Genomic DNA, 69,833 nt, shown 5'->3' with positions numbered 1-69,833 from the left:
TGCTGCTGATTTTTTTTTTCTAATTTTCTGCCCCTGAAGGCTTCCCACGAGTATATTAATAATGATATTCTGTCCTTTATACCACAGGGACTTAAAAGATCAGAATGGTTATGTGAAAAGGCATGAACCGAAGAACTAAATATGTAAATTCCCCATATATATAAAATTAATGCCGAGCAAAACAAATGAGCTCCCGTAAGCAAGCTACCCACTGTAGACTAAATGACTCCAGAGGTGTCCATTTTGCAACTATATGCTCTTCAATTATTAACCGTATTATTTACTTTCTTTCAAAAGCAGCTGTGTTTATGAGTACTGAACAAATGTGTATACTTTCCTGTGCCAGACTTTTGGGTTTGTTTTCAAGCACTGTACTGTGGGATTGAGTGGCAGCTTTGTTAGAAAAAGAAGTATATTAGGGGTTCTACTTAACCCTTTTAGGACTGAACAATTTCTTTCCTTCATAAAAAGTTGTAAAATAAATGAGCAGTTCTAAGTTTGTTAACATTTGTCTATGTTCAGCACTGCATTTGCCCCATATGGAGGTGCTATGCTAATTTCTTTCTTTTTTTTTTGTTAATCCTGTAGCATATGTATACATTCAGTCTTAAAAGGGTTATTTTTGCAAACTGTGCACCTGTAAAGTTTCTTAGCAATAAGATAGAAAAACAAGCAAGTTTTTACCATAATTTTTTAGAATTAATTGCTCAGTTCCATATTTCATCAAAAAACAAAAACTGCAATATGGGCAGTTTTTAGGAATAAATAAAAGTGAAATGTAAACCACATAAAAGTGTTTTGTCAAGTGTACTCTGTGCATATGTGCATATAATACCTGGTTTCATTTTTTTAACTGCTAAAGATAAAATGCCATGCTACTGTTGATGCAACAAAGAGAACTGAGCATCTGCATGAAAACAGCATAAAGGCAGTTACGATTTGATCAGATGTTGGAGCAAAAATTTGCCATGTTTTACAGATTTTTTCAATGTTATACATGGAAAAAGTTTTTTATTACTGTTGTTATTTTGGCAAAAGAACAGTGAGGTCGTCAATGGAACCAGAGCAACGGCAAAGAAGACCAAGCCCAGGAGTGGAGGAGTCATCAGTCGTTCTGAGGCTGTGCGCACTGGACTCCAACTAAACGGGATATTGTCCAACGTCCACCCAAAAAGCTGGTCTCCAAACCCAAATCTGTTTCATTATGGCTTGTATAATTGCTGGAGTTAGAGAAGAGACTGTTTTTTTTTTTTCCAATAATGTAAAAGAAAAAAAAAGTTCACTTTTTGATATTATTTATTAAATAAGAAAAAAAAATCTGTGTTTAATTGTTTAACTTTAGCAACTTTCTTATTACAATTCATTTATCTGATTTATTTTCATCTTGTTCCTTTAGGTGTCTGATATTTCTTTTGGTTGGTTAATAGCAATAAGAAATACAAGTTCCTGAGACTTGACAAGCTCCTGAGAGCAGAGAGGATTGCAATGGTAGCAACTCTCAGCATTGCAGAAGCACCGCACATTTCGTGCTAAACTGGTGCAAAAGCTGCTAGTTCAGTTGTAACATGGCCAAGGGGCCAGATGGGGTTGCTAAGACGGTGCAGCAAGATTGGGGGATTTGATGTTTTAGATAGATTATAAGGAAGCATTGTAGATTTTCTGGAAACATCTGCACGAGCCAGCGTTGTTCATCACACAGAAACTTACTATTGGTGGAGCAGCTGCATTTCTGCTGTTTGTAGCAGGGAGAGTGGGGGCAGGTTGCATTTCAAAATTATTTTAAAGATGACTTTATCATTCCATAAAGGGAATGCAGTTGGCTCAGACTCTTCAGAAGGTGTAGAAAATAGATGTTTTCTGAGGCTTTGGCAAAAAGAAAGGGTCACTTACTAATCTTCAGTGTTTGTAAATTTGGAAGAGGCGGGGTGTGAGATGGTGCTGATCCTGCATGAGAACATGCACATAAAACCAAAAACTGCATTTAAACCTGGACAATTAGCGGCTCAGGTAGTCTGCAAAGTCCTGTTAATACCCAGAATAAAGGGTGCAAAGGAAAACTGTGACATTATCTGGCTGGAGGAAAAGGAGAGGAGGATCACGCTGAACATGGCCGTTTCAGAACATGAAGGTTACTGAAGTTCCCTCTTCTCTCTGGTGCTGCAAGGTTCTGAAATAACAGGTTCCAGTCGGGGGACTGGCATGCAGAAAATATTTACTTCTATCCAGTAGTGCACACTTAGTGTGAAGCCAAAAACCCTGAGGACTAGAGTCCCGAAAAAGAATTGATAAAGAATTTGTCACCTTTCCAATTCTTTGTCTTCAAGAATGAAAAAGGTGACTACAATTTTGCTGTCATCTTTTCCATGTGCTCTTGCTTTTGTATGCTAGTGTTTTTTTTTTTTTCTTCCCCTATCCTTAATTAGTTGGCAATTTTTCTCAGAAGCTGCTGAATAATTTGATAGGAGTGAGTCTGTTAAATAAGATGCAGGCTAAGTTTTAAGATTACTTGCTGTGATCTCTCTGTGCTCTTTCTAGTGCTGTGCTGTTGGGTGAAGGATAGAAGAAAGATATGGAGGTGGGTTATTTTTTTTAACCTGGCTGTAGGTGTATTGAATAGAAGTTTCTACAGACCTGCCCTTAATGATCTGCAGTTCTTCATCCTGAGATGATGCTCTAATTTGAAGCCATATAATTTATACTTTTTTTTTCTAATATAGAATAAATGGTTTTACTTGTCATTATCCATTTTTTATTTGTGTATACTGTCATGCTCTCTCATCTACTTTCAGATAAACCTTAAATCTTCTCTGCTCTTAAATACATTTGTCCCCTGGGAAATTTGTCAGTCTGCTTCTGTAAGTCGCTACAGAGATATTTAACAGGCAGCCTGTGACTTTATACCATTCAATCTGCAGTAGCTTTCAATAGCATTGATTTGTTCGTTGCTGTATCAAGGCATGAAGACATTTGTAATAAATAGTAATCGGTTGACTCTCCTTTACAGAAACCTAGCTTTAAAGCTAAGGTTATATCATCAGGATTTTTAAAGAAGTTTGTATTTCTGTATTAATAATTTTAACAATTGTACTAAGGATAGGCAGATGAATCTATACATACGATGTTTTGTGTCTTCAAATTATGTTTTAATAGCAAGCTGGATGCAAATATATAGTTAGTTCTTACCTAAAATTTCTGAAAGAGTTTTAATCTGATCTTGGGCCCAGTGACTTTTTGGAGTGAACCGGTTTGTTCTGATGTTTCTTTTTTGATTTTGCTCTTTCTGGTAAAACTTGACCCAGTCTATTTTGAGCTAATCCAGCCAAGGTATTTGTGCTGTCAAATACAATGTGCTAAAAAGATGCCACGATCCACGCTGGTGTATTCAGCAAGGATGGCAAGCAGTGATCACAAACTTGGCCTTTTCCTCCCCATTCGATACAACTGTGTCTGCACATAGACACCACGGCTGCAGATCTGATGGCCTGAGACCTCCGTGTGCCTGTAGGTGCAGAGTTTAGTGCTGTGAGCTCCAGATACTCCTTTACCTGCATAAAAATATTCCACACACCACTCAATATATCTGTATATGCAACCCAGAAGACACTCAGATGACTTGTTTGTGCCCTGTTCCCTTCCACCAATCCTTTTAATCCTTGGTGATGGGTCAATTTGAGTGTTTTTCTTTCCTTTTCCTGCACTTCTGTTTGCTCTCAGCTGGCGGGCTTGCCCTTCAAAGTCCTTCCAGTTCTCTTGCTGCCAGCACTGGGAGCTGGGGGTCAGTGGCTGGAGGGTTCACAGCGATGGAGTTAAGAGCAATATAGGGAACCGCAAAAAAGGTGCAAAAGATTCAGCAATAATGTTACATGTTAACGTGAAAGAATCGTTAGGGGGTTGTTTGGGTTTTTTTTAAGTACTTGGTCTTAATGAAAAGTGCTTCCATGCTTTGCCTTCAAAACAAGATTTTTAAGAAGAATTTGTCATATTGCTCAGTTTTAATATTATAGATTTGTTTTCCCACAGATTGAAAAAGCAAGTATCTCAACACAGACAAAAAGCAGCTTCAAATCTTCCTCTAGATGCTAGTACTTTTTATGATGCAGCGTCTACTTTTTCCTTAGAGCAAGAAGTTCTGGAAAAGAAAGCAGTTCTGTTGTTCTTCTGCCTCGTTCAGGTTTTGTAAGGATTATGGTCCGATTTGGGTAAAAGTCCTTTCAGGCACTTAGGTTAAGTATATTTGCTAAGGTTCAGTCTGGCAGCCTGCAATGACACAAAGCAGAATCGCGGCTGTCTGCAGTGGTGACAAAGCCTTTTCCTTCAAAAACAATTCCCAGCCTTAAATCTGATATCAGCAAATCAGACGACTGACCCCACACGCTGACAAAGTCGGGGGTCATGTTACCCTTTTCCAGACGATGATGTTTTGTATCTGTGCTGTGCACGCTGGTGATAACAGGTTTCAGAGTCGTGCTCCAGCCAGGGACTCCTGCAGGGGCTGGTGTGGATCCACGTGTGGGTGCGAGGCTGCTTCAACCCATCCTGCCTCCCCGCAGCGCTTTTGCAGCATGTGGGGTGGAAGGAGCCACCTGCTAATGAGCAATTCGGCAAGCAATTTATTTTTTGTGGCCAACCACATTGGAGTGAGCTCTACCAGTGCCAATGTTTACCTTGTTCCCCTCATTGTAGCATTTACTAGGAAAATGTACCCTCTGTTGTTTGTTATTTTTTTCTTTTAAAAATGATATGTAAGTGCAAGTCAGTTGTGAAGTGTTCTCCTGAAAAGTGCTATGCCACGTTCAAGGTAAATCAGACTTTTTTATTATTTTGATGCAGAAAGTTTATAGCCTTCATGTAGTAACAGCCTGATGTTACTGAAGCTCCCCAGGTGGGACTTGAAGCAATGAGTTTAGGCCTTAAGTTAGACATAACTGTCACCAAATTCTTACACCAGATGAAAGGAGAGCAGTAACAGCAGATGTGAATACTAGTTTTTAAGTCAGACTGCTGGAAATTTCAGGACTAACAGGAGTTGCTTAATCCCTTAAGAGTCATGCAATGGATACAGCTACTAAAATTTGACTGTTACTTGCCATGTAGACCAAGAGGATAAATTGTTTTATTTTTACTGGCAGAATGATCACACATGTGCAGAAGTTCAATCATTTTCTTTTAAAAACTTAATATGAGGTGAAAAAAAATGAACTTAATGATTGAATGGCAATCTAATAAGATGTTGGACTCTAGTGACTGGCAGTATTTATAGTTCTCTAGTAATTCACCATCATGAGTAAACACTTTATTAGAAGCTCATGTAGAAAACATGAAATGATGTATGAGATATGTGCTAGGTAAACTCTAGCATGTTTACCATCCAAGCAGAGAACATAGTGAATTAACTTGATGCTAACAAGTTTGCTGTATTTTACTGGGCCACAAGGCATAATAAAAAATATGTGGGAAAGGATAAAAAATGTCAGATGTTGGTCAAGATGCTTGCTCTGGATGCAAAATTAGGATATGAGTTCAGGTCTCTTGTATATCCCATTGAAATACAGTAATTGTTGCTCCAGGGATTTATCTTCTGGATTTTCCTGCTTCTCAAATTGAGGTTAGTTCAGAGATGTTGACTTAACCACAGAGAGGGGAGGCTGAAGAAGCCTCTCTCCCAAGGAACCATTTGGTGGCACAGAAGAGGCCAAAGCTTCAATCCTTTTCTGGAAATGGAAACAAGAGCTTAAACTTGGTTCTCCCTCATCTTAAGCAAGACTTGGTTTAATTGTCTTGGACTGGAGAAGTTTTCTCTCCCTGCAGAAAAGTTTCTCTCCATCAAAAAGTTCACGTTCAGCAAAAACTCCTGAATAACTCTCAGCTCATCCAACTTCCCTGTTGGAGTTGGATTGTGAAGCAGTGACCTGTACCCCTGAAACGTGAATGGCCTGGGGAGCACAAAAGGAAAACAAAGTCATGGCGAGTGGGAATGCCAAGGGACCATCAATCACCTCCAGCACTTCCAGCTCCTTCATACGGATAAGGATCCAGGCTCAGGAGACCATTTGTGTATAAGGGAAGCTGTGGGCTAGCAGATTTCAGCCGCTGCCCCGAACAGTCTCACTGGGTGTTTTTGAACAGGAATATGTCAGCAGGGAATCTGTTCTACCCATGTAACCAGGGGCGAAACAGAGGCAGCCGGTGCTGTGGCTGGGCAGGCCCATCCTGTGGCTCCCAGGCCCAGCCCCGTGCGGCCCTTGCGAAGGGCTACGTGGGGCAGGGCAAAACACCCTTGGACGCGGCTGAGCGGGGCCTGGGCGCCCGCGGCCACAACCAGAGGGGACAATCACTTGGAAATCAGTGCACAAGCTCTTCTCTTGGAGAAATCATTAACTGTGCTTCATTGTGCTGTCCTTCCCCAGGCAAAGCCTCACCACTGAGAGCAGCATCTGCAAATGTGAGCCCAGAACTGTTTGCAGGGAGGGCGATTTGGGAAGAAGCAGGGTTCGATGGGACCTATTCCGCACCGGCTCTGACATTAGAGGTAGCTGTGACGAAGATGGGCACAAGCCGCCCACGCGAGCAGCAGCACATCAGGTAGGTGGCACTTTTATCAAAACCATTTCTTGCAAGTCTTTGCCTTTCTAAAGCTTCCTCTTGCAGGTGTAAATTCTCTCATCTGCTCCCTCCCAGCCAAAAGAGGCAGTGAAATGTCAACATTATAAGCTAATGTCCTCTTCACTTCAGTAAAGACACAGGCTGCTTTCAGGGGCCTGAAAATGCCTCTCCCACCTCACCAGGTACCAGAAATTTTAATTCAATCTTGCTCTGCTGTGCAATCCTCCACCTCTCTGCACACTATGTGCAAGTGCATAATGCTTAAAATGTATTGCCATAGGTGAGGTGCAGAATATAGATGTGTGTCTTCTCTTTATTTTTTTTTTCAACACAGTGGCAGGGCATGCTATAAGATGTAGCTTAGCTGTCACTTCTCACTTCGTGCCATGGAAAGAGCTGAAGGGCCCTAAAGCAAGAAGCAAGGTTCTGCAAATGCTGCAAACAGTTTAGAAAGGCCACCTGCCAGAGAGGACATGGAAATCTTCAAATAACAGCAAAATGGAACTGGGGGCTTGGTGAGGGTAATCAAAATGTGCCAAGAATACTAATATTCTGAAAAATTTCAGGCAAAACTGCTGCAAATTGATTTGGTAGGGAATTGTGTATGAAAGCATTGGAACTGGCATACTCCACGTGGAAAAGAATTGCCAAAATTAGTCATTTATTATAGGGGGCAGAAGAGAAAAGTTCATATGAAAGCTATAGTGTGAATCAAAGGGACCCTGAGCCTGCTGTGAAATTTCACAGTATAAAGGGAAAAAAAAGAGTAGAAATGACTTAACTGTATTATTAAGAAGCGGGTGTTTCCAAGCGGGCATGTGAGGAAATGTATGAGTGAGAGGCCTGGCCCCCTTTGCAAAAGCCCTGCAGCTGCTGCCCAAGAGAAGGTCGCGCAGGTGGGGAGAGTCCCAGGCGCAGGAAGGTCCTCGCAGAGCACGCGCGCCCGCCCCTTCCTCGGGACAGCACCAAGGACAGACGTACGTAAATAACCATTCCTGGCTCCAAAGCAAAGCCTGAAGCTGTGCAGATGGCTGCTTTGAGCCCACAGGCGTATGGAAATGATATCAAAGTTCTTTAGTTTGTTTTGTGCTGTAGTACATTAGGCAAAATTATTCAAACTAAATTAGGAGTAAGCACAGGCACAACATGAATCAGTTCTAAAATTACGTTTGGGGAAGTTTATATTAATTTAAAAGCATGCTGCTCTTGGTGGAGTTAGCAGAAGAATTGGATTTCCAGGGTGCTGTGGCCTAAGCCAGCCTGCAGCTTGGGAAATAATGACCCAGCGAAGCCAGCGGCAGCAGGGAGATGCATGGCAGCCCCTTCCCATGACCATTAAATGTCAGTGCCATGGCGAGGGGATTTAAAATAATCCCCAAGTCTTATGTTCTTGTACCTATCTGAATTTGGAGCGTGAGGGAGGCGTTGGGTTTCAGAGGGAAACCGGTTTTTTTTTGCACAGAGAGACATAATGTTGTGGTCCCATCAGTGAGAACCAAGCCCAACAACAGTGTGGCCGCGTGGCTCAGACACCTTGGCCTGGGGGTGTCTGCATCTCGTTGTCTTGAACCTGCTTATTTTTCCATATAGCAAAACTCTGGAGGAAAACTGAGCAAGCGGATGGTCACCTGGCCACCACGTAGGAACTGGTGGGTAGGACAGGGCTGAAGTGACGTCCATCTGACCACTTGGCCGGGCGAAGCAAAATAACTCCCTGACCCACCTCACAGGGCAATCCAGGGCAAAGGGGTAACTCTGTGGTTTCCTTTTCCTTCCCTCCATGGAGCCTCTGCATGTGGTGGCTTGGCAAGCTTGGCTTCAGCACGCAGGAAAGAAAGCCTGGGCAGCTCTGAATATAGACTTGACAAATTAGTGCAGCAGACAAATTGCATGGGATATTAGTAAACATTTGATGCCTTAAAAATCCTTTGTTTCAGTAAAGGTCCTTTGAATTTCCATTAGCTTAAAAAAAGCGCGGAAATAAATAAAGAAAAAAAATCTTGAAAAGTAGCAGGGAACACATAGCTATGCCTGACACTCTCCTGGATTGTATTGTTTGGTTTCAGCCAGTTGACAGTATTTAAACAGGTTCCTTATTTAATAAACACACGGGCACAGAGATATGCTTTCTGGATCCTTGTCCTGGACCTGCAGTCCTGGGGAAGCTGGGGCTTCAAAATCCGCCGAGCTTCCTCCTTGCTAAAAATCGAGCCTAACTGCCCCCTCCCCCCGCCCCCGGCTCCTTTTTTCTTTTAATGTCTCAAAAATTCTCTGTAGCTGCTACAGATTTTACAGACTTTTGTTAACTGCCAGAATAGCAGGAAGTCAATTAAAGCGACTCCTGCTCAATGTTTGCTGCTCCTGCATGGAGATGTTCTGCTCTGGCCTCACGGTGCAGAGCAGACAACTGATGTCTCACTAGCTCCAAATCAATGCTCGATGGGCACAGCTGGAGGCCGAGGGAACCTCCTCATCATTATCTCTGGAGACCCAGAAAACTTAACTCCTGTGCAGAAGCTTGGCCATTGGGCAAGCAGCAGAGGGGCTGTGCTGCTCAAGATCACTTGTCTTGCCTGTTTTCTTCTTGGGTAGGGACATGAGGCAGCCTAGCAGGCACTGCAGGAGGAGAAAAATAAGAGGTAATGCTGAAAATAGGTCTTCATGTAAAGCACTGAGAAATTCTGCTGTGGAGGCTGCTGATGACAGAAGAGCCGAGGTGGACAGTGCATAAAAAGCCAGGGCTGTTTGACAGAAACGAATGATTTGTATAGAAAAACGAAGCAGAAAGCTCTAGTCAGAGGGTGAGGAAATTGCTGCCCTGCATGCACACCTGAGCCAAAGGGGGTTTGATTGCTCAGGGTCATGTTTTAAGTGGGAGCATTGCATAAACTGGTGACTCTTCCTTCTTTTACTGTGCTGCAATCAAAAGATTGCAGCCCCCTTTTCCTCGGTGCCTTTTGCTGCTGGGAAGCCAGGTTTAGCTTCGATCAGTGTAGACCAAAAAACAGAGGGATGTTTTCCAGTGCCCTGGGCACGAGAGGGGCAGTAAGTCCAGTCCTTAAATATGAAGGCACTCTCGGTCTGACTGCCTCGTTTTGCAGAAAGAAGTCTCAAAGGTGGGATTGGGCTCCTGTTGTAGGAAGGCAGCGCAATAGCTGAGACTACTTCCTGGGAAACTAAACCTGGGGAGGAGAATAAACCTGTGGGAGAGAGGAATGGAGTAGGTGTCAGCGACAGGAAGTATCGCTGAGCCCAGGAAGGGTGCAGAGGAAAAGAGGTGATGAGAGGCAGGAGGAATGGAGATAAGAGGAGAGGCAAAGCGGGGAGATGGCCTGGGAGGCAGGGAGAGGAGGAGAAGACATTTATGGCCACTGTGCCCCTGAGGTTTGCTATATGAGTCTCTTTGCCTCTTTTCTGCGTGTGGAGAGCAGTTCACCTTTAGTACCTTCCCTTCTAATTGTGAAAGGGCATTTTTAGGATAAGGATATCCCCTGCCAACCTCCATAACCAAATGATGTTTGTGTAAGATGACTTGTTAGACAGACCAACTGATTTCTTTGGCTTACATTTCCATTCACTGACCTAAAATGCAGTTTCTTTGCATGAGCAATTTTAAACGTCTGCCCTATAATGAAGTTGGGCTTTCAAATGGTATCAAATACCCTTTTTTTTCACATAAATCCAAAAGCAGCTAGTTTTGTTCCTTCAGTTTCAATTTGTTTCAGGTTTGTAGAGGGTTTTGTCCCATGTCTTGAACTGAAGCTTTCCTTTCATTGTTATGAATTGCATCCTGTCATTTATTTCTGTGAAAATTTGCAAAAGATCAGATCAATGTCAAGAGCATCAGTCCAGCTGCAGATTTATTAACATGGCAGGCAAAACATTGTTTTTATGGTCTGTGCACAAAAAGTGTCTTTTTTTTTTTTTTTTAATTTCCTGTCTGTGGACAAGTTGGTGCAAAAATCCACAATAGCTGCAGCCAAGTGGTGAGCTGCACAGGTAGCCACGTGGGGCACTAGCTGTGGGCAGAGCACAAGTCCGAGTGGGGAACCTGAACTCGTTTTCCGATTTAAAATCAGTCTAGAAAGAGAGCAACTTCTCTGATTAAAAACCTTGAGAGTGGTTATATTTAATATCCACGTCCACATTCCGCTCTGCTCAAATTTAATCTGTCTAATACCAGTTCTTTTAAATGCTAGCATCCAGTGGGATGTTTCCACAAACAGAATGCAATATAATTTATGTAACTTCTGCTGCCCAGCTCCGCAGAGCCAAGTGCATCGTCTGAACACGCACTTCTCGGCAGGGAGGCTGCATTCCTTGCTTAGCAAAACACGGGGAATCACGCTGATCCCTGCTCTCCCTATGCCTGTGTCCAGGTCTATTTGGAGACAACAGTTGTTGCAAAGTTTTGTAAAGCTGTACGCTACCTGACAAAGTGCCTGATCTTTCAGCCCTTCCTTTTGCAGGTGCTGTTTCTGCTTTTCTGCATCTAGCTGTGTCTATGTTCATGTGTGCAGTACCGCGCTAGGAGCGACAGTGAATGTTTGTGATATTTGGTGAAATATTACCACCATGGGCAGCATTTTAGGTGGCCAGTCCTGTGTCTTTTGCATGTATCTTGCACACCTCAGCCTGCACTTCCTAGTGAGGCAGCTTCCATCAAAGCCTTCGGGTTTGAGGCAACACCTGCCATTTCCCATGTGTTTGTGCTGGTTCTGTGGTTTTTATTTAAACCAAAAATACACAAATTTACATGAGTTTATCATAGGTTCTCAGCTAGATGAAGAGGGCATTCCACCTATGCTTAAAGTCACCAGTGCTTCTTTTTCCCCACTTTATTTAAAAGATGTTACTTGAAAGACCAATTTTCCCATGGAGAAGGAGAAACCCTTTCCTCCCCAGAATCCTTCCCCTAATTGCCTCCACCAGCAGCACATTGTCAACACGTATCAGCTCAGTGAAATTAATTTGAAAAAATACCGTGAAAGGAACTAAAAGACTTTTAATTACAACACACAGACATTGAAGTGCGGGCAGTAAAGCATATTTGTTTGTATGTATATTTGAGGAGAACCTATTAGCACTGTGGGAAGTTAAATAAGATACCCAGAACTGTAGCTAAAACCACTGATGGAAATGATGCCTTTTTTTTTTTCCTGGAGTTTACAGCAAATACACCATCTTCCAGGGCTTTTGACAAAGTCCCCGTCTCCGAACTCCCCCTTCCTCCTCAGTACTTTGAAGGGAAGGGGGCATACTCTCAGGTGATGATAGCATCCACTTTCCAGGAAATTCTCTTGCCATTTGCTGTCAGCTCAAGCGTTTCGCTTCTCCAGAACTAAGCAGTGCTCAGCACAGGCCACAGTCACTTCCCAAGGCCTGATGATAAATAGTTGCGTTTCCGTAGGCCGTGAGCAGCCTCCTCTCTTCGGAGGCAGCTCACGGGGGTGCGGACGCATTCACGTGCGTGTAGGAGCACTTGGAGAGCGAGGCCCTCGTCGTCTTGCCCTCCTCTTCCTCGCCGGCCTCCCCTCTCGCCGCAGAGGCCTTTTGCTTGGCGCAGCAGGCGAAGGTGGCCAGGAAGCCCGCGCGGAAGCGCTTGTTCATGAAGCAGTAGACGATGGGGTTCACGCAGGCCGACGTGTAGGAGAGCAGGTGGATGAAGGAGATGGGCGCTCCCGAGAGGCGCCGGTCCGCGGAGGACGTGTCGAAGGCGCGCCACGCGTTCACGCTGAAGATGGGCGTCCAGCAGAGGAAGAACAGGATCACGATCACCACCAGCATGCGGATGACGAGCTTCTTGGCTGTTAGGTTGGCAGAGGAGCTGGTGCTTCTTGCCCGGTCTATTTTGCTACTGCTGGTACCCGAGAGCTGTTGCAGTGGCATTTTTCTCTTTCTTTTGGCCTTGTGCAAGTAGCATCCATCTCCATCCTCACACTTGGTGCTGCTGGTGCTTGCTCTTCTTTCTGTATGTATAAATTAGTGCTTAAATAGTTGGCAAAACACTTCTGAACAGTGGTTTGAAATACAAACAACAGAAAGGATTGTGAGCGCTGAGTCTACAGAGCTTCCTGCATGGCTAACCAGCTGCTGCAGAGACAGGACTGTCCTTCCTCTCACTCTGTGTACTAGATCTTTTGAGCTTGCTACCTTCCAGGATTCTTGTGTCTTAAACTGACGGAAAAGAAGCATGAGCACCATTTGCTCAGGGATTCACTGGAGATAGCTGTCAAAACTATGTTTCTATCCATATTCTATGGACTGTTTTTTATTGGTAAAAAGTGATCCTAATCCATTGGCCTGAAGAAAAAAAATCTGGATATTTCTATAACAAACAAATCAGAAATTAGACTGACCCTGCCTGAGCTCTTCTGAAACAAGCTATGTGGGAAGAGTTATTCCTTAGAGAATAATGGAATTACTTAGATCAAAAAAAAAAAAAAAAGCATCAGACTTCTGTCCATATCTTCAACTATAACCCAAAAAAGCAATGCCCAGGCACTGTTACCTCGTGCAGATTTTCTCTGGCTGACATCGAATTTTATGCCTCGGTAGAGTTCCAGGGAAATCAGGCCATACGCGACCATCATGATGATCCCGGGTATAAGGAAGAGGATGAGCAGCAGGAACGTGTACCTGAAGGATTGCAAGAGTCTGTGATGAGGGAGAAGCACAAAGCCAGGCAAGTAACTTGTTTTTTATATTAGCATTTGGGGAAGGGGTAGTTAGTGGTTTTGCTGATTTTTTTTGAGGAAATTTAAAGGATGGTTTTGACAGCTCTAGAAATGAGAAGCCTCCCCCCTGTCCCTGGGGCCACAGAGGTCCATGGGGAGGTTCTCAAGGCGAAAAACCCCTTCCTTGGCAGGGATGCCTGCTGCTTGGCTGCACATCGATACCCACTGCTCTCCCATGTGCGCGGTCATCAGCAGCTACCCTCTGGGGATTCAAAGTTGGGGAAATCATTCTGTTTAAAAGCATCTGAGAGCCTATAACTCTTCTGCTCGCTGGGACTCTCTAAAGCGCCTCAAGGTCTGCAATGATACATCAGAGAGGAGAATTTCACTCCCCAGAAGCTTTCCTCCTGCCCATCTGTGCTCATGCTAGCAAATACCCGAGACTCCTGAACACATCAGTGTGAGTTCTCTATATCTCTAGATGCCATTACGCAAGGACACAACACCTACATAGTGCTGCTGCTCCATAAAGCTACTATTTACTTACTCCACTTGGCTGTGTAGGACTTCTTTGAGCACTGCTTCTCCTCTCATTACTCTAATCATCTTAATCATCCTAATCATCCTAAGTGGCCAAATTCATTCTGTTCTCAGAGGCATGTGTAAGCTCTCCACATTTCCATACTCTACTTCTTCCCTGCTTCAGGGGACCTTCAGGCAAGAATTAACAGGAAACGCAGCGCACAAGAGGGTGCTTGTGTGCATCCTTGTTTTTCTAAGATTAATCAAGGATTTCTCTGAAAGTATGAGGTTTACATAAGAATGAGGGAAAGCAAGAAATATTTCTGCTTGAAAAGTGATAGATGCTTTTGATAAAGTGACAGTAAGGGCCTCGCAGGCCATGGTTTGAGAACCATTGCCAGGTTAGGTATCATTCCTAAGGCGAAAGTCATACAGGTGTCAAAATGTAGGCAGCTTAAAAAACAGATTTTTCCATTTTCTAACTAAGCATGATAGAACTGTGAACGTTTGCTAAAGGTTAGCGCTTGCGTTTTAGTGAGCTTAATGCTACCATGAAATCCTAATTTCCACTAGATAATCATGCATTTACTAACAGCTATGTCTTACTATGTCTTACCAAGATTGCTGAATTACATCACTTGGCCAAAGGAGCCGACACATATTTGCTGTGCTGTTGTTGTACTTGGTGAATGGCACCAGTTTGCTGTAGATTGGGTACGGAGACATGATAGTGAAGGAAACACACCAGGTCGCAGCAATCACTTTCAAGGCATGAGATTTTGTCTGCCAGACCCTGGACTGTAAAGGTTTGCAGATGGCACTGTATCTCTCCAGTGATATGGCAACCAAGTTGAATGTAGATACGCTAACGGAGACACCTATATATGTAAAATAAAGAAATAGGTTATTCTCTTGTTTTGAATGATTCCTGTTATATTCAGCTCCTCTTGTTAAATTTTTGTACACATTTAGAAAAAAAGAAGTGTAGCAAAATGCTTATAATCTAAATTATTTATGAACGTCATACTGATTGAGTCACTGAACAGTGTATCAGCTAAAGATGACTAAAGCTCCATACTGATACCCCTGTTCTGTGCTCTAACTCCAGGAGCCCAAGAGAAAGGGCTCATTCTGTCAAACCATGAAATTTCAATAACAGAGAAAGCAGGGGCTGATTCTTAAAATGACACAACTTATTAGTTAAAAACAGTATTTGAAAATAGTTCATTGGACTTTTTATAAGGCAATTTACGCAATATGAAACAAGAGAAAGCTGATGGAGCTTCAGTAATTTTTTATGGCATTCATGGCAGCAGTTCATTATAATTTGTTTAAACGTGGCCTTTAGTTTTATTGGTTTTATCTGCAGAAAGATGTTGATTTCCCATTCCCACCCTTTCGCTGTGTACTTTCACATTACATTGAAGTTCTCAAGGGCACAGATTGAAAAGGGAACTTTTTCTGTAGTTTCTACTATTAACTCTGTAATTAATACAAAGTGAGCAAAAACTTCGCATAGAGTTCTCATTTTCTTTCTTTTTTTTTCTTTTTCTTTTTTCTTTTTTTTAAGAAACAAGCACAAAAGATGTATTGAAAGTGTGACAAAAGGCTGTTTGAAACTCCTGACCCTACCTCGACAGCCAAAGATGGTAGAGCAAGGCATATATATAAAGTAGTGTTTCTCAAAGCCAGTCTCTAAAAGCTCTGTCTGAGAGCCCTGTGCTTTATGGTCTCCTGGTGACTTCTCATCATACCTGATTTTTAAGTAGTGCTTGCTCTGACTGCTGCCTCTGCAAATAATAGCTACTTTGGACTAATTTTCTTTTCTTTGTCCCTGTGTTTCTCTGTGTAGTGGTACCAGAAAGCTGTGGGCAAAAGCTGATGTTAGTGAGGACAGCCCAATGCTACTGCTTTTGCTGGGCGATTAGAAAATTGCTAATAACTCTGTTAGTGTCGGGTAAGCAAAGGCAGGTGCCGTGTTCCTGATTAGAGCTTGATCCTAAAAAATACTAATCACTTAACCTGGTCCAGAAAAGCACTTCTGTATGTATTTCAAACTAAGTGGATGCCTCTGTGTTTTGCTGGATCAGACTAAGGAGATCGGTACAATAAAGATTCACTCTACAAAGTTATTTCTTAATGATATTGATGATTATTCAATGGCAAATGAAAACAGTCAGCTTTTTATTAATCTTTAATGAGCTTCTCACATATCTTATTAGATAAACTCCAAAATAAGTATAAACTTCCAGGACTTACCCATGAAGTAAGTGGCAGTTTTACAGACAGCACTACCAAAAATAAAATCTTTCAGCAGGTTGGGGATGAGGGTGAACGGCATGCAGAAAAGGCAGAGCATGAGATCGCTGACAGCTAGTGAGAGCAGGAATATATTCGTGACCGTTCGCATCCGCTTGTTTCTTATCAGCACCGTAATGACAAGAACGTTCCCCAAAACACTGAGCAGAAATATCAAAGCATACAGCAGAATCCGAATGGTCTGGTGCAGATCTGAAAACGGTCACAGGGAAAAATCAGTTAGGAAACGCACACTGGGTCAAGTGTTTCATCCTCAACCAAAAGGTGAAGCTTTTACTGAGGCTTAGGTTTTCACACCAGCGTAAAATCAGTGCAAGTTCTGAAATTCTTAAACTTCTGGGCGACCCGAATTGCATGATATTACAGTGCAATTGCTGCAGCACAGAGGGCACCGCGGAGCTCCATGCGACTCCTAAAAGCCCACTCTGCGGGCACCACTTGCTCCCGATGGAAACTCCTCCTTTATGCAGAGGTGGCAATCATAACTATTTTAATACGTGGATGATTTTTTCTCATCTCCAGAGTTCTATAATTTCACATTTAATCACTTTCATACTTGGTATTAGATCAGATAACTCTGTTGTTATTGAATTGTTTGAAGAGTAAAAAAACATGTTTCCGTCACCCCTTGGTAGAGCTATTTGCCTGTTGTGCCCGGTATTGCTATTTCTGCTTTTCCATTCACACTGAAATTCGTTTTAGCTGGATTTTTAACTGGGAACATCAGCACATACTGAAACCTTGCCTGCCTGTTTCTTATCCTAACTTACCAGCAAACAGTTGATTTTGCACTCCCTCCCAGAGAAAGCTTCTCTATAATATCTCTACTTGCAGTGAGAACTAAAGCTGCCCGAAGAATCCATTTTCTACACATACCTTTAGAAGGATAAGGTGGATCATCCACACAGAAGAAAGTGTCGTTTTCCAAGATGATATGACACAGGAAAGCAGAAATATTGGTGCCATTCCCAAGTAAGCTATCATCCACAATTTCCATTCTTTGATATTCCCAGGTTAGCTTTTGTGGAGAGAAGAGCTGGTTTGCACCTATCGGCCCATTCTTCTAGCAAACACAACCACTTCTCAATGAAATCTTCTGCAGCAGCATGTGAGCGAGGTGGCTGCACCAGGAAGCTCTTGTAACTCTCCACGAGGAATACCCAGCGCTCAGGACCCTGTTCAGAGCGAGGGCGGTTTATTCCAGGGGCGTGCGGGGCAGTCGAGGTTCAGAAGAGCGAGGCATGAAAGCACCTCCACATGCAACACGCTCACACACACGTCGCTGCCGGCACCTTCTTAGATCCACCCTCTCCTCTGACTGGCCTACTGGTGGGATTATAAACAGGCTGGAGAAAGATTATAGCATTAACCCCTTGTGAGATGGCTCCCACTCACGTATCGGCAATACTTCTCAGAGGAAGCCTGCTAAAGCCACAGCCAATAAATCATGAGCAGTAAGTGATGAGAGCGATAAATCTGTCTCAGACAACAGCATGCAAAATGATGGGAGGAGCAGAACGAAAGGGCACAGAAGAAAGGCACAGTGAGGATTTTGCGTGCTTATTTGGAAAGCCCATTATTTTCTCTGCATTTTTCAAAACGTACTGAAGACTGGCTGGCTGTGAACTGGCTCAGAAAAACAAGGGCCATTCCTCGTATTTGGTGAAGTGCTTCACTAACTTCATACGGAAGCTCTGTAAGTGCCTGATTCAACACCCAGTAAGTCAGTAGAAAGATTTACTAATTTCAGTGTCCTTTGGATCAAACCTTATGAAAGTACAGTATTAAAATTGTTGTGTGCACAAACCTGTAAATTTTATCGGTGCAGAGTTGTACACAACTTATACACAATCCTGATGATGCGATAAACTGCTGCGTATTAGTTATATATTGATGTAAAATACAACCATCTTGGTCATTTACCAGAAATCTTTTTCCATTTGTTCTGGTTTTTGAATACACAAACACCATCCTCCCCAGTGTTCCAAATGTCCTGGGCTTTGGACCTGCAGTATACCATATTGCCTTTTTTTTTTCAAGAAAGATAGAGAAGATGTACAATAGCTCATGGCAAAACATTTTATTATAAAATAATCCCTGCAATAACTCAACTGAAAAGAAATTTCACATGTAGAATCCCTTCTAATTAAATCGAAGAGTGATAATAGTTTTATTCCTCTCCCTTAAAGCTAACACACAAAGACTGGAAGCCTGGATTTCTTTTCCAGCCTCTCCACCCTTAACTTGCAGTGCCGTGAGCTAGAATGGGTAGGTAGGAGAGTAAGCTGGAAAGCTTAAGTAAGTTCTATTTTTGGAAATTCTCATTTCTTTAACAAATTAATTATAAGGTTTCTATTTTTTGTGCAAATTCTTGTAGCGTTTGTAATCTGACATACTACAGACTCCAGCCGCCAGTCAGTGTATAGGATGTGCTTGACAGAGCAACTGTTCCACCAGAAGGAAACACTCGGTCCGGTGAGTTTCAATTCCAGTTCCACAGGGGTATCATAGCGTTGGAAATCAATCCAAAACGGGACTCTCTGGTTTACTTTTTCCACTTGTGACTCTCAAAATGTGTGAAAATTATATTTAAGAAATGTAAGTTAAAGTATGTTTCCATTTTTACAATGACTGAGCACTAAGCTTGAATATGGCACCAAAGTCTCTGAAAAAAAAGATTTTCTTTCTCTCAGCTTTAGAACAAACTAAAGGTCTAGTTCACCTTTACATTTTTGTTTCATATGACTAAACTGATGGGTGCTACTAATCAACCACTCTATTAAATGGCAAACATTCCTCATTTACATATATCCAGATTTTATTTTTTTTAGTCCTGGACATTTCCTCTGTCAAGTTCAAATGAATTTAACAAACCCAATTGTTTGTTATCTGAAGTGGCAGCCAAAAGATGTGCTGATTTAGTGGAAAAGTAAAAGATGCTTTTTGGAAAGGATTGCTGAGCTTAAGAGTTTATTTTGTTGTTGCTCTTGAAATGTAACAGCAAGATTAGGTAAGTTTAGTCTAAGCTGCCCAAACTTATGGTTAACAATTTTTCTTTCCTTTGATAATCCCATTCTACAGCAAATACTGTTCCTGCTTTCCGTTTTTCCTTATCTGAGAGTCACTTCAACAAACTCTTTATATTTTAGGACATTTCATTCTGTCAAAAAATAGCATCCAATTGGAATGATTTTTGAGCTTTAAGTTTTTGGTCTGAGACCTCTGTGTATCAAAGGAAACCATTACAATAATTTGTTATAAATTATTATAATAACTTCACCTGCTACGAAACACCGGCTGGATAATTTTGTTTACCAATTCCTTTAGTGGATTAAATAGCCTGTGATGGAATTAGAGTCTTTCTGTAAGCAAGATGTCAGATTGTTGTTCTGGACTCATACTTAATGTGCTAGAGATCTTGCCTGATTCCCGGCACCTACATTAGAAAAATAATTGGATATGTTTCCAGTTTCAGTTGTATTGAATGGCTGATATTAGCAGTATTTCCTGCATTGCTTTTTACCACGTATGTGCTGCTGTTTGAAACTGGATTTTCTCTGAATTCATCTTTCATCTGCAGTTTTTGTAGTGGGTATACCACTGTGCTTGTGGGGTGAGAGGTTAATTGCTTGACAAATTATGGCTCGGTTATTCCTGTACCGTGAGGAAGCAATGTTTCTATTAAAGAGAAAGATTAAATTTTCTTTACGTTGTCGATGTAGTCTGAGACTGTGCACTTCTTGTTGTCCAACGGTCTTCCAGACTTGCTGACCTGGGTTGGGTAGTGTCTCCTAGTGAGTCCCCAGGAGACCTGGTTAAATGAAGGGAAGCAACGGGATGAATGGAGGTAGGGAGGAAGTACTGAGATGCCCCAGTTCTTGCACTTGGGGAGACTAAGTCCCTGATCAAGAGTGGAGAACAGATCCGGGCGGATCATTGGGACCCTTCTAGAAATGAAGCACTAGTGAAGGAATTTCACCTAGGCTGTGAATTACCACCCTGTGTTCAACCTCTTTGGACCGCGCATAATTCTGTCATGCCTAAACAATGTTGAATTAGTCACTCATTCCTAGTAAACAAGCTGTCTCACACCTTTCATTAACATTGCAGCCCTGGGCTAGAAGTTCTCTAGTTCTTCCATAGTCTTTCGTAAATGGCATACTGAGTTTTTGTGTTGTCTTTTCTTCCACTCTGCTCCGTTCCTTTACTAATAATCCCTGTAATCTTATTTGCATTTTTTATAACAACTAAGAATTAAATTGATATTTTTATAGACGGATCTACTGTGAGTTCAGTAGTCGTTCCTGCATAATAATAGCTAGTTTAGAGTCCTGCAGTGTACATGACAAATTCTAACTGGTTTCTTATTTTCACTGATTTTTATTCTCCCATTTTATTAGCAATATCTTTCTGCAGCTCTTTAAAGTCAGCCTTCTTCTCTCCTCCTGAATGACTTGGTATCAGCAGAAAGCTCTTTCACTTTGCCCTTTTCCCCATCATGAAACATTTATGAAAGTGAAGAACAGCTGTAGCAAAGTGTCCTGTGGGGCTAAATTCATAGTTGTCTTTCATTCTTACTTTTTATTTCTCATCTTTCAATCATGTTGTTCCCTGTTTCACTCCAGACCGATAGTCTGCTGATTGATCATGATGTCGGTCTTGAACTCCTGCTCCTATGGGTCTGTGACTTCCTTCTAGCATGCAAAGCTTTGGCTCGCCCAACACAGAACGATTCTCCACAGCTGTTTGTAGATACTGACTGATGGGCATGTTGAATCACCTCAGGCCTCTGGAAGGTCCACCTGGAGGAGCAATGAAGACCAAGCAGCAATAGGGCAGCCATGTGACGTTAGAGGAGACCAGTGGACACAGTCTGCGTGGTGGGACCCGCCGTCATGGCCGCACGGCAGGGAGAGCACACGAGCCAGGGCATGGGGGTGGCGGGCAGAGCCATGCGAGAGACCCACATGGATGAACTAAAAACTGAGCCATGGTTCACGTCAGAACCCACTGATTTCTACCAGCAACTGGTCTGCATCGAGTGAGCGAGTGCTGTGGCGTGCACATCCCAGGGACTATGTAGTTATAATTTATACGAACTGGATCATCTGTTCATAGGATCAGACCTCTAAATCTGCAAGGTTTGACCTTCCTCCACACAAGTTGCATAGAAAAAATGCCCAGAAATTTTTTCATGTGGCTGCAGTCACCAGTTTTCTTTCTGCCAGGCTTGCAGACTGCTCTGTAATCCCATGGATTTTCCCTGGAGACTTTTCCATGGACATTATGTTGGCAAAAGGCCTTTTCCTCGGCAGCAAGGTTTTAAGCAACAGGTTACACATAGTATTTAATAGTTCTACTCTTTCCTTTAGAACTTCTGGGTGAATAGTGACTGTTCCTGGCAGAGCTGCATTCAGTATCTGCAGTTAAATCGACAAGCTGAAGGAGGAAGAATTTACTGTGAACTCCTGCCTCTCCTTTTGGAGTAGGTTTCTGCATGAAACATATTGAGATAAAGAGATTTCTTTTTTCTAGGCATTTTTGGTGCAAATTCAATAGTTAATATTCTCTAATGCACAGCCAACAATCTTACTGTCTGGACAGCTCTGAGTTTCTGTGTTTTAACATCCTTTCTCTCTCCGCTGTATTTGGCTAATTGCATGCTAGAACACTCTCCCTCCTGCTGATGGGTGTCATCTCACTGCCCACCCACTAGCTTTAAGAAAAAAGGTCTTAACTTCACAAGTTTTAAGCAAGAATGTCCTTTGAGTTGGCTGCTTTATTAACACCGATTTACTAAAAAAAAATGACTTTGGATAGTTAAGAATTAATTTAGATGCTGTACTGGGACTCTGTGCATAGTTTAGAGAAATGTTTATAGAAATATATATTTTTTTCTTTCTGTAGTGGAAGAAGAACAAGTAACCCATGATAACAAAAGAATCTGCCATTTAAATTCTTCTTTTTTTTTATTTTAGTCCAGATCCTTTTTCTTTTCTTGTGATGTCAAACACTAAACATACTGACTTGGTAGCTGAAAAAAAAAATGCTGGACTCATTTCATATGATTTATATAATGCTTTTTTCATCTAAAATAAAAGCATATGAAATTATAGTTGCCTCATGATAAACCTGTTCTCTGTTTTTTTTTTTTCATCAGTTTGCCAATGAAAACTCTACCTGTAGAATGATAAATTTGGAAAAGATTATTATTATCCTGTTTCAAATCTACAAATAGTTCTGGGTTTATTGCCAGGTCTCTCTCTCTCTTTTTTTTTTTTGGTCTTGGCAAATGAAATAAAATAAATGACTTAGAAGAAATATATATGGAAAATCATGGTCTACCTTTCTCGCTTGCCAGAGTTATGTTGGCATAGTGCCACTAATTCAGGGTTGTTACTCACACAAACATAAGCTATTGGAAGATCTGAATTAGGCCACAGTTCTGGAAAACACACGACATTCTCAGGAGCACATTTATTTTAAGTGTAGTACATTCCAAGTGCTTTTTCAAGGTGACTTGAGCTTGAGTTCCATTACTGTCTCAGAGTAACTGCAGTTAAAACCAGTTTATATTATAACCATCTGAATTAAATAATACAAGATGGATGCAATTTGCTTCAGAGCACCTTGCACAATGAGCCATTTTTGAAATAGCATTTGCTATCTGTGAAGGCTATCAAAGGCAAACAGGGTGCTCTTGCTGCTCCCACAGCACTTCTCCTGTCATTATGGATGACTCTGCTGTGGCATGTAGTTTAATAAATGTCTGGAAGACTCTACAGTTTTTGATAGATTATAGTAAATCTGGACACATTTCAAGGTATATTTTAAATGATTTTTTGGATGGCCACTTTTCTTTCGAAGTGCCAATTCACAGTATTTGAATTTCTTGGTTATTTGCAGTATAATCTAGCTGACGACACATCAGACACATTACAGCTGGGCCTTGACACCTTTGTGGGTCAGAAGAGAGGGAGAGGGCCCAGATGATGACGTGACTATTGTACAATGCTCAAGTCTCCCTGATGAACGGGAAGAATAGACCACATCCTCTCTGTAAGGTTGGATACACCATGGTAGGAAGGTGTCTCTATCCAGTCTCAGAGTCATGTTAAAGGCTCTGATGGCTTTCTGGATGAAAGAAAAGCCATAAAGTCAGTTTTGATCCCGAGATTGCGATGTAGGTGCTGTATGATGGTTAGGGAAGACTGCTTGGAAGAATTATGTGTGATTTATGGTATGTAATTGTCCAGAGTAACGTGAGATCACAGATAAGTCCTCTGACATGCTCACAGTCAGTAAGATACCATCACTGAGGTCTGGGATGCATCTCAAGGGCCTGTGGTTGTTGGTTTTAGTGACTATCCATTCCAGGATGGTCTACATTACATGTCATGATTTGTGTTGGCATGTCCTCACCAATACTGATCTAGCATAAGGCTCAGCTGTAACACCCCTCTCTATAGGTATTCAAGTCCTTCAGGTAAAAGTTCTTATTTAAATCAAGGGCAGAGTTTATGAGAATGCTCACTGCACTGCTCACTAGAGCTCACCCTTTGTTTTTTCCAGATTAGGTTAACTGACACTTAAGTGCTTATGAGAAATGAATGAAAAAAAAATACTCACTTATTCCATTTGTAGGCTATACAGTGGATTATGCAGACCTATTCTTTTTTTCCTTTATCATGTGAAGATGTTAGTTTTCAAGAATCAACAGTTCAGGATCCAAGCTGGAGATGCAAGGAAGAGCTCTGCACACCCTGAGGCATGGATGTTGGAACCACATGCCAGCTTGCCAACATGAACACATGGATGAGATGTCACATGTGGCTTGGCAACCTATTATTATCAACCCCATCAGCTGTTGCTGCCATGTTTTTGTATACTGGAGCCAGATTCAGTCGTTCAAAATCCATCAAATGTTCCAAGGATTCCAGTCATCTGAGGTGGTTTTCTGAGATAAGGTTATGACACCGAGAAACATTGAAGATAAAATAAGCAAATGATTGGGAGGTGAGACCAGAAACAGCCCTCATAGGCTGCAACGTGCCTTACAGCCATAACATTGGCAAGAGAATGGTACAACTGTTCTTGAAAGTAGTCAAGTCTCATACAGGTGTAGTACGTTGCAAATGAAATAGACTGCTAAATAAATCCCTATGTGAAACAGTCAAGAACTTCAATTCTTTCTTTTTAAGATTTTGGTTAAGTACAAAGAAAGAGCTACTTCAGTAAGTGACATTATTTTATAGCTCTTACACAGTGCTTTTCATTAGCAGAGCTCAAAGAAGTAGATGAAGGAAGCTAATTATGCTAACTGCAGTTGCTATGAGTTTCAATTTACAGATGAAAAAATGAAGCACAGGAAAGTGAAGTGATTTGGCACAGGCCACTGAATGGACCAGTGGAAGAGTCAGGAAAAGGACAGGCTCTTCAGACTGGCTGCAGTGCTATATTTATCAGAGAGCTCTGCTCTAAAGAGAAACCAGGCTATACTCAGGACATTACGATCAAATGGGTTTCCATACTCCTGCAGAATTAGAAACAGAGATGTTAGTTTCATGAGAACTACTAAATTATTAAGGGACTGGTTGTACAGTTAGTAGGAAATAGCACTAATGTTATGAAATGAAAAAGGAAATAGAGAAAGTCAGATGATATTTTATTAGGCAAATTGGTACCAGCATGTCTGAAGCCATATCAAGTTTTTGAAGTTTAGAGTGTCTTTGTTTAGGGTGGAGGGAAGTTACTTCTCTGACAGCTGACAGGACACCTAAAGTTCTGGAAGAATATCAGTTTCTGTAAGGTATGACAAACACCTTTGAAATAACTCTATTTAAATTTGTTTGTTGCCACCTGAATTCCCAATAATTTCATGTCCCTTGGCTTAAGTGAACCTAAGCTAAGATTAGCAAGAGAAGTATTGTCTCTGCTAGGAAAATACTGAAAACTACGTTTATAGATCACTTCAACAAAAGCAGTTATTAAAGATTTTAATTTTTATTAGAATCCAAGCTTTCTCTGGTCAGCAGTCCTCTGATTTGACATAGTTTGTCTGCCCAAGAAGTTGAATACATAAATTGATGTATTTTTATGAATTCTTTGTTACTTAGTAGTTAAAAAATGGACACATAACTTCTTCTGTTCTTTGGAGACTTTGGATGTTAGTCTCCTATTGCAGACAGGATCTGTGTCTAAGTTGTGGTCTCCTGGAGAAGAATATACTGGCTTTATGAGAATGGGAACCTCGGAAATGTGGTTAATCCTTGTCACACAGGAGATGAGCAAATAGATCAATGTTCATTTTCCTTTTTAGGTCTTGCTCCAGTTATGTACTTAAAATTACTTGCGTGTACACAGTCAGTCATTCCTACCGGATTTATATCAGCGTTTCAGCACAAGCTTCTCAGGACCTTCTGATACACGTCTTGATGCTAGTTATCAAAGTAACTAATTGACAACATCTCTTATCAAAGACTGATTTTTAATATGAACTTTACTTATCTCAAACAATTCAGACCATGAAGTGAGGATAGACTATAAAGTATTTTCAATAGGGCATCTGAATATGACATAGCTATGCAGAGAATTCAGAAGAATCTGACCGTTTTAGTTTTTAAAAGATATTGTCTCAAGTAGAATTTTGTAGAATTATAACAAAAAGCAAATCATCACAAAGATATGTGAAGTCTACTGGAATTTTACTATTTTCCATCATGTTTTTGCATGGAGGAGCATTCAGATAGTGTGATAATAGGACAGTCCCATTCAAACACTCAGACTACTAGAATGAAAATAACTTTAAGTTGGTATCATGGCTAAGTATTTTGTTGTATGCAACTAAGCTTTGTGCTGTTTGACTCTTTCTCTTTTTCTGTGACAACCTCCAGGCCATATTTTGTTGTCTGCTAGCTGACAGTTTGAACTAATTATTGAACTAAGTGAGATGAGGTACAGAGAGGTCTTCAGCAAAGGTAACCTAGACTAGTGGAAGATCTGCTCTATGTCTTTACTTTGGGAATTTTTATATTAATTTTCAAATTAGCCAATTTGTGTTTGTACCTGGGACTTCTCTGACAACCGCTGTCAATTACAACCTTTGTAGTAACTGAGATAGGCAGGTCAAACATACAGTGATGCCAAAATACTGCTAGTGACAGTGTAAGGTTTTGCTTTACCTCAGTTATTGTCCTAAGCTGACCTGGGAGTATACTGAAATTTCCATAAAGAGCCATTTCAAAATATTATTCAAAATAATATTCAAACACTGAAAGACTACATATCTAGAAAATAGTATTATTGCCATTACTTGTCATGTTTTTTGTCTCTTTAATTCTAAAGAAAACACACTCAGAAAAACAAATGCCATAGTTAGTTTGGACTATTTGCCTATGTTTATACAATATTACATTGTGCAGGGAGTTAATGTGACTGAAAGCATGTAAGATTTAAAATCATTTTCATTGTTCAGTCTTTGCTTACATTACAAAACAGTTTTAAAGGTGCCAATGAGAAAAGTCAACTCCCAAAGGAAATGAGAAACAAAATCCAAGGACAAATTCTGTTCAGACTTCTTTACATCCACTTTTTGTTACAATGAGCTTCACTTAGGGCTCCCAAATATCCATAGCCTTAAAAATCTGTCGCCCAAATGAGAAATTGAATCTTTGGGATGTAATCATTGAATATGGGAAATGTATATCATGTTCTGTTAATTTTGGCTTTGAAAAGGCATGTTTGAAAAAATGCCATGGATAATTTTTTCCAATGCATTTTTATATTTTGTATCTGAAATTAGTAAGTTATATTCGAAATTTCACGCTTATTGGTTTGGGCCTTTCAGTAGTCAACTGCATTGGTGTTAAGTGTGCTTTGTACAGACAAAGCAATGTAAAGCAGCCACAGGTCATATGTTCAACTATGAGTATGAATTATGGCTTTGGTACCTCTGTTTATAACCCTTATTGGATCTCAGTTTTTTTCTCTTTATTCTAATGTATCAATTCTGCAGTCCTGCAGTCTAGGAAGAGGGAATAACTGATGTAGGGAAGACATTTCTGATAAGATTTTTGAACCTTGATGAAAGATCAGTGGCAATTAGTTTTTTATTTTTACAAGCTTTGCCTAAACCATTTGTTGAACTGGCAAGGAGCAAGGAAAGGTTATTGTAAATATTGTAAGTTATAGCTAGTGGAATGCCTCCCGATTCTACTCTCGCGCAGACTGGTTTTAAACCTCATTGTACCAGAAGTATAATCTTTCTCAAACCATTTAAATTAAATTTAGGTTTCAGTTAAGAAAGCCAGAAATGTCAGAATTTTATTTTTAAAGGAAACCAGAAATACCATTTGAAATTTTATACCTCCTAAAGACAGACTTCCCAAAGACTCTTCACTTAATTCTAAATGATGGCTCATTAAAGTTTTATTGAAAGTCACGTTGTGATGCTATGGCAAAATAGATAAAAGTACTACTTATTTCATTAACAGTTTAACTGAATCATGTTGTGCCAGAATATCTTCTTCACAAGGCCTTGTATATAGAACACCGTAAATTAAATTTGGATTCTGAAGGAAATATTCAGATCAATTCTGAAAAATCAGATCATGACATAGGTGGTAGGTCATATACAATACTATTATATTCAAGATTATTAGAAACAGTTGTACTTTTCGTCTGAGAAGTTACTAAGAATTCAAGGCTTTACAGAATTAATGCTGTTTAAGAAAAAATGGTGGTGCAAATAGACATATCTATACACATCAATTCTTGTAAAAGAGAACACTAATACTCATTTTTTGAAACCGTTTTCTGCAAACATATTTTTTATAAACTGGTCTTGTACATAAAATCAGAGCAACTTTTTTTAGAAATTAGAGCTCAGTTTTACCTTTTGGCTTAATCTCTTTGGGACTAAGACAGGACAATTATCAAGTATTTCAATATAGAATTCTTTAGGCCTCTGCCACAGCCTGAGTTCTATCACATGAGATTCTATTCCATAGTTGGTTAAGATATTTATTCAGTGCCATGCGCTCCCTTTCGATGGCATAAAGCATTTTTTCCGTACAAGGAAAGAAAGGCACCATCAGTGGAGAAAAACCTGTGGGGAATTCAAGCAGGTTCTGTTTATGTTCGGCTCATTCAGTCTTTCCATTTTGTTGTTTATTTAACTAATATTTCTAGCTTTTTTTTTAACAGAAAAAATATGGCTTTAAGGGTAAACAGTAACTGAAAATCCTAGTGGCAGAAGTGAGGAACCCTGTGGTCCTAACTATAGTGCTTCTTCAGTTACAGTTACTGCATGTGGATATCTTCCAAGCATATAACCATCGGGAAAGAATTAGAAAAAAAAAAAAAAACAATGAGAGTTTCCTTATCCTCTTGGCTTATCCTTATCTTTGGAAACAGTTTTAAAAGGAAACTATCAGCCTACTAATCTTCCACAATGAAAAAGGCTTCTGGAAAAATGATAGATCCTCTTTAATTTTCATCAGATCTTAATCAGAGGAATAAAAATTACCTGAAATTGATATGATAGGGAACCTTATTCTGCTAGCTCTCCAGCGAAATTATAGTTCTGCTTCTTAATGACTTAAGAGACAAATGCTGTCATTTAGACACTAATAACATATTCCAGGTGACCTACTGATTGCTGAGACTTGCCATGCATACCGAAGACATGACTCTGTGGTTAAGTCATGTATTTTCCAGGTAGTGAAAAAAAGATACAACAGACCACCTTAAAATGTTTATTACATTTTCCATAGAAGAAAAATTCCCTGCTGTAATGAAAGGGGTCAGACTATTTTTGTGGTGGCCAGTGATAGGACAAGAGGTAACGGCCACAAACTTCCACCTGAATATGAGCAAAAACTTCATGACTGCGAGGGTGACCGAGCACTGGAACAGGCCACCCACAGGCGTTGTGGAGTCTCCTTCTTTGGAGCTGCTCAAAACCCGCCCAGTAAGATGATCTCCAAAGGTCCCTTCCCACCTCAACCACTCTATGATTCTGTGAATAGGATATGCGGTCCAAAAGTTATTACAGCAGAGTAATACTCACTATTGTATAACAGAAATATAGAAAATCATAGTTTCAGATACAATAAAATACTAAGTCCAGAATTACAACACTCCATATGATTTTTAGATAGTTCTAAGAAAGGGAGTAATTCCTGTCACAAACAAAATGCAAGTTCTGCTTTTATTTATATCACTTAGTCTCACTGAAATCAATGAAGAGACAATACAGAATCTTACTCTGGCATATCTATGGCCTAAGAAACTCTGATCTAAAGATGTTAACTAAGAGTAGAGCTTTGAGGGAGTTCTTTTAATTCATTCCTTGCTTACTGACTGGTTGTTTAAAGGTCTTAAGAGCTTCAAAAGAATTGGTTAGGCATCCTGGGAGAAATGGCTGCTTTTCTGATGTTGAAGTATGACTTTTTAGAAGCCTGGATATGTACAGTAATTGTGTAAATTTCCAGAAGGACTTGCAGATAGGTGAACGTATAGATTAAATCTAAGATATAAAATATATGCCATACCTAAAGTATGCACTATACTACTCTGTACAGAAACTATTTGTTATTTAGGATATAATTTTCCTCCACATTATTTTAGACAAATAGATTTAATTCCTTTTGTACCCTAAGAAATCCTAGAAAAGCATAACACTTTCTTAATAGGCATGATAAATATACATATGAGGATCTAAAGAAACAGAAAATACAGAGTATTACCGCTAGAGACCTAATTTGTTCTGGTTAATAATAAAACACATGAAAAAGGGAATAAAACGAGTAATAGCAGAAAAATCAGGGGCTTGGTTGATGTTATTTGCTTTATACGCCTGATGACTCAATGTTGTTGTTATGACTCAGGGGTGCTATTAAAAAGTACCACTAATAGATAGGCCTGAGATACATGATCTTTTCCAGGAAGATTTATACCTGTGTAAAGCCAAGGTCTGGTAGGAAATTATCTAAAATGAAGAACTGAAGCAATGAGAAACTCCTAAAACGAGACTGATGATCCTTGGCATCACTGGTAGTGAAGCCTAGCTCTCAAGTTCAGCCATCTGTTAGATAAAATATATTACTTTTCATGAACAATAGTCTGCAATAAGAGCTGGTTTCTGCCCTGATAAGTGAAGCCACATTATCTAAGCTTCCTATATTCTTTAGATTGCATCAGTGGTATTAGAGCAAAAAATCTCATTACTCCATAGGAACTGGTTATTCTAAATAAAGTATTGAAACTTATCAAAATATGTTGTCACTTTTTGGGCAGCTGTTTGAATAAATCTTAGAATTGATGAGGACAAGACACTGACAGAAAATTCTCTTTTTTCTCTTTGTATATTTTGTTAAAATTCTGTGCTATCAAGCGCTAGCAACATATTGTGGTTCCGATTGCATGCATGAACTAGTGGATGTGATAAAGACATTTTTGCAGGATTGGGTCACAACTAAGATTAATGTTTAATTTAATTTAGTCTAGTAGAAAGAATGAGCACGCCAAGCAGAAGACTGAATATGTGCTTCTCTCTGTCCAAGAGCCTGCTTGGATGAGAAATCCAGGGAGTACCTATTTCATCCTAAAACCTCATTTCATAAGTGAATTTCTGCTAGCAGTGAAGAGACATGTCCTGGTGTCACAAGAAACATGACAGATCCAATTCCCAAAGAAACTTCTGAGCAACTCTCTAACAGTATGCCACATATCTCTTGTATCCATGAGGTTGGTGATCATAGGAGAACCATTTGAACTACCTATTAAAAATAATTTTCTTTCACTCACTATTATGTTACACAAACAACTGCCCTCTTTGGTGATACCGACAGCCCTGTTTCTTAGTGCAGTTGTGGAAAAAAAAAAAAAAAAGACATGCTTTCAGGCACTTAATACTTCCTTCAGATACCTCTTTATTTTATTGACTCATTTTACATTCCAGGAAATAAATTGATCTCCAGAATAATCTGGAAGCATTAAAATGCATTTTGCCTCATGTGGCCTTAAAAATGACAGTAAGAATTATCTGTTGCTTTGTATCCTCTTCTTTTCTCAACCTCAAACCCACAAGAAGAAAGAAGGGTGGAGAGAGAGAGACTAGGAGAGAAAATAGATACTGACTGTGTATTTTTTACTTTCCTTTGCCAAATTTCTGATACTTTCCAGATCTGCAGTGGCAGATTAATACAGAACAGTTATGATACGAGCACTGGTTATAACTAACGGCAGTATCTTGATATAAAACATAGTTAAAAAAGGTGTAACATTTGAGAGCACTGCAAGTGCAAATGGAAGTGAGGAAAGGGCTGGGAAGAGCTAAACTGTTCGGGGGGATGTGATAAAGAGAATTAAGAGACCACTGGAAAAAAAAAAAAAAGGCAAAGATATCTAGACCTGCTCCTCTGCCAGACCCAGCAAGCTACCTTTGGTATGTGATACTGGTCATCGTAATCATAGACATATATTCACTGTACTTTGGTTGCTTACTTGTAATTGAAAAGTAAGTCACAATGAAAAAGCAATAATTGCCAAACACTTATCACCCAAACAAAATTAAACTAGGCTGAGAGGCTGAGAGGCTAAAGAAAATGCCATTCACATTGGGAATTCTGCCAATGCCTGTTATTTAAGGATTTTTTTTTAATGATCCTATATTTCACAGGCTGCAATGTGGTACGCTCCTTGTAAGGCAGCAGCAGAGGCTTGCACTTAACACTGAATTTCATAACTAGGTATGGTAAGGATACACAAGCGACTGTCCGAACCGCCGAATGCGATATTGCAAAGATTCTCTTTTAATCTCCCTGTTTTTTGACTGTCATTTACAAGAAATATTTTAGTTCTATTTGAGGCATGATTGACAGAGGAAAACCTAGTGCATGGGAGGAAGGGAAACAGTGGGAAAAAAGCCTGGGAAAGGGGGACTGAAAGGAATGACAGATGAGCAAGTGAGGAAGGTAAGAGATGAGCACAGATTTGGAGCGGACATAGAGGGCCGTAGGGAATTACTCCATTAGTTTTCCCTTCTGTTTTGACGACCCAGAGGGTACGAGGGGGATCCTGGCGGCCGCGGGGCCTCGCGCCATGCTCGGCTCACGTGCGGTGCCCCGTCGTGCTCGCAACCAGCGCCGCACCGCGCTGCTACCACGGCACCACATCGGGCACTGTACTTATTTGTTTAGCTGGGGCTGTAGCAAAATACCTCACTGCTGCCCAATTCAAAGAGAAACGCCCATGTGCCCACTAACTATGCAATCCCCCTGAATGCAAACAGCCTTTGGGTTTTCTTTTCCTCCCTCTCTAACTTCTTAAGGAGGTGTTTAAGCTGTTTAATATATCCCCAAAGACTGTAAAATCTGAGCTCCAACTCACAAGAAAACGCAAAAAACAATCAGTGCCAGTTATCAGTTAGCTTTATGTAGTATTTAAGCACAGAAGTGACAGAAAACTGGTGTAAGCCAGCCCAGATGTCCCAGGCACCGCCAACACGACCTGGCATTTGATTTGTCTCCACTCTCCTCAGTGTCCGGATGTAGCGCAAGCCATTTCTTGTGTAGGTTTCCCTACACTTGGTTAAATAATTTTAAGTCCTGATCCTCTCCTGGATTCTGGGCATTGCAAAATATAAATATAAATATAAATATAAATATAAATATAAATATAAATATAAATATAAATATAAATATAAATGTTATGCCCAGTGCCGTTTTTCCCAGCCAGCTAAAGGAGGGGAGGGGGCTGCGCGCGCAGCTGTGCGGGCAGCGGGGGCACCGGCGCGGGGAGGAACCCCGCCGGGCGGGCCGCGTTTCCGCCCGGAAGCCGGCGCGTGGCCGTCCCGCTCCCGCGGTTGCCTGGTAACGGCCGCAGGGGTGCGGCGGCGAAGGCGGTCCGGGCGGCGCGGCCATGGTGGACGCGGAGGGCGGGTTGTCTCTCACCATCGCGCGCGTCGTGCAGCGGCTCCGGGGCTCCAGCCTCCACTCGCAGCTGGAACGACAGGCCCGGGTGAGCCCCGGCCCGGCCTCCCCTGCCCGCGGGCCTCGCGGTGATGCTGGTGTCTCCATCGGGGATAGGCACTTGGCCGCTGATATGGGCTGCCCGCCAAGGCCTCTCCCGCTGGTGCCTTCTGCCGTGGCCGCGTTGTCCTTCGGCCGTGCGGGAGGGAGGCTGGGAAGGGGCCGTGGCGAGGAGTGGGGACAAGGTGGGGAGATGTCGGCCTGGTCGTGGTTCTGGAGCTGAGGACCCGCTTACAGCCTGGACGGCTCTGCCCTTGGGACAAGCCTTCCCTGTCCCCGGCGAGCCCTGCTTCAGGGGGGCTCTTAGCAAGTTTGTTTCAGGTTTTGCGGCCCTTGTAACAGTGGTGTTATAGCCATTATTGGGCACTCCGGAAATATTTTGGATTTGATTTTATAAAATAGTAGCTTTTTGTATTACTTCAGTTCTTTTCACACATAATTGGAAAATCCTTCAGAACTGTACAGATTTATTTTTAGTAGACAGAATGTCAGTTAATCACTGTATTTTTTTTTTCCTAGCTTTTAATAGAAACATGCAGTTTTGTTCTCTGAATGTCCCTAAACAGCCCATTACTGTGTCTTGCCTTGTTATGCTTGGTGGAAGCATCTGCTGGTTGGTTGGCCAGGTGCCATCGTGGATGTGGCTGCTCTTGCTCCCATCTTCACAGACTGCTCTCTAAATACATGAATAGGCAAATGTGCGTGCTCTAACGTTAAGGGAAGTGGGATTATTGAGGAGTTTAGACGTTGGGTTCTGCCAAGTGTGAGGGAATTCAGCAGCTCAAGTAGATGGTCTCATACAAGGTACAGAGAAAGAAAATTCAAGCCCTTGTCCTAAACAAAGATGGCGATGGGGTCTCTTTTAACAACTGTTTTACTGAATATAATAGAATATGTATACGCCCACTTCTGGTTTTATTCATTTGTTTCTCCTTTGTGAGGCTGGATCCCTTAGTTTGTAATTTGGTCTTCATAGGTCACAGAGCTCAGGGCCGTCAGGACCTGGCGGGGTGTTTGCAGGCTGCTGGCGGGTGGTTGTCTCTCTCCCAGCGCATAAGCGATCCAAGGGGCTCAGCAGTGCTCCCCAGATTGTGCCTTGTGTCTGCAGTGACAGCTCCCTGTCTGAGCTCCCTCCCTGACTCCAGCAGTAGGTCAGTGCCTGATCAATCTACAAGCCTAAGGGTAAGCTATGGACTACGACGACAGCCAAATCTGCCTTGTAAAACAGTGGTGTTTTTCATATTTCTTGCAGGAGAAGAAAATGATTTAGTGTGTTGAGTGTTTAGCCTAGGTCAGGAGACTGTTCCAGTCTTATGGAAACAAAGGGAAGAGGAAGGAAAATAAAAAGCACAATGAAGATGAGTGTTGATTCTTAGGTTAGGTGTTTGAAGAGTTTGTAATAGAACATAAAATCAGTAGAGAGATCTAAAAGACTGGAAAATGAAGAGAGACACCAACAAGAAGATTTCTCATTCTGGAGGGTCGTCTTTTCTAGGTCACAATTTAATCATAGAATCATAGAATGCTTAAGGTTGGAAGGGACCTCTAGAGGTCATGTAGTCCAACCCCCCTGCACACACAGGGTCACCTAGAGCACGTGGCACAGGGTGGCATCCAGGCAGGTTTTGAAGATCTCCAGAGAAGAAGACTCCACAACATCTCTGGGCAGCCTGTTCCAGTGCTCTGTCACCCTCACTGTTAAAAATTTTTTTCTTAAGTTCATGTGGAACTTTTGGTGCTTCAGTTTGTGGCCATTACCTCTAGTTTCGTTGGTGGCCACCACTGAAAAGAGACCAGCATCATCCTCCTCACTCCCTCCCTTGAGGTACTTAAAGACACTGATTAGATCCCCTCTCAGCCTTCTCTTCTCCAGGCTGAACAGGCCCAGCTCCCTCAGCCTCTCCTCATAGGGCAGATGTTCCAGGGCCCTGATCATCCTTGTAGCCCTGCGCTGGACTCTCTCCAGCAGCTCCACATCCCTCTTGTACTGTGGAGCCCAGAACTGGCCACAATACTCCAGATGCGGCCTCACCAGGGCTGAGTAGAGGGGCAGGATCACCTCCCTCGACCTGCTGGAGACGCTCTTCTTGACGCACTCCAGGATCCCGTTGGCCTTCTTGGCCACGAGGGCACACTGCTGCCTCATGGTCAACTTGTCGTCCACCATGACACCCAGGTCCTTCTCTGCAGAGCTGCTCTCCAGAAGGTCAGTCCCCAGCCTGTACTGGTGTCTAGGGTTATTCCTCCCCAGGTGCAGGACCTTGCACTTGGCCTTGTTGAATTGCATGAGGTTTTTCACCGCCCAGTTGTCCAGGTCCCTCTGGATGGCAGCACAGCCCTCTGAGGTATCGGCTACTCCTCCCAGTTTGGTATCATCAGCAAACTTGCTGAGGGAGCACTCTGTGCCTTCATCCAGGTCATTGATGAATAAATTGAACAGGACTGGACCAAGGACTGACCCCTGGGGGACCCCACTAGCCACAGGCCTCCAACTAGACTCTGCACCGCTGATCACCACCCTCTGAGCTCTGCCATCCAGCCAGTTCCTAATCCACCTCACTGTCCACTCATCTATCCCACACCTCCGGAGCTTGCCCAGGAGGATGTTGTGAGGGACGGTGTCAAAAGCCTTGGTGAAGTCGAGATAGACGACATCCACTGCGCTCCCCTCATCTATCCAGATGGTCATTCAGTAGGGCCTAATGTACGTCCTATTTGTCAAGAATCCATATATTCCCCTTGATCCTGATTTTTTTGTAGAGCCTTTGCATGCAGTCTTGTTCTTTCATGAAAACTGTAGGCTTCTTGTTTTATTTTTAATGATTGTGTAGTCTGTACACCACTGTAGTATATAGTCCGTTGTTGCTGTGCAGTTGCAAAGGCCCTCTCATGAGTTCCTGGTCTTTGCTTCAGCCTGTATCATCTCTTAAGTTTATGAATTTGTCTTGATTGCATTGTATTAAATTAGTGCTGGATCCACCTAGAGATTTGTGGAGTGTCTCAGAGGCTGCATTACCTGGGAGGAAATGTTGCTGCTGTTCCACATCACACCAGAATTCCTGCTTGCCATGAAACCGTGGTTTGTTCTTGCATCTCCTAGTTAACATTGAGTTTCCAAACAGAATGTTTAGCCTGGACTTGTTGCATTATTGACCTACAGGTGGTCTGTTTTTAGTCAATTTAGGCTGTTTTTAAGAAGCATATTATATATTGAGAACGCTGCTGAGGCAGTGCATCAGGATGAAACTTACTTGTTGTTTTGGATATTTATACAGTAGTTATAGTTTATCTTTTGGAAGGATGCTGTTTATCTGTTAATGTAGAAACAGACATCATCTTTGTTATCGATTCTTCAAACATTCTTCTAAGTTCTTCTATTTAACATCACTGAAACATGAAAGTCAAAATAAGTCTTAAAATGCCATTTAATAGTCTGCTGAAGTTTTTGCATGTGCCGAGTCTAGTGAGCCTTATATTAATATTAAGCAGAATACTGCTTTGTAGTCTTCCAATTATGAGCTGTTGACGTCAGTGCTATTTTGGGTGCTTACCAAGAGCCTGAGTCAGTATCAAAGACTGTGATTATTCCTAGAAAATAGGTTTGACACTGTACCAAATGATTTGCTGCCATAGCGTTAGCTATGGGTATCAAGTAATCTATGGATCCCTGTGGATATCAAGTAATAATGTTGTTGTATGATGGATTATTCTAGGATATGCCATGATTAAAATGATAGTCCAGAGAGGAAGACTCTGTGATCAGTCTTTGAATAGACCTGGGGCTAGTACTGGAAAGGATGAAACAAAAAGATTAATCAAGGGGAGAGGTAGGGGTTTTCAACCCTTATGTGGCATCACTAGGAACGATGCTTGTTGAATATGTATTTCTAAAGGGAGGGCAGGTAAACATCTTGTAGTAATTTGTGTAGAACAGACTGAACGGAGTGTGGGATAGCTGAGGATGTTACTTCCATGACATTTTTCTTCAACAGAGAAAAAAAGGAATTGATACTAATCTTCATTTAAATAAAAGATGAAATTTACAATTCTGCAAAAGGTAACATTTATTTAATATAATTTAGCAAATAAAGGTAGGCTCATGGAGTCAAAGGTAGGCTCAAGGATTCATGACAGATAATTAACAATTCTTATTCACATGTTGTGTTTAACAATAGACTTACTGTCCCCTTCTGATAGGGCTCCTGCTCTGGTCTAAATGGCTTTGCAGAACCATTTGCAGCAGAGTGAATTTTCAATTGCATGAAGCTGAGAATACATTGAGCAGATTAGGGAGTTCAGAAGCAATGCAAATTCGATTTACAGATGATCTAGTAATGGGGAATTTATATGTTTCACCTTGCATGTGTGTAGCTTATTTGCAAGATTAATATTATAGTTAAATAAAGCTTAGGAAGATGATTGAAACATCAAAATGTTATTATTAAAGCATATGTCTCTTATCCTGTGGGAGAATATCACGGTTAAAATTGTTTACTCCTCCCTGAGACTAATTATAAACTTTTTGCTTCAAATGCTAGATTATTTTTACTTCTGTAAGAAAGTTCATAATACTTTTCCCCTTAGTGTAATTCCTGTAGAACTGCACAAGTGCTGGAAAAATGCCAACATAATTGAAGTTTTACACTTACTGAACTTTGTTTAGTTCTGCTCTGAATTATTCATCTCTCTGTAAAGGAATGTATACAATGAAGCCAGAAACACTCCCTCCTATTTGTAGGACTTTAAATTAAGCATTTAGGGAGCGTCAGTGTCAAAGCAGTTGTGATGGAAGCACCTTCGACATAGCTGAAATCCAGCTGTGGTACCATGGAGTTTATGAAAACAAGGTACATATTTTTCGTCTTTCATTGAGCTTAGTTTTATTGAGCTAGGACTATATTCAGGGTAGTGTGCTTTATTTTGATTTGGGAAATAACAGAAATAAAAGCTAAAACTATTGGGTACTCATGCAGAATGAACAGTGTCAAATGCAGTGACAATGTACACACTTATCACAAAAATACAAAATAAAAATAAAGAACCAACGGGAGGATGGCAGATAGCCTTTAAAAATATATTGGTTATATAAAATTATATGTAGGACTGTTTGCATCAAAACAGAAGGTGTGTTTACTTGAAGCAGTTCACATCATATTTGGAGCACTTCAAACTAGCTCTGTGCCATCCCTTTGCTTGCTTTCAGCCTGGATTCTCTAGATTTCCTTCCCTCTTGGGAAGCAAATACAGAAACCGCCATATCTGTAGAGTATCACTCATAATAGTGACTGCCCACGGTACAGCAGGTTTCCTTAACAAAGTTAAAAATGAAGACGATTGACACAAAATATTAAGTACAAAGGATTGCTAGCAGTCCCTTAGCCAACTTTGAGAAGGCTTGGCAGAGTTCTGGAAGTCTTGAAACTGTTTCAACTTGTACACCCAACTCATGAACCCTGGTGGGTTCTATAAGAATATTCATGCTGCAAAGGCAACTGTTAAACATAAGCATTTATTAAAAAAAAATTAGTTATTGCTTAATTAATCCCTATCCTTTTAGGATTCTGTCTTGCCCTGACTGAGCCAGGATTTCTCATCAGGGTGTCTTCCTGACCCTTTGTGGGTTGTTCCCTTCTATTGCTTACTCCCTCTTACCCTGCTTGCAATAGGCTCCTGATAGTATCAGATTAAGGAAAAAATACCCCTTTCATCAAGATGCACATCTTGAAATTGAAATCTGCAGTTGTGCTTGTGCACCATTCAATCATGAAGGAAATTAATTCCGTTCATCAGGACAAATCTCATCAAAGTGTTGTTTCCCAAAAGACTTTTAGCAAGGCATTTTTATTGGTATAAATCTTAGTGATGCTTTTTACATAAATAAAATTTTGGCAACATGTTCTTCATGCTACAAAAGAATGAATGAAAATGCAAACTATACCTTGTTAGTGCATTGTATAAAGTGGTTTACAACACAGAAACCCTGCCAAAGTACTTAATACTTTTTTTCTGCAGCAGAGCTAGCGGTAATGAAATAGAACTTGACTAACTAAGTGGATATAAAGACGTGGAGGTAAGTGGTAGAGGTGATGAGCTAACCTCATCCCTGGAGACTGTGCTGCCACAAGCGTGCTCCTACTCTCCTTTTGAGACCCTTCTTGCTGCATTCTGAGGTTTCACTGCTCTTTTTTTGTTCTGCAGTTTAGGCAACATGTTCTGTTGTGATTGGCCATTCACAGGACACTCCTGTCTTGCATCTTTTGCTCTGACAGTGGCAATGGTGCCACTCTCTGCATGCCTCGTCCTCTTCTATCCCTCCAGTCCAATGTGGTGCCAGGGCAGTTCCTGGCCTTTCCAGGAAGCCACGACAAGAAAAGGACATCAGTGCCAGACCCTCCTCAGTGAGCCAAAAAATTCCAGATTTTACAAAAGTGTGAACTGCAGAGAGTGAAAGCACTGTCCGCATCTCAGCACTTTTGTCATGTCTTGTACGTTGCCTTTATTAAAGGCAATAAAGCGCTTTCTACTGGATCGTAAAGCTTTTTTTGTTGCTGTGGTTCATCATCTGCCAGTGAGTTGCATTTGTGAGGTTTTCTCTTGCGTTCCTGTAAGGGATTAATGGAGCACATGCCCTTGGCATTAAAATTAGCCCTGTTTACCTGAAAAGACAAAGTTCAACAGTCACAACCCCATGCACAAAAGTCTTTCAGGGAAAGTAAGACATTACCTGTCCAGTTCAAAATACTACTTTATTTAGAACTCATACAGAAGAGGGTACAAAACCAGTGCCTTGCAGGAGGAAAAAAAAAGTCACCTCAGGCTGACAGGCCATGATCAGGCAATAGGACTTGCAGGGGTGAACTGTGGGAGGTTGAGAAATTATGGAACGTTTTCAGTGGGGGATACAGTGAGTGACTTGTAAGTATTTGTCTGAATCGTGAAGTGTGAAGTCTGGCATTTGTGCCAAGGATGTGGGGTGCTTGCTCAGAATATTAAGCATTATCTGCCACCAGCTACTCCCCCTCCCTTCCTCTCCACCTTTCCTCCCTTTCAGCTTTTATCGCTGGTATAAAACCAATGGCATCTAGTGAGGAAACTGTTGGCTCTTTTTATGGCTGCAGTTACTACCTTCAAGGTAATATGAAACAATTTGCTTTTTGTGTGTGTAATAATAATCCTGTGTGTTTCTTATTTCATAACTTAGAATGCAATTTGTTTTTGGTGCTTTCTTGATGCTTATTCATTTACTTTTATTAATGGTTTTGTTGTTATTTTAAGCATATTGTGATAATTATTGTTATACTTGATATTAATATTTTAATTTATTAATATTTATAATTTTTGATGTTTATTTTTAATATTAGATTAGCCTACACAAGCCAGAAATTAAGCTAGAATCACTGAAAGAAGACATAAAGGATTTTCTGAAGGTGTCAGGTTTGTAATACCTAATTTCAATAGTGATTACGAGGAATCGATACTATCATATATAATTGTAGATCTTTCTAATAACATAAGTGATATTCATGGTCAAAACAGTAGTTTGCATAGCTCAGTATCTTGACACTGACAGCAGCCAGAGGCTGACATCCAGTAATTCCAGATTATGGAGTACATGTATTTCAGTGCATATCCCACAAATTTAGAAAAATTGGCAAACTCAGATAGCTTCCATTGGTTATGTTTAAAATATCCACTGAAGGTAAAATTTATAATGTTTTTAAATGCAAAGATGGCATGATTAACCACAATTAAGTGTACACATGTGCAATTTAAAATCAATATTTGTAAATATAATCCTGACAGAGGACTAAGATAGTTTCTTACTGGCTTTTGCATTTAATAGATGGAGAAGATGTCATTTTATAACGCTGTCACAATTTTATAATTTTGAATATGACTTATCTTCTGCTTCACTTAATGGTTTTTCTTGTTCTTTTATGTGAATTGGTCCCATAGAAGAAAGATTGTAGGCTACAGTTTCCATTAAATCTAGTGGAATTAAATAATTAAACCTACTATCGGTTTGAGCAACTGAGACGTAATATTTTTTTCAGCAAGATGCCTCATTGTGTGTGAAACTTAACAAACATTAATTGCTATTATTTGAGATGTGTTGTGAAAAATCTACTTCAAAAATTTTAAAATGTCACCTTCATCTTGGAGATTATGAGTTAATTCCGAGTTGTGTGAGGCAATATGAAAATACAGATAATATCTCTGTGTACTTTATAAAGTCAGGATAGAGAAAAACAACGGGGAAAATGCTCTTAGAATCCAGCAACATGTTGAAAACCATATCTTGTAAAGAAGTGATTTTAATCACTTTATAAGATTAAGATCCTGTATTTTAAAATGGAAATTAGCTTTCTGTGTCAAGGAGGTACTCTTAAAAATTTTACCTTTAGTGAAGCTTCCATTTTTTCCAGGGAAGTTGTGGGCTATATAACTCTAAAATGTCTATATTTAGTGCTCAAAGATTCATAACCACCATAAACAACCTGTGTCTATTAATGGTTGGGTTAGTAATATGATGGTTCTGAAAAATATAATATAATCAAAGCTGTTTTTTAATTATTTAAATAGTGGACAGAATTAAAAGATACTCAACCTTTATACACATGACAGGGGTTTTTTTTGTTTTGTTTTTCCTACGTTAATTAGGTTTCTTCTTGTCTGTCCACTAGGTAAATATAAAATTGAAACAGGACAGCAAATTACAGCCCCTAAAATAAACAAACAAACAAACTTTAGTTTGTGTTCCAAGTAACCTATTTTAACATGTATTAGTTCAGTAAAACTGAACTGTCTGCTGGATTTTTTTATTTTAACAGGTTGGGAAAAGAAACTTCAGAATGCAGTTTATAGTGAACTCAACGTGTGAGTTTATTTAGTATTTCTCTTAAATAAGTTGTATTTGCATGATTTAATTTCTGTGTTTATATAGGAGTGTGATGTGTTACTATGGACTGCAAGATCTTAAATGTATCTGTCATACCAAGAGTGCCTGCTCCATTTCTGATTTTAAAGTACCGTGATTTCTTTTCCATCCTATTCGAAACTTTGTGTACAAATGCATTTTGAAGACATAAAGAAATTATCTGGCATATTTGTTTCATTGTATTGTACTATGAAAGGTATCGGCAGTCATATTGTGATTGTGTGCAACTGAGATATTTATTGTAAATACATTCTAATTATTTTCATATGTTAATGACCACATTTCCTGTATTTATTGTAATAATTAGTAAGAGATCCTTAAATTCAGATTTTAGATTTCTAGACTTACAGATCAGTGCTGCTCTTGGAGGATATGATCCAGAGCTCAGAGCCCTTTGGCTTTTGGGAAATGTATTTGCAAGGTGGTTAAAATTAGGTTTGATTAAAAGTTTGTGAATAACTATGTGGAAAGAAGTTTGCAGCAATAGGGTGCAATTTAGTCTTAAAAAAACATTCTTGTTCCATCTTTTGTTTTTTGGCATAATGTAGGGGTGCATACTCAACTCTTGTAAAAATGTTATTAATAGGCTCACATATTTTTGTATCTTCAAACATGTATGCTCATAGTAAAGGATGAGGGGAAAAATGCTTTCAAACATTATGCATATTTTATTATTTTTAGCTTTGATTATTGTCCACAAGGTTCTTTTATAGTAACCTAATGAAAGAAATTATTTTAGATTTGCAAATAAGGCATTAAGTAAACAAAATAAAAAGATGAACATTTAAAATATACTCAACTTTCTTTAAGGTTTCCTTCACCCTGTCATCCTGCAGCACCTCCTGAGCACATGAAAGAGCCATTAGCTTATATGAGGAAAGCACAGGTTGGTTGTTATCATTTTTAATTTTCTTTATCAGATTTTTGGTTAGACTGCTATGATTTTTGAGATTAGGAAAATAACAGAATTATAATTTTTGTGGTTGTATATGCATCAAGGCTAATATAAATAACTGAAATTTTGTGCATGTATATTTTAAAGTGTCGAAATAATTTTACAGCCATGGGAGAAAAATGATTATAGTAAGATATGGTGGTAAGTAGGTAAATATAGCAGAATAAAGACAGTGTGAAATGTGTCCAGGAACAGAATTCGTTTCCGTTGGGAAGAGGAAAACTTCTAGGCATAGGTCATTTCACTTGTGGTTATGAAAATTTATTTTGAAGTGATACGGGCAGTTTGACAATGAAGGACAACGGGCTGCACAGAGAGAGGAATATTTGGAAAGCAGAGATATATGTAATATTAAAAATGGGAAAGGATAGGAAAATCTAGAGTTAAGGAGCTTAAGGACTTTAAGAGGGAAAAGAAGAGACTAGAAAAGATTAAAAGAGGATTTTGATGTCAGGAAAAAGTATTTTTACTTCGTTGGATTTATTGTTTTGTCAATAAATGCCATTTGAAAAATGCTTCAAGGATATGCATCAGCATTCTCCTCAGAATATCTGAGGTAAGAATAAAATTGAGTTTGTCAGTCGTGCTTTGAAGTATATTGAGATATTCTTTTAAAAGTTATTCAACAAATTGTGTTACTTTTTCAGTTGTATTGTTGCTTATTCTAGTAGGTCTTATCTTGCTGTCCTGTGCTTTAAATCTTTAGCATTTGGAAGATAAAGATTGTATTAAGCAGTTTTTCTTCCGTTATATGCAACATAATGCCTCAATTTACTGTCCCCAAATAATCAGTCATGTCAGTTTACTACTGTGAAAACAGAGGTGTCTGTAGATTTGTTTCTCTCATCCAGTTTCAGTGGTTATTATTTTATAAAAGTGTATGCAGTATTTACTGTGTCTGATATTTTAGTGTAGAAAAGGCAAGTTTTCCAGTGCATTAGAGAGGGATAGAAAAAGCCTTGTCTTAAAGTGTTTCAAAGTTGCTTAGTCCATTTTCTTAGGCTCTTAGGTATCCATTTCCTCTTTCAAATCCTTTCGCAAAATACAACTGTTTAATAAAGAAATACTAGTCCTTTTCATAAGGAATTGTTGATAATGGTGATAGCTGCAAAATAGTTAACATCCATAAATGTGGAATTAGTATTGCACTTTCCTAAAACTGTCAGCTTTTTGTTTTCAAGCCAAGTTTGTCACTATAGGTAGTGAGCACATAAGAAAGCAGATTAAATAAGCCAGTTTAGCCACAATTATGTTTTATTTTTCTACAATTTTTGAATAAGGAACAATAAACAGTTTAAAAAAAATGCTTACAAAGTGTTATCTTTTTTTTTGTTTGATTTGTTTGTTTAAAGCATTTGCAAACAGCTAAAATAAAAATACACAGTTTGCTAATAGTTTTGGTAGTGAACTAAAAGTGGAAACTCACTAGTTTAGGTATCAGAAATCCATGTTTTATCAGTAGAAGATTGCTTTTCCTTTGTTTGTAAGTAGTTTTTTTTAAAGCTTGTTTGTCTTTTAACATCAAAACATCACAGTTAGAAAAGAATATTTTGATAGTGTCAACAAAATTTGTCCTGGTTAAAAAAAAAAAAAAGTTTTTCTGTTTTCCATATACAATGCATGTATTTTTATTATATACAGACACTGTGTAAGATGCTATTTCCATTGTTAAGGACTAACTAGGACATTTTCTTTATCATTTTCTATTTTAATTAATTTTGCTCATGTTCTGAATTCCAGAAAGCAGGGTTGTATTGTCTGAAAACCAGCTAACTATATTTATCAGTTATTGGAATTATTTTGAATGAGCCATAATTAAACCCTGTATTTTTCAAGTGTAGATATTAAAATTCTCATAGTTAAGGCTGGATTTGCATACTGTATTCTCTTCAGGAAAAGAAAAGGAGGTCCATAGGTGGAATGTTAATGAAAATGAATAATAGTGATGTAAATTATTCATGTAATTGTGTTATTGTTCAGTTTAGAAAAAATACTGCCATTTGTATCGGCATATTCTTGAATATTAATGTAACATACAGTGTATTTTCTAATTGTGTTCTTGAGATCTTTTCTTGGGCTGAGGTAAATTGGTGGGTACAGTGACTTCAGTCTACGATGTGTTAGACCTTTTCTAGGCAGAAAAATGCTACACCTCTTTTCCCTGTTGGCTGTAATATTTAGGACTTCTCTTTCAAGCATCAGATTGTTTTACATCTCTGGTATTTTGTGAGTTACCATCTCTTCAGCCTGGTTACAACTTTTGATGCACAGTTTAACTCTCTCCACTTTGTAAAACTGCAGAATTGTTACTTAAAACTTTTTAATAAAGACAGAAATATTAGTGTTGGGTTCCGGAATTAAAAAATGTGAACTTTGTGAATTTGTTTTACACTCCCAGCAGAGCTTGGTGTGAATTGGAACGCTTCCACAATCCATTATACTTCAATATTGACACTTTCTCCTTATCTGTATTTTTATGAGGTGAAAAAAAAATGCAAGCCTCTAACTGTTTCACTCGTTGACTTCACTGCAAAAGCCTTTGGAGATGTAGGAGAGCTTTGCTATAAACAGCAACACAGTACCCAGGTTAATCCCTGCTCTGGCAGTGTCGCCGAGGAGCGTGAGCCTCTCACTCGAGTGAGACAGGAGGCCTCAGTCTTGCTGAGCTCCTGCCCTCCTTCTCTGTGCTCCCTCTGTAGCTCTCCCCTCTCTCTCTCTCTCTCTCTCTCTCCTTCTCCCATTCTATTTGAACATTTGCCCTTCTCTTCATTTGCTTCTTGTCTGTTAAACAGCAGTCTCTTTCAGACAGAGCTTTAAGAACATGTGGTTAGACAACAGCTCAATATTGCAGAATTTGTGGCTAGAGCGAATTGCAAGTAATAAATAGAACAGAGTTAAATGAAGTTAACTGGAGTCTTTGCATTCATCTGGTTGGGGCTTGACTCATCATCCAGAGAAAATTAAATATAAATCTCATCAGTGTTGCTGTAATCATAGGAGCAAATTTTTTGGTAAATTGAGTAATACCAGTTTGTATTAACTTCAGAGGAATTATCCGTAGATCAGGCACTGTATGGAATGTGTGAAGTGTAATGCAGTAGTCTCAAGAACCTAGTTCTTTAGGCTTCTCTCTTGCTGTTAAGGTATTTCCTACTTCTATTTTTCTCTTGGATGAGAGAACTATCTTCTGAATGCTATTTTGGACATTACATACTTCCTGACTCTCAAAAAATTTGAAAATCAATACCATCCAGCATATCTTCTCAGCAGGAGGACTTATAATGGAGGAGATATTCTCTAAAGTCATTGCCCATCTTATTGCTTATCTCTGTAGTTCATTACCATCTTATTACTTATATGTTCTTCAAAAAAAGTGCTTCTTTTCTCTTAAAAAAAAAAAAAGCTGGATATTGACATACAAGGGAACTTGAGCATTAGACAGTGATTGTAAAATGGGTGCTTTTTGGAGATCTGGCACATGAACAGCTCTGCAACTGTATTGTTCTAGTTCTTGTGTGTGGTATAGAGAAATATCACATTTTATTATTAAGTACATTTTAACACCCATGTAAGCATTTTGTTAATCTTTTTGGTGATGTCAGTCATTGACATTCTTACAGGATGACTCTGAAAAACTGCTTATATATATATATATTTTTTTTAATATTTCAGGGAAGTTGGGAGAAGCGAATTCTAAAAAGTCTAAATAGCATGTGCACAGAACTCAGTATCCCATTAGCACAGAAGGTAATGTATTAATAGCTTTCTCTTGCCAAAATGACATTTTTGGAAATTAAGTTTGTTTGTTCATTTTGCACATGGTTATCAAGAGCTGCAAGATTGTTATCCAAATCATTTTAGTACAGAATATTTTTCTGAGACAGTGACAGTGTATGCATACATTGAACTCAGGAGAAGCTGGAGTGGCTTGGTTGATCTTCCTCTTCTCTTGCAGTAATTGTGCTCTCCAGGGAGCAGGAGATTGGAGAGCAGGTTGCTCTCTTCATTACTTGCTACGTTCATCGCTTCTTCTAGAGCATTTTTCTGTGCAGGCTACATAACTTTTAGCTGCATAGTCTGTACATAATATAGATGTACTTTGCTGGAGAAGGCGAAAGCTGAACTGGCGTTTTAGGAGAGAAGAATATTGGTACATCATCACAGAGTATTTTAGCGTTCCTTTCACATTGGTTTCTTTATTCATTTAGAGATTGTTTAATTATAAAGATCCCAGAATCACATAATGTTTTGTTATTTATATTTCTGTTGTTGTATGTCTATAATAGGCAGCATGATAGGTAGCATGAATTATTATATGGAGTTTTGGGGTTTCTTATCATGTGTTTGCTTTTTATGACTGTGCCACAAGAGGTGAATCTAGTGACAAAATCCAGCAGCTATAGGGATTAGGCACTAAAGCTTCATTAATATGAACCTGACTAGTAAATAGCCTAAAATTTCATTAGTAAACATGTAAAACTATTTAGTGGCTTTTTTTCCCTCCTTGAACTCTATCCCTTATTTGGTTAGAGATAATATGCCTTCAGACCAGGGATAATTTGTAAGCAAAATAAGTTTGCATTGCTAGTGCAATCTCTTTTAAAAATGCTTGTGTTCATTTGTGTGTCTGAAACAACATGTTTTTACTTGTTCAGTTAACATAGAAGAGCTTTCTTGTGCCTTTCAGAGGCCTGCAAGTGAACAGAAAGAGCTGCTTAATAAATGGAATGAAATGGGAACTGATGAGCCAGGTGAGGTTAACTAAACTTGTGTGCATCTTATACACAGAAAAACAATATCAACAAATACATCTTAGATATCAATAAGAATGAACATAATCCCTTTGCTGAAAAACTGTTATTTTTTTCTAGTTTGTAATGCTCGACTGTGTATTAGTAAATATCTGCTTCATTGTTACTTTATTTTCAAGACATTTTTCTAACTGAATCTTCCCTGGGAAATTAAGGTCTGATTCTCATCGTTCCAGTGCTTCAGTGATTTATGCAACTGGTACAGAGCTCCTATTTTTATGAAATCAGAGTAACTGAAAAAAAATGTTCATCACTATAGATAGTTTTGCTCAGTAATTTTGTTAACAAAAGATAGAAATAACACACGGAATAGTCATATTATCCTTTGGGAGAGCAGAGTAACCACAGTTGGTTAATGTCCAAGTTTTTCAAGAGAAATGATTTTGCAAAGGTAATAATTTCTATCCCATTCGGTAAGAATAAGACTTAGAAATAGACTAAGAGATAAGTCTAATACTTTTCATGAATTGTCTATGAGTATTCCCTATTTTTATTTGACTGTAGTCCATTTAATCCAGCAAGCAATACACCCTGTTAAAAAGAAGTCTTTTGAATATCACACTTTCTCTGGTTAAATACATATATTATAGGGAACTGAGGTGCTGACCAGCAGTAACATAACCTTGGAGAATGCCTGCTGGATGTATTTGTGATATCTGCAATGATGCTATTTTAATCTTTGCAGTAATATATTATTGAGATTAATAATAAATGCTCTCACAGATACAGTAAAGTTGCCTGGTTTTCATCTATTTTAGTTTTAACATTGTTGAAATCTCATTTCAGATCTAACTCTCTTCCGGCCTGTTTATGCACCTAAAGATTTTCTCGAGGTAAGTATTCATGAAACAGTGAGCCAGCCATTGAGTTGATCCATTATAGCCATTTAGGTGAAGTGGAAGGAGTAATTGGTAAGTTTTAGGTAGATTGGTTAGCAGTGCAAATCACTATTGGTCTAAGAAAGCCAGAGTGATATGACAGAGATCCTTGCACAGGGAATGATATCATAGAAAGCTCGATTAATACATGTCTGTTGTGTCGTCTTCTTTTTTTGTGCTTTATAGCAAGTGAAATTTAGCAGGGTTCCTCTTAGGACTCTCGGGTTTATTCATGAACAAAAAGCTATTAATTGACTTTTTTTTAACTGCAGTTTTAAACTGTACATATTTACAGTACAGTAATAGGTACTGTACTGTACATATTCTCTTTCTCTAATGAATGTTCAGTTTGGAGCTCACTTTTTTTTTCTGCCTGAAAGCAATTCTCTAACTTATTCATAATTCATTTTAAAATGCAGTATGTTAAGCTGATAAATGGTAATATGTAAAGCTGATATATTGGTGCTTGACAGCAAATCTGTTTTCAATAGAAGTTTTAGATTGTTCCAAACTAAGAGTGAAACAAGCAAGTGGAATTTGGAGACTTTTGTCTGTGGTCACAACTGTTGGAAAATAAAGTTACATGGTTGCTGAGTCTTTGGAGTCGGAAATGACAGTGTTACTTGTCATTTTTATGGTGTAAGCTCAAAATGTCTTAAAATATAAGTTGATTTACCAGTTATATCTAGAATTTGTTGGACAATAATCATTACTGATTACAGTAAATTTAATGATGATGTTTTGAACTGTAGGAGTTAATTTGAATTAAAATGAAATTGAAAATACAATTTTAAAAAATGTATCTGTTTTAGTTATACAGGAAGCAGATCTGTCTGGAACATAATGACAGTATAGAATTATAGAGCTAAGATAGTCTCCTAATATACAAAATAATCTTTAGAAGCCTAATACTGAATCAACAATTGCAATTAATGTATTTTAATTTTTAGATGTGGTCCCCCACAAGTTTAGTGGAATGACTGATGTAACGTAGAGGGGATTTATTGTATTTCTGTCTTCTTTTAAGGATATATTATTTCATGGTTATAAATTGTGAATGTTAGTCCTATTTAGTTATCATAATATCTGAGAATTTTAATCTACTCTCTTTTCCATCATTATGCTAATAGCCAAATTGTATATTTGTCTACAAGCAAATTCATCTTCATTTTAGTCTTGCTCTGTGACCCTCAAAGTTGCATTCTTATTATACTCCTTTCTTTCCAGAGTTTGCCATTTCTTACATTAATCTTTTAAAATACAAGTTTGATGGTGAATTTATATCGTATTAGAATACTTATAAGACTGAGAATTGTAGAGATAGGAGGTTGTAAAAGAATCTCATAAGGAATGGAGGCTAATATTAGAAAGATCCTTGTCAGCTTGATTTTGTAAAGTCAAAATGTATAACCATAGAATAACAATATGTAAGAGAGAGTAAATTCTTTTATATATATGAGTTATGTGTCTGAAAGCTCTGGTTCATTTTCTCTTAAATTTTATTCTTAATTTTGGGTTTTATTTATTTGTTCATTTTTTCCTTAAATGAAAGAAGGTGTTCTGGGGCAATTTGGTAAGAAATTATTTTTGTAGCAAATTACATAGTAGTTTGACTTAGTGCTACAGAGGATTGCCAGTGTAAGAAAATGGATAAAAAATCTTTCAGAGATTTCAGTTTTTTTTCAGAAGATTTTCAGAAAAAGGAAAAAAGAATATACTAGAATTTGTAGCTATCAGAAGTATACTCTTGGTATTCAGAAGCTTATTTTAGTAAAGCCATTTCACTGCAGACAGGACTGAATCCCATATATCAAAAATTATATGTGCTTTCAAATGTCCTAATGTGGACTTGCTTTTCAAAGTAGAATGTATCTGCTTCCTGAAAATCTGGCTCTATTTTTGCTTTGAAAATGTTGACATAGGATGTGGGCCTGTGTACGATGGTTGCAGGAGATGGTGTTATGCCTAACACAGAGTTTGTGATACAGATGATGTTAAGAGTGGTTATAAATGTAAATTTTTGAATATGTGCAAAGAATGACAGAGCTACTGTTTTGAAGGTACTGATGAATCTTCGAAACCCAAATTATGAAAATGGAGAACAGCCAAGTTTCAGGAATCATCTGGGACTAATTCAGGTTCCTCTAAAAGTTAAAGATATTCCAGAATTGGTAAGTAATTCTTTCTTACAAGACTGTTCTAAAAGAATTGTTTTACCTGCCTAATTAATAGGATACTAAACAGAGTAGTTTAGTAAAGTATATTAATATGGAGCTGAGTTTCTCCTTTTAGAAATCAAAATCAATATGAACATATAGGGGGTCAGCAGTTAAAAGACAGAGGGGAAAAAAAGAACTTTTTTTATTGTAAATATCTTTTTTAAACATAACCAGTAAATTATCCGCCAGAAGGGAAGTTTTTGTGTTATGCTACACAGATCACTGTCAATTTCTGAAAAAAAAAATCACATCTGCACATTTTCTTCACTTTATTTTTTTCTGTGAAACAACTGTCAATATTTATCTCTGTGAAATGCTAATTTCTATATATAAAATATTTTTAATCATACAGAGCTCTTACTTTCAGTTATACTTTATGTTAATTAATTCTACTGTTTTGTTATACATTGCACAAAATGAATAAATTGACAATTGGTTTTTGTTTTCCCTAAAAGTATTCTAAAATCCTTCACTGTTAGGCTGTAAATGAGAGGAAATGTTTGAGTACCAGTATTAACAATGGAGAATAGGAGAGCTTGAAGTGATAAAAGTTCTGGAGGGCTTTATGTTAATGGGACAACTTGTATTTGGGCTGGAAAGCAGCAGAAAATATAAGAGGTGTGACCTGATCTTTTATTTATCAATTTATTTCCACCAGGTGTAGTCCCTAATTGACTTGAAATTTGAGACCTATAACTGAAACTAGGATAAGGATTGGTGTAATGTTCTTTTTCGCTTTCTAAATACCTAAATTCAAATTTCCCATATATACATTAAAAGTAACTATATTTGGTTTAAAAATATTTACATTAACTCTCTCAGAATAAATCTCTAGTGTCTTAAAGAATTATATAAAAAAGTGGCTTTTTATTATTTTCTTTCTTTTCAGAAAGAAGACTTCAGCGAGCTAGGCTTAAATATTGGACAGCTGGGTATTGATGATTCAACACAAGTGCCTCCTGGTTAGCTAACGCTGTTCTTCACTTGTTTGAATAGAACACTAATGAGTAGAATACTGTGCAGTTATCAAGTAATTTGTGTATTTTTTTTCCATAATTAACCATAAATACTTGTTCTGTAGCTGTGACAACAGTGATTGTCTTGATAAAATATAGCTGATTCTAGATAATTTAGCAAACATGAAGAGTTGGATTTGAAGATTAAAAATTATCAAGTTAAGTTGAAATTATGCTTATTTCAGGTTTTTATATATTTCAGCATCAAATCTGGAGGACAAAATTGACTGTGCCCAGAAGTGCATAAAATATCAAAATATGTTAAATCAACAGTATGGCACTGCTGCCACAGATCAGCATATATCCAACATCTTATTAATAACTGTCTTTAAAAAAAAAGAATACACATGCTAATACTCATTCTCTTTTATATAATGTATAACTGCTGTTGTTTTTTCTCGTACCTAGCCATTATTCCTGTAGAAACAGGTCTTAAAAAGTATAAAAATTGCTAATGGAACACTGGTGTAAGAAAATATAGGCAGAGCATTGTGACACAGTAAAAATACCAAATATATCTTTTCTTATTTAATTTTTGCATTTAATTTCTATTTATTTTCTAGAATTCTTTGAAAATGAGCATGTACGTGTTGGGCAAAAAGGTATGGATCTGTTTTCGTCTGTGGTAAATCGAGAAAGCAGGAATACCTTTAGTAATTTTATATCTCAATTACCTGTAGCTTTTGTATTTCAATCATATATACTGACTAGCAGGAAACATAGTGAATAATGTCACTGTAATTTATTCAAGACAGACAAGGAAGCATTTGCCATCTACCAGTAGGCACAGATAAATAGTTCCACAGATGATTGACTAAAAACAAAATAGGAAGCATAGACACACAACTTTTTGATGAGAATTTAACCTATGCCACTACTGAATTTCATTTTAAAATGCAAAGAGACTGCACTCCCCTCTCTGCACATACAGTTCTCATTAGTGTGATGGGTTTTACACCTGTGCATCAGAACAGATTCTTTTTAATGATTATGTGCAAATGCAGAGCTTGATAAATGTTGCAATACTTAGCAACCATGGAAAATTCATGGATTTGTCTCTGTAAACAACTTTTTTTTCTAAACAAATTCCTGTTTTTCCTGTAGGTTGAGAAATTATCCATGAAAGGAAAAAGAAATAAGCATTCATTAGCCCAAGTTTGCTCATAGTGGAAAGTATGTTTGAAAGCCATCAATATTTGTTCCTCACTGTCTCTTGCGATTCCTGCTAAATCATCACCATCGAGAAAGAAAAAGGTTTAATAGCTTCCTCAAAGTCTTCCATCCCTTATGTTGTTGTGTTAACAAGACAGCGTTTCTTTCTTGTTTCTGTGGTGGCTCTTCCTTCCCTCATCTTCTGGATCATCCTGATCCAAGTATGAGGATACAGTTGATCTCACATCAATGACAACGCTTTTCCTGGACTAGCATACCTAAAGATGCTTGCCTTATAACTATACATTTAAGCAAGGAATGAAATAATCTAGGATATGCACGTAATTGAATTCAAGAGGAGGCCATTATAACAGAGGAGACTAAAAATTGCCTGCAATGACTCATCTAGGCAAACCTACCAGCAATAAAGCATTAGCTTTATGTCTGGGGGGAAAGAAAATCTTTGCCCTCCAGAGTATGTACACCATGGATGGGAAAACATGACGGTACTCTCCAAAAAGGAAAATTCTTGCCCACAGTGATGGGTCAAGATGTTTAGATAGTTCATGTAAAAATGGGGGAGACATTAAAGAAAAGTGGCAATCTCCTTCTGAAAATGGGAGACCGCTCCAGGAAAAAACAAAATGCACTTATAGGCAGTACCAGCAGAAGCTAGTCATAGTTACGAAACACAGGACTATTTAGTGGCTGTACTGTTCTCTTTGCTCCCTGTCTATAAAAAGTGCCTACTAAGCGTTTCTGTGACTGAGTGGGAGCTACTTTGGAATTACATTGTGGCCTCCAGACCTTTCTAGATGTTTTCCCATTAGCTAATGCCTACAGCAGGGTAAACCAGGTTGTATGCCCTGTTCCTGAACTGTCACCTTACAGGTATGTAGGGCTAAACTGCACTTCAGGTATCCGCCAAAGAGTCAAACCACTAATCTTTCTCTCTTGCTTTCTTGATGCCTGCATGTATATGCTTTATTTGTTAAATAAGTGTTTGAATTATCTCAGTGTAACAAGCGCTGCCTAACTCAGTCTAGCCAAAGCATTGTTTGCACATAAAACTATAAACTAATCTGGGTTTGGAAAAACAAAATAAAAGGAGTGGATCAAATTCCAGTGAAATGGGTTATTTGTTAATAATACCATATTTAGTTCTTCTATTTTTTTATGCTCTTCTAGTAGATAATCATATGGAAATGCTGGCTGCAGAGCTTTTTTTTTTCCTAGTTTAGAACAGAGTAGTGGTTCTTCTGGTGCAGATTTGGCAGAGGCTGCGAAGGATATCTGAATTTGCAGAATGTTTTAAAAAGAGTATAAAATTAAGAATTAAATAACTTGATAGTTTGATGGACTTTGGTAGTATTAAATTACCTCATTAGGTGCTTCATTTCTTGCAGTTTTAGCAGAGCAAGATAGTGCTGCGGCTCAGCAGTATGTTCGTCAGGGGTGTCCAACCGCGCTCCGGGCTGATCTGTGGGCTCTCATTCTGAACATTTCCAACCAGCCAGAGGTAAGGAGCTAAGTGAAAGCACAAACATACCAACACATCTTTTCTACTGCTCTTTTTCCAAAACAGAAATACTCTACTAAGTCATCACAGAAATTGATAGGCATTTTACAAGAAAAACACACACATTTACATGTACAAAAAATCTCAATGCTATGCTGAAGCGTTTAGGCACTTCACGAATTTTTAAACAGATACACAAACGACATACGAGCAGAGCAAAGCTACTCACTTGCTTTAACCAGCCAACTAGTTCCTGCTATTTTCCCTTATGGTGCTGACTTTTTCAGAAGGGACAAGATAAAAGACCTGTGAAGAGAATAGAAGCTGTCTTAACCTTGCTTTTTTTGTAACAAGACTTGCTGTTACTTTCCTGCCAATTCCAGCCTGTCATCATATGCATATACATATCTTAAAAATAGATTTATATTGAGCTTCCTATTTAATAGCTTCCTATTAAGCTCCTTGCTAAAACAGACAAACAAAAATATCGCAAAATGTTTTGAATGCATGTGTCATTCTGGCCCACACTCTTTTGCTGAAAGCTCTTCCATTTTATTTCCTTTCATCAGTTTTCTATTTTTCTTCTGTGGAGGTTGCTGTTCACTGGTTAGACTGAACCATGATTTATATATAATTGCAATCAACCTAATTCTTTACATTCAAATTAATAACATAGTTGAATTAAGGTATATGAAGCTAATAAATATTTTAATAAAGTAAGTTAATAGCGTTCCAGTCATGGTTCAGTGTGCTGCCTTTAAAAGGATTGCCTGAAATTCGTCTCTAAATTCATAGTGTCACTGTGGTGGGGCATCCTTTAGGAAGCTTTTGTTTGTTGTTTTTCTTTTGTAGAAATCTGTTCTCCATACTTCGAGTAAACTCACAGTCCTGTCTTATCACATCACTGAAGTCTGTTCTAAAGTGTGAATAAAGTAGTAGCAATTCATCCCATATCAAACTGTTCTGGTTTGCAAGTTCAATGGACTGTATAAATGATTAGGTTTTACTTGCTTTTTAAAATAATGACTTTAATGACTGTAACAGGAAAATCTGTATAAGCTCGTACCTTATGTAAAATGTAACTGAATTGCTAATTCAGGAAGGTTAATGTTAAGTACAAAACACTGGACCAATGATGTATTAAACTGTGCTTGTGTAGCTAAATTATGTCTTCAAATAGGAGTATTTTAAGAAAACTTATTTCTGCCTATTAATTGAGAGTGTGTTTTACTCTGTCTAGCAAAATATTTCTGCTTCCCTTCGTATCCCTTTCTTCCCTCGCTTCCTCACAGCCTCTCACAAGTATTCAAAAGAGTTTCAAGAGAATGAAAAGTAAAGGGATAAGAATAGGAAACTATTGGGTACTAGAATCCCTTTCTCACTTTAGAAGAGACTGGTAGTTGCTCTATTTAATACCATTTAAAACTGTTTTGAAGAAGAAGCTGGTGTCAAGGCAGCATGGGAGAAGAGAATTTGCAGCATGGATGGGGAGTCATTTAGAAAGGAGAACGTCCCAGTTTTGTCCCTTTTCTTGTTGTGCCATTAGTTGCGGGGATTTCTGATGCCTCATTTGTGTTCTGTCACAGCTGGGGTAAATTTTGTAAAAGTAAAGAATATTTTAATCCATTTTGTTGTTATGAAGCAATTATTAATATCGTTGCCATCATCTTGCCTTCTAATTAAAAGAAGACAAATTAGCTGGGATTGTTATTGATGACCTTAGCTTACTTAGCAGCAACAGGATGATCAGTATGCTGTCTAATGTCTTTCTCATGAAACCTAGCCCAGCTTCCAATATTCTGTGGACTAAAACCATATCTAGGCAGTTGTCTTCTCTCTTCATAAACATCCCTGGTTCTGAAACCAACTGGTCTTTAAAAGTAGCACCTGGAAAGCTGTCTGCAACACAGTTGGCTTCTCGATAAAATTCAGTAATTCCTCACACCACCATTTTTAAGATAAGAATGAAAACGCTGTATTGTGCAAAGTCACCAAAGCCTGCAAACCTGCCTGGCCTTCTGCTGAGTTGCAGATTAAAAAACTAAGGGTTAGATCTCATAGTAGAAAATTGAAAATAACCATGGTATTGGCTTTCAGGTCTGATTAAATATGAGCAATTTAAGTGCACAGTGTTTTTGCATATATGTAGCGTTGTAAGAGCTCAGATTGAGATAGGATCGCAAATGAATTGAGCTTCACAGATCTTGACTGTGTACATATGGTGTGTTGTGTATGTGACCTTTATTTTTTTCGCTCAGAAAAATGAAAAAAAAAATCCCGTGGTGGCTGTCTATACATAAACAGTATGATATTTGTCCTCATTTCAAATTAACAGTCTAAAAGTGTATTAATTCTAATAGATTTGTAAACATAGTAATTACCACACTTCAGTCCTGGAATGGAGCAAAGAACAGTTGGAATGTCTCCTAACCTCGCCCTACTTTTTTTTTTTTTTTTTTTGTTCTCTCCCATTATAATGCACTCTCCAAATTTCATCTTCCTTCCATTTGCTCTTTAAATCCTTCCTACAGACTTACCTCTTCTGAAGAGAAATCAGCAGCAAATATTATTTAAATCCTGTAATACACAAGCTGTTTTGTGGTGTTTGTAGAGACCCACTGAAGTCAAAATAGTTCCATGAAGTGGGAAGGACCTTTCGGATTGCTGGTTTAGTTTATAAATCATCCCAAATCCATCTAAAACAATTTGGAACTGTAGTATTCATTTGTTGGCACAATAGCAGAGAGCTATTTGGGGATTTAGGGATTGTGGGATGACAGCGTGACATTTTTTTTTTTCCCTTGCAAGCCCTTCCTAAGAAGAAAGGGATGTAATAAAAGCAGAGAAGTGTTTGTTTCTCTTCTTTTCCCACTGATTCAGCCTAGTGCATGTTCTGTAGACATTCAAAATAGTTGAAGTTTTAAAAAGCTGTCTGACTTATCTCTGTCTTTCGTGTGATCTTTGATATTTTTATCACTTTGGTGTTTTACAAGTTTAAACTATCTAGAGATTCCTACTAGATTAGATGGTAAATTCTGACAGCACTTCACTAATGCTGGAAGTTGCGACAAAACCTGTTCCTGAAGAAGTATGTAAAAGCAGAAAGGTTTTTTTTTTTTTTTTTTAAAAAAAAAAAAGAACATTGGAAAGATTCTGGGTCAGAGAAACTAAAAGACTGAAAGATTCAAATTCAAATAGTTTGTCTGAATTAGTTACTTCAATCATTAATTTTCTAAAATATGAATAAACAGAAGGGTATGTCATTCTGTTAAGACTGAAATACCTACTTGTTCCTTACAAATTAAGCTTGAATAAACAGTGATGTGGTGCTACGTCAGTTATGCAATAGGCTTTTCAGCTGAATGTCTATTTGTAATTTTTCTTGACTTTTATTAGCAGTTTGCTTCCTCAGTTTAAATAACTGGGGAAAACTAATAACTCAATTGTAAATTTAACTTTTTTTTTTCTTGCACTGAAAATAACAGTATTTTTCATTTTAGGATATCTTGTATTATGAACAGCTTAAATCAAATGTGATTCAGCACAACCTTTTAGTGGACAGCCTGATTTATAAAGTAAGTAATTCATTAAACAGTGATTAAGTGATTATGTATGCATCACAACAATGTGTGTCTTTGTGTGTGTATGTGTATATGGGTGTATGTATATATTTAACAAAGAAAATGTTAAGTTCTTGGGTTCTAAGCACTATAGGAATAATTAGTGTGAATTCACTATTGTAAATTCAGTCCTTGTGCAAAATCCTCCGAAGACCCTTTTCTGTAGGGTTGGACCCTAGCTCCAGTGCAAGACATTTGTTTGAACTGAACTGCGGAGCAGTAAGGAAACGATTCTTTAGAAGGAATATCCTCCTGTGGAAGGAAGAAGACATTAGGGGCCAAAGGTTTTCTCTTCTATGAGAGTCTGAAGAGATGTCTTTCAGCTTCAAACTACTTCAGCTATACCTCTTTATTTTTAATTTCAGGATGTCAAGCTAACAGCAAGCAATGATGACTATTATTTTGTATTTGAGGATTATTTATATCAGGTATGTAGTCGGCTATAAATTTTTCCTTGGGAAACTTTTCCTTAGAAAAGCTAGGAAGTATATTTCTCTGGGATAACACAATCTTTAGAGTGAGGACCACCTTTGTGCTTCATGCGTGGACACATGAATAGAGTGGAACTCTTGAGAGGTGCATCTATGTTTGCTGCATTACCTATGCCTTTTTTCCTTCTGAACATAAATACTGTAAGTTAATAAAATACCTTTAGAGACATGAAGCAAGGTGGGCTTCTAGAACTCCTCCTTTGAAGGTTCCTGTGCTGCGTCTTTTCAGTGTAGTGAGCCAGAAAACATGAATCCAGCTGTATTCTTCCTCTTTCAGTTTTACAGCAGTAAAATACTGACAGAAGCTGTGATATAGAATGAAAGTAAGACTTGACAAACATATTCGCATTCCAGATTAAAAATAGGAATACTGCTTGACAGTGTCTACTACAATAAAGTGAAGGGTATTTTATGGCATATATTTAAATTGAAAGCATTGATTCTGATTATGCTAATGATGTGTATGGTTACTTCCAGCATTCTCTGCATTCTAAAGCTGCTGCTGGCAACAGGCAAACAAGCTGATTTGTACAGAATTATCTTGTTTGCTGCCCATTAGATGCCATTAAATAGAAGGAGATTACATTTATGAATGTCCTAATGTGTAGCTGATTGCAGTGTCAACATAATGTCATGCAGCAAACTTAACATTTTCACAGTGCTTTCAATTTCGTTATTCACACCTAACCAGACTAGGGTATTTTTGGGGTTGTTTGTTTCTTTTAGAGTTTTTTGTGAAACTCTCTTGCCAGTAATCTAGAGGATAAACTAAGCAAAAAACAAAAAACAACATTTATTTGCGGGGGATGAAGGGAAGAAGCTTTCTTTTTTTCTTTTTTTCTTTTTTCCCCTCCTTAGTATCATTCCTTGTGTGCCTTATTTTTCTTTTTGATTTTTCCAGTTATCCAATAGTTTGCCAAACATTTGTATACTTAAAAAGGGGGTTATATCATTTTCTTTAGCATTATCCTTTTTGCAAATAAAAGGAAGAGTTCATATAAGGTCAGTGCAGATACTTTCATGTTACATCCTGCATAACGAATGCATACGAAGAGCCTCACCCAATGGTTTTTACACAGAGTCATAATTTATGTTTGAGCTGTAGTCTGCTTCTTACAGAGATACCTAGTCTTAATTTAAAGCCTTCCAGACACCAGTACTGGATGCAGTATTTTTTAGAAAGGGGATCTTGTATTACAGTTACATTCTTTCCCCTTTGAGAGAAAATAATTTATGCCCTTTTTAAATTAGTATATGTTAACTGAGGTAAGAGATGCAGAGTATTATGTTTGCCTGTGTATTGTTCTTGTCAGTTATATTTTGGCAGCTGTGAAAATGATCGTCTTGCATAAAAAAATATTTACCTTAAACTGTTCAAGATAAGAATCTATTTATTTTTAAAAATATGTTTGTATCTAAGAAGTAGTTTTAAGATTTCCTTTAAAAAAGGAAAATGTCTCAAAATATTCCAAAAAATTAACGAGCGGTGTTCACATATCACAATTTTTCTCTCATGTTTCCTTGACAAATGCAGACATCTGAGCTATGTTTGCAATAATTATTTGAAGGATATTTTTCATTTTATTAACAAGAAAATATGTAGTGAAACAACGTTTAAAGCCCTTCAACAATTTACACCTTGGGTATAGTTGAAAACCCTGTACTAAAATTTGCAGAAGAGCGAGTTGTGCAGAGGCAACAGCGTGTCTTCTTACTGTGTTGTTTGTGCCCTCTTGTGTGCGCTCCTGGTGGCACAGTCTTTCATTGGGTGAAAACATTAGAGTGTTCAGAGTATGAAACTAATTATTACCATCATATATATACTGTAATACAGCTGTATGTAAGATTACATTATTTTTGTTTTTATAAGAATGCTTTTAATACTTAATTTTATATGGAATTGCTGTGAATACAAGATTGTTGCTTTATAGAAGTAAACAAATACAAATATATATTACAGCACACCAAATTGTTGCAAAACACAAAATGCATTTCAGAACTTATGATTGCAGGATGAACGTTCTGATCTGTCATTTTTGAAAGAACTTGGTGTAGTGCAAGCACTTTGTAAAGCCTCTGGGAATGCGTGAGAATTTAAGGGCCAGCTTTTAGGTCTGCATAATTACTAGAATATACATTCTTCATTTGTTTATTCATCTACCAGGATTTCCATCAGCCTTAGGGAATGAATAGGCAAATGAACAGTCCGAATAGCAGCTGCATGTAAATTCACACACAGAGGTAGAGAGGAGGGTTGGAGAACATGGACATTATACTGACAACAAATGAACGTGAAGATAAAATAGTAGCAGCCAGCTCAGAAATTTGAAGTGGGAGGAATCAATCAAGTTCCGGAGCTGTTCACATCTAATAGGTGCCAGTCAAGCCAGGTGCTTGTGTCTGTGCTCAGCACCGTTTCATTAATCCACTATGTCAGCTGCTGTTTGTGTGCCCTTTTCTGCAGGTGTTGCTCTGCTTTTCCCGAGACACCTCTGTGCTGGAGCACTTCGCCTACAGCAGCGCCACGCCGCCTAAATCATACATACGAGGTAAAGGGGCTTCTTCTAAAAAGGAATGTATGGATTTCCACTGCTGGCTGCTATAACTGGTATATGAATTTCCTTTATGTTCATGACGTGGTAGGCTACACAAAATAACAGGAGTAACAAAGTGGTTTATTCAGTTGCCATGTGCACAGACTATCCTCACAGATTGCATGAAGGCCAGGCTATCATGATGTTCTTTTTCTGTAGTTTTCTGTCTCTATTTTATTTTTTGTTTATCCGTTTTTTTGTTTGCTTGTTTTCCAAATAAATCAAAAATAGAATATTGACAATACAGCATAATACTGACAGCAATGGAGAACATCATGGATCATCAGCCTCCCATACTGAGGCTGCCTTTTAATTTTATATCTGTCTTTTTGCATCGCCTGCATGCTTTTAGACAACAATAAATGTCAAGAATGTCACTAGGTATAATTTTTATATTGACACTCAAAACAAATTTTATATTTTTAATGTATATCTTCACACCATTAAACAGTTTGATTCTATTTTAATTGTGGTTTGATGATTCACAGGAAAACTTGGAATAGAAGAATATGCTGTTTTTTATCCACCAAGTGGTAAGAATTACACTATTGCCTCCTCTAGTGGTAGATTGGAGAGATGCAGGATATTTTTTTTTGTTCTTTTTCCCCCACATACACACACTGACTTTTTTTCCTCTTACAGATTATGTTTCACTGTTTTTCTACCAAATTTGTTAATTTAAGGTAGTAAACTGGGCTTTTGATTTAGGTTGTTTTTGCTGCTCCAAAACCACATTCAGCCTAGTGTTAATAGCTACATATGGAGTTTGTCTGGGCGTGTGGGAAGGAGAGGAGAAACAACTTCTGGTGCAGCAGCTTCTATTCTGCTCGTATATCATCACTTAAAGGAGCTGAACGATACGTGTTGAAACCGTCTGACCCCCTGCTTTTCAGTGTTTTGCAAACTGCTTCTCTTTTCCTTTTGACATTTGCATTCATTTTTGGATTCTAACATAACTAAGTGTATTTAATTTTAAGTTAATGCCGTTTACCTTGCTGCTACTTCAGTTGCTAAAATTATTTTGTGTTTTTATTTTGACCTTGGCCGCCTCTGTGTACTCAATCCTTCCCCTGCTCTTGCATGGCACTGAAAGTTCAAGCTTTTTGCTCTTGAAAAGAGCAAAATCTTAAATCAGTATCTGTGACCTTGTCTCCTGGGTGTTCCCTTTCTAGCAGGGTCAGCCACACACATGCGCTCGCTCCCCAGCTCCTTGCACTTTCTCCTTGCAGCTTTGTAATGATGAAGCATTTTCCCCGTGACCTTTTGCCAGAACAGCTCCCTCTGGTCCATCCTGCATGAAAATTAATGAATGGGAACTCAGATCCTTTGAAAAAGGAGAGAACTGCCGTGGTCCAGCTGCCAAGTCCTCTAAATGTTTTATCTGAGTACTCCGTGAATTACTAGAGGTCGCGGCCTCCTTTTTTTCCTGCACCCTTCTTGTCAGCGCATGGTATTTTCCGCTTACCCTTTATCTGCAACGAGGTTCTGGTTTCAGCAAGGCTTACAGGGCTGTGTGGAGCTGTGCTGGGCTCTTGTAGGAACTGCAGCATGTGCTCAAACACAGTCGTGTTGAAGTACGCGATACGAGTCCTGTACTTAAATATTTGCAAGATCAAGACCTGAGACCGCAGGTGCAGTAACACAGGAAATGTTTTATACCTGTGGTGTGCAGAATGCAATTTAGAAATTTGGCGAAAAACATACATTTTGCATGGTTAAATAGAAATATGAGAGAAAAAACAAAGCGATTTTGTTCTTTCTTTTTAATAGGTGTAATTCCTTTCCATGGCTTTTCCATGTATGGTAAGTGTGACTTAAATATAAACTTCAAAGTAATAACTCAGGATTTCTTTTTACCATGTTTCAGTTTAAAACTATATATACTTTTTGCAACTTTTAAACTTTTGTGTGCTTTCTTTTTCTATTAAGATTGCTGTAGATGACTTTTTAAAAATTCCAGCCTGTTTCTGTTTATATTATCACTTGCCATCGTGAAGGAGGTCCTTCTCTGGGAGTTAAGAGCTGAGCAAGGGGCTCCAGGCCCGCTGCATTTTGAGGTACCTGCATAGAGGGAGTCCGCAGTGCCAGCTCCTGTCCTGTGCCTTCAGGCTGGCTGTGAAAGGCACTATGTGCACGTGAAGTCTGTGAAAGGCTTGTTGCTCTATCCACCTCACTGGAGTAGGTGCCAAGGGAATCGCAGATGATAGTGGTTGCTGTGCCACTGCAAAGGTGGAAGCTTAAGCAATGACAGGATTTCTAGGAACAGAGCAGAAAATACACCACTTCTAGCTGCCTTATCACTGCTGAGTGCAAACTTGGTGAATGCAAACACATTTCTTACAGCTTTCCATTTTATTGAAAATATTTGTGGTGTCACAGGGCAGTGGGATTTCAGGATGGTATTTAAAATGCTATGGTTCACTAATAATAAAGTTTAATGATCACACGCTCCTGTTTGATCCTTGAAAGGTCAGGAGTCATTTAAATATGAAATCCAAATTTGAACCCTTTAGGGAATCTGAGTCTTTGAAGTGATGATCAGCTTGATTGCAAGCTCTTCCTTAAGTGTTTGGAAGGAAGGAGACCAAGAGTCCTTCACTTTTCGTGTGTGACTGGAGCTTCACTTTCAACAAGTGCTTTACAGAATGTTTGGATTTTACCCTGCCTTTTGGAGCAGCAGCTCCCAGCTGGACATGAGCTTCTTCCCACCTTCCTTTCCCTTCCTCCCCATCAGGGCACGGGCTGTCCTGGTGAGAGGGGCAGGGAGGCTGGGAAGCCGGGAGGGAAGCTCCGGTGCCCCCCACGCTGCCGTACGGTGCCAGGGACCAGGCAGGGCAGCTCGTGGCCTCCAGCCTGTGCTGCCAGGGGAGGAGGTACCCGGGCCCGACGGGACCCTCCTCGTCACGTTTGCCTGCAAACACGTGGCTTCTCAAGATGCCTTGCAGGCCTCTTCCCACAGCCCCTTGGCCCTTCTGCACATGCACACCCTGCTGGCTCCTCCACCTCCACTTGCATTCCTTATACATAAACACTAGCAACACTCTTCACTTTTTCACACCTGCATATTGTCAGCTATATTGAAAGCCTTCTAAGTTGTAACCTACAAAACGCTTGTGTTTTTCAGATCTTAGAACAAATAAAAAGTTCTCTGTCAATCAGTCACACTCATGTGATGTCATTGTGGCATCCCAAAGCAGTTTTTTAATGTATTTCAATTTTCACAACACGTACTTTCAAACAAAATTACAATTATTTGTGTCCTACAAATGGGGAACCAGGTTGGAGAGGGTTGAATCCCAAACTTGCATTACTCAACTTGCCATTGCCCAGTGACACTGTCCTCAGAACTGGTCCCTTAGGCTGAGGAGGCCAGTGCCATAGGCAGCCGGCTCGAGTTGGCTTCATTTCTTTAAATGCATCAAGTTATTGCCTAGAATGTGTCGTTCTCTTTGTTTAACTTTAAATGACAGAAGCTGATATAAATCATCTCTTTCTAAATACTTGGTTAGTTATTTTGCTGATCGTGCCGCTACAAATTGCTTTTTTTTCCTCCTACTTCACTTAAGCATTGAACTCTTTCAGTAATGTACAGTGTTGAGTCAATTGAATTCTTTAATCCTCGCAGTGGCTCCACTTTGTTTTCTGTACCACGAACCTTCCAAGCTGTATCAGATGTTCCGTGAGATGTATGTGCGCTTCTTCTTCAGGCTCCATTCCATCTCTTCTCATCCCTCTGTAAGTTCTTGGAGAATTAAAACCCACTCACTTGATACTCTGTTTGCTGTGGAATGATAATACATAGAGATGTGGTTTTCCTTTTCTATATGACTGAAATACGTGGTTTTAAATATAATATTTCAAACGACCTTAGAGAGAATATTAAGTAACTTCAGTTTGGATAGTTTAGCTTTCTACCTCAGTGTTGGTCTTTCTTTGCCTATAGAATATTGTGGACTTTAAAATAATGCAATTTTGATTTTATGAGGATTTTTGTTTTGTTTTGTTCTGTTTCGAGTGTCTTTTGTGTAATACACTTCTCAATTCAAGACATCACTTAAGTGCATACTTAATGCTATTTTAATCAGTGACATGTAAGGACACACTTAAGTGCTCTGGGGCTGTAATCTGCTGTGTAGTTTCAGTAATCTCAGATTAATTCCTCTTTCTTTAACTCATGTGTCTTTGTGTGCACATGCTTTGAGTCATTAGTGGCAGGGAAGCAGATCAGACAGGAATCATTTTCTTGGTAATTTATATATATATATATATATATATATATGTATATATATGATTTTTTTTTAATTTTAACTTGTTTTTTAACAGGTAGTTATACCTGTTGCTGTTTGTCTTTAGTTGTCGGATACAAATTATTTCTCACGTGCTCAGTTTTTTAGCTTATATGCAGGGCAACTGATGTGCTTCCTTAGAGTGGATATATTTCAAGTCATATTGCAATTAAGTATATTGTAATAAGCCACTAGGTACTCAGACAAATCCCATGAGTAATTTAGGGCTGAAAGGGACCATCACAACCGAGGATGTTGCTGACACACATGTGTCATTGTAGGATCAAGGCCCTGGTGGCTGAAGATGCATTTAGAGTTGCTCCGGGCCCTATCCGCCTTGCCTGTATATTACATCATTGATAATTTTATTGCTTCAATTAAGAATACATGAATGTCGTGTGCATACTGTTTTCTGAGATTTTACAGTCTTAATAGTATTTGTATTGAGGATATGGTCGTGTTTTATTAGGGCATTGTGTCCTTATGTTTGCTGTTTGAGACTCTTCTACAAACCCATCTGCCCCAGCTGTTCTATCACCTTCGAGAAATTGGGGCTCAGCCGTAAGTACCTGCTGCTGCCTTGCTACTCAAGTTGCACCTTAACTCTGCTGCAAATGCCCCTTTGTAGCATTTTAATTTAAAACGTGATATTTTTTTCAGAAGTGCAAACATTGATGTGCCATTTTTTCCTTGAAAGTCAGTTGACGTCCTGTGTCTAACCTGCAGAGACGTGCTGCGTGCCGGTTGCATGGGGAAGGAGAGTTGTTCTTTGTGTTTGTGCTATACTCTTTGGCTAAATTTCAGTAATCCGTGTCAGATCTGATGGACCTTGTCCAAAAAAACGTTGCTTACCTCCTAAGAGACAGAAAACTCTTCTCTCTTCCTTTTTTACACTGTTTTCAGCAGAAGGTCTGGTATAGAGGAAGGAGAGAGCAAGAGTGTCATTCTCTGTAGTGCGTTGATGGCCCTCAGTGCCATGGCATGGCGTGTAACAGAATCGGAAATTTTTACTGAATAATAATTGATTTTCATAGAAAGAGCATGAAAGCAGAAATGCGTGAAACGTTTGGGCTGGTAATAATCCCTCCAGTGTGATTGTTTGCTCAAAATCAGTTTATGCAACTAGAGCTTTATCAAAGGAGATGGAGAACAGCAAGAGAAGATGGCTATTCCCACTGGGGGAGCAATGCAAAAATATAGTAAAAGATTTTCACTTAATAGAATGTTCTAAAGTATCTGTGTAATCATGTTGAGGGAGAGAAATATAACGATTATTATTTATCACTTGTTTGCAGGCTACGAATTTCATTTAAGTGGATGGTTCGAGCATTTTCGGGTTATTTAGCTACAGACCAGCTCCTGCTATTGTGGGACAGGATCCTAGGATACAACTCGCTAGAAATTCTTGCTGGTAATGAAATTGCTTTTACAAAAGATGTTAAATCCAGATGGATATAAGGCAGCTTAAAATATATTTTGTGAAAAGGAGAAAATTTAGTTGGACTTTGGATGTTGAAAACAGATAGCAGAGATAGATAAATAAATGTTAGATAAATAAAACTGCATCTAGACTGCATGTATACTGCATCTCTAACAAAATATATGAAGTAATTTTTAATAATATTTGTTCTTTGTTGTTACTGTTTGCGGCAATAGCACTCCAAAAATGCTAAGCACTCTCTGATCAGAATATAGGATGTTCTCCCAATGTGCACACTTTGTGGCATTAGATAGTATAAAATAAATGACATTCTCATTTCGTGTTTTATACTGTTCATAACTGAAATACTATTAAAATGCTACTTATATAACTGCAAAATAAAGGCTCAAAATAAAGGCATTTCAAATCACCTTGCCCTTTAGTGATTAGTAATCACCTTTAGTGATTAGCTAAAAGATAATCACTAAAAACACATTAAAAACTGCAATGATAATGACTAAAAAGTCATCAGTAATGATTAGAAGGTCATTAAATACTAGGCAAGACAAACATTTTCACTCAGACTTTTCAAGAGGGATCCACTGTTGTTCCTGCCTTTCCTAAAGGGCAGCCAAAGAAACTCAACCACTGACATCCATTCAATATTAATCCTCAAGCTCCAGACACTCGCGGTGAGGGGTGGCGTGGCCGTTGCGGCAGCACCTGCGCGCGGCCGCGCGTCCCGGCGCGCGGGCTCTGACTGTGGCGCTTCTTGCAGTGCTGGCGGCCGCCGTGTTCGCCTTCCGCGCCGTGAACCTCATGGAGGTGACGTCGCTGGCCGCGGCCGAGGTGAGCGCAGCTCAAACCCGCGGGGAGAGCACGGCTTCTCCGGGGTGTATGGGTGTAAAGGGTTATGTTGCTTACAGAAGCTCAGTGCTGCCAAGGCACTTTGTACATTTTTTTTTTTCAAGGTGCTTCAATGTGTAATGCTTAATGTTTGTGGGGTATATCGTTTTGAAAATGGTGGGGCGATTTGTGCCTTTCTTGCCAGTACTTTTTTTTTTTTTTTTTTTGGTATTATAAAGATTTTACAGGAATACTTTTATCTGTATTGTACCTAAAATTTTGCTGTGAGGTGAAGAGAATAAATTGATTAAGATGAAGATAATTTTGGTTTATATCTAGTAATTTGTTGAAATATATATTTTTTTCAAAATACGATGATATATATTTCTTCAAACATTGAAGGCTTGTGATGAATTTTTTTTTTTTAACCCCTAAAGCATGCTTTCATCAGAAGAGCTAGACTATTTGAGTCAGTGCATTGGACCTACTTCACAAGTACTAGCCAAGCCACAGGATAAGGATTCTTAATTCCCAATTATATTTAGAAGCAAGTTGAAATGCTAGACCTCTTACACATGCATGATGCCATGTATATTTGAAGAAAGTCTAAAGGCTACAATAAAGTTGCTTGGTTTATATACCTAGATATATATTCCTCTTAGAAACTTGAAAATACAAAATAAGACAAGAGAAACTTCTTCATGCTAGCACAAAACAGCACAATTTGTATCCAGACAGATCCAAAGAGCCTAATTATTGTTCGTGTTGTAGGCTGCATTTGAATATTTTTCGTACTTTAGCTGTTTTGAAGAAATTTGATTCAAATGTCAGGTTTAACAAGGCTTTTTGGTTTTTCCCTCAGGCTGTGCTCGCTGACCTTTCGACCCTGAAGGTTATGCCGCTGCTTCAAATCTTCCTGTTTGCGACTGTCACCTGATCCACTTCCACCCTACTCATTGGGCACCTCCAGTCTCTCTGGAAGCCGGTGTTCAGCTGTGCGGTGGCTGCACAAAGCCAGGGCGACGCTGTGTGTATAGTACTCGTTTAGAGATCATGACCTGAATGCAATTTTGTAGCTCAAAGCAGTAACTTTGCACACCAGTTTGTGCTCCGCATGCTTCTGAATTTCACCGTGAGAGCAGTGGGTGTTACTTGTACAAGAAGAACCGTTTCCTGCGTGAATGAGCAATGTGAATCAGTGTCTGACTGCATGTAATACTGAATTAAATAAAGGTAACGTAACTTTTGATCTGAGCGTTTCATGTTTGAGTGTCTGTTAATGTCAAATTTGTAAAAACTCTCCCATTAAATTACTTTTGCAAGCTTACATTGTAGATGATATCATCTCAAGTTGAGTAAAATGAGAAAGTAATAACACCTTAATTAACAAGATTTTTTTTCTCATTTCTTAAGGAAAGGATAGAAAAATACCCCCATTCCCCTGTCTCAATCTTATTCTCCTCTCTGAAGTTTCCCCATGTGCCTTCTCCTATCAGTTACTTCTATTTATTCTTGTTGCATAATCACGTAATAAATGCAATTACATGCAATAATGTAATCTAGAGTGCTCGTGTTTAGCATGAAATTTTCTGAGTGTCCCGGAGCGGCCGTTGCTCGCATCGATGCGCGGGCGGGCGCGCGGCGCTCGCGGGTGCCCTCCCTGGGGCAGCTCCTGGCGCGGCGCCGGGCACGGCTCCCGCCAGCGCTCGGGAGCGGCGCTCGCGTGAGCCAAACTCTCCGCGGCGCGCGCCGCCGGCCGCGCTCCGCGCTCTGCCCCTGCCCCTTCCCAGCTCTGGGATGGAAACCCTCGCGCTTGGGTTCGGAATCCAAACTCGTGTCGGCGAGTGACGGATTTTCACCCCGTCAGGCTCCTCTTCTGGCTCCTCTTCTGTGGCCATCGTGCTGCTTGGTGACGTCTTCAGCCTCTTTGATTC

The 69,833-nt window shown here is 39.0% G+C and overlaps 2 protein-coding genes across 2 annotated transcripts; one reads left to right on the top strand and one right to left on the bottom strand.

Annotated features, from left to right (window-relative positions):
- Positions 1–12,035: 12,035 nt before the first annotated feature.
- Positions 12,036–17,188, bottom strand: CCKAR (cholecystokinin A receptor). The gene is made up of 5 exons (XM_010222620.2): positions 16,998–17,188; positions 16,062–16,313; positions 14,419–14,680; positions 13,115–13,242; positions 12,036–12,572 (listed from the first exon to the last, which is right to left on the bottom strand). Exons 1-5 carry the CDS (start codon positions 17,116–17,118, stop codon positions 12,046–12,048), a joined length of 1,290 nt encoding a protein of 429 aa, XP_010220922.1. The 5' UTR covers positions 17,119–17,188; the 3' UTR covers positions 12,036–12,045.
- A 15,775-nt stretch (positions 17,189–32,963) lies between these two features.
- On the top strand, positions 32,964–68,875 carry TBC1D19 (TBC1 domain family member 19). The gene is made up of 21 exons (XM_088539932.1): positions 32,964–33,143; positions 40,516–40,588; positions 41,986–42,031; positions 42,903–42,978; positions 46,720–46,794; positions 47,735–47,798; positions 48,645–48,691; positions 50,797–50,907; positions 51,845–51,917; positions 52,535–52,573; positions 54,530–54,642; positions 58,143–58,217; positions 58,628–58,690; positions 61,218–61,302; positions 61,836–61,880; positions 63,118–63,150; positions 64,973–65,082; positions 66,103–66,194; positions 66,929–67,044; positions 67,832–67,902; positions 68,762–68,875. The coding sequence occupies exons 1-21, from the start codon at positions 33,045–33,047 to the stop codon at positions 68,834–68,836; spliced, it is 1,581 nt and encodes a 526-aa protein (XP_088396058.1). The 5' UTR covers positions 32,964–33,044; the 3' UTR covers positions 68,837–68,875.
- Positions 68,876–69,833: the final 958 nt, after the last annotated feature.

This window comes from Tinamus guttatus, unplaced genomic scaffold (assembly GCF_059628265.1).
Source record: "Tinamus guttatus ecotype Peru unplaced genomic scaffold, ASM5962826v1 Tinamus_guttatus_pri_ptg000052l, whole genome shotgun sequence".
NCBI lineage: Eukaryota > Metazoa > Chordata > Aves > Tinamiformes > Tinamidae > Tinamus > Tinamus guttatus.
Note: the sequence above shows the minus strand (reverse complement) of the source record. Positions and strands in the feature narration are given on the sequence as shown.

Coding starts and splice junctions, on each gene's coding strand:
- CCKAR (XM_010222620.2), bottom strand. CDS start 17,118: ATGGAAATTGTGGATGATAGCTTACTTGGGAATGGCACCAATATTTCT. Junction 16,314..16,997: donor TCCACCTTATCCTTCTAAAG/GTATGTGTAGAA, acceptor GACCGTTTTCAG/ATCTGCACCAGACCATTCGG. Junction 13,243..14,418: donor GATGTAATTCAGCAATCTTG/GTAAGACATAGT, acceptor GCAATCCTTCAG/GTACACGTTCCTGCTGCTCA.
- TBC1D19 (XM_088539932.1), top strand. CDS start 33,045: ATGGTGGACGCGGAGGGCGGGTTGTCTCTCACCATCGCGCGCGTCGTG. Junction 58,218..58,627: donor TGGACAGCCTGATTTATAAA/GTAAGTAATTCA, acceptor TTTTAATTTCAG/GATGTCAAGCTAACAGCAAG. Junction 65,083..66,102: donor CCATCTCTTCTCATCCCTCT/GTAAGTTCTTGG, acceptor GTGTTTTATTAG/GGCATTGTGTCCTTATGTTT.